Genomic DNA, 72,089 nt, shown 5'->3' on the forward strand with positions numbered 1-72,089 from the left:
AAATCTGGGTTCGAGGCTGATGACAGCTTTAATACGAGGTTAAAATATTAAAACGAGTTACGAATCTAATTAGCAACTCAAAACTAGAAAAATTAAGCCATAAAAACACCTTGAAAAATATTATGATTTTAAAAATAAACGAGCGAGGCTTCGATACCGCTGTTGGGGTTTGGTGAGTCCGACTCACCGCGAAACAAACCCAAAACCGAGACTGCACTCGCAATAAATAAAACCATAAACATAAATAAATTAATCACAAGATAAAGACAAGATAATAGCCTCGAAAATACGACGGCCTCCAACGATTGTCCACCCACAACTCGAACACCAAAAACGGTCCAACGCCTTGGAGTTAGCAAGACCCGACCAAAACCCGAGTGATTAGTGAGTTCAAAGGTTTTCATAATGGTGATGCCTTTTTCAACTCTCACTCAAGCGATTTTCCCAATACCCTTACTTGGGTATTTATAGGAAAAATAAGCGAGTGAAAAGCTCTCCCATCAATGTGGGAGAATTTGACTTTTTCCATTTTATTTTAAAGCTAAAATAAAATTAAAAATAAAACTAATAAGAAATCAACAAGTGGCAAGCTCATGTGAAAGGTTAGGTGAGGATCTTTGGTGGAGGGGAGGACCAAACATGCTCCCCACTCACTCCCTCACCTTGTGCCACTTAGCAACTCCCACTTGGGCACCAAGGCACCCAAGTGGGCTACCAATTTTGCTGCTGCCCTTCTCTCGGCCCAACCATCCCCACAACGCCAAGCCCTTTTGGGGGAAGGGGGCGATATTTGTTTGGTGCCCCTTGGGGCTACTGAGTCCCATCGATGGGCGATGATGTGCCTGACGCCCCTTAGGGCTAATGAGCCCCTTGGATGGGCGATGATGTGTCTCACGTTCCTTGGGGCTAACAAGGCACTTAAATGGGCGATAATGTGTCTGACGCCCCTTAGGGTTACAAAGCAACATCAATGAAGAAACAAATTGTTAAGGCTAACTTATGTATACTTGTATTTATTGTTATGTTAGGCGCCATTTACGGTGGCCGAGCCCCTTGGGAGGGGGCGGGGGGGGGGGATATATATTTTGTGCCCCTTATGGCTAATGAGCCCTTTGGATGGGCGATGAAATGTCTCACGCCCCTTAGGGCTAATGAGCCCCTTGGATGCGCGATGATGTGTCTGGCGCCCCTTAGGGCTAATAAGCCCCTTAGATGGGTGATGATGTGTTAGACACCCCTTAGGGTTAATGAGCCCCTTGGATGGGCGATGATGTGCTTGACACCCCTTAGGGCTACATAGCCCGTTGGATGGGCGATGATGTGTCTCATGCCCCTTATGGCGAATGAGCCCTTTGGATGGGCGATGATGAGTCTGACGTCCTTTCGGGTTAATGAGCCCCTTTGATGGGCGATGATGTGTCTTACACCCCTTAGGTCCTATGAGCCCCTTGGATGGGCGAGGATGTGTCTTACACCCCTTAGGATTAATGAGCCCCTTCTAGATAGGTGATCATGGAAAACATAGATGCATTCGGCCAACCGAAATTTAAAAAAAAAAAAGGCCTCTAGCATGTTGAAAATGCCATTTTTCTAATTACGGTCTCATTTCATAACATGTCTTGGAACGGTACGTGCTCGGATGACTCCATAATGAGCCCCTAGGATGGGCGATGATATAACTGGCGCTTTCTAAGAGCTTCCTCGGAGACTAGTGTTTGTGAAGAGACATGTAGACTTATGTATTTGAAGCAGCATCAATAAAGAAACAAATTGTTACGGATAACTTATGTATACTGTTATATATTGTTATGTTTGACGCCCTTTGGGGCGGCCAAGCCCTTTGAGGGGTGGGGGGGCGATATATGTTTGGTGCCCCTTGGATGAACGATGATTTGCATGACGCCACATACGGCTAATAAGCCCCATGGATGGGCGATGATGTGTCTCACGCCCCTTAGGGCTAATGAGCCCCTTGGATGGGCGATGATGTGTCTCACGCCCCTTAGGGTTAATGAGCCTCTTGGATAGGAAATGACGTGTCATACACCCCTTAGGGATAATGAGCCCCTTAAATGGGCGATGATGTGTCTGACACCGCTTAGGGTAAATGAGCTCCTTCTAGATAAGCGACCATGGAAAATTTTGATGCATTTGGCCCATCAAAATTGGAAAAAATAGGCCTTTAGCATTGTGAAAATGCAATTTTTTTTATTACGATCTCATTTTTAGGCATGTCTTGGAACTGTACGTGCTCGGATCACCCTATAATGATCCCCTTGATTGGGCGATGATATAATTGACGCTTTCTAAGAGCCTCCTAAGTGATAAATGTCTTTAAAGAAACATGTAGGCATATGTATTTGAAGCAACATCAATGAAGAAACAAATTGTTATGGCTAACTTATGTATACTTGTATTTATTGTTTTTTTTTATGCATTTTAAGCAGCCGAGCACCTTTGGGGGGGGGGGGGCGATATTTGTTTGGTGCCCCTTCAGGCAACTGAGTCCCTTGGATGGGCGATGATGTGTCTGACACTCCTTAGGGCTAATGAGCTCCTTGGATGGGTGATAATGTGTCTCACGCCCCTTGGGGCTAATGATCCCCTTGGATGGGCGATAATGTGTCTGACGCCCCTTAGGGTTAATTTGATTGGTGTTGATGTGTCGAACACCCATTAGGGCTAATGAGCCCCTTAGATGGCTGATAATGTGTCTGACACCCCTTAGGGTTCACGAGCCCCTTCTAGATAGGCCATCATGGAAAACTGTGATGCATTCGGCCAACTGAAATTGCCAAAAAAGGCCTCGAGCATGGTGAAAATGCCATTTTTCGGATTACGATCTCATTTTTAGGCATGTCTTGGAACAGTACCTGCTCAGATCACCCTATAATGAGTCTCGAGGAAGGCAATGATGTAATTGACGCTTTTTAAGAGCCTCTTGGGTGACAAGTGTCAGTGAAGAAACATGTAGACTTATGTATTTGAAGCAACTTCAATAATGAAACCAATTATAATGGCTAACTTATATATACTTGTATTTATTATTATGTTTGACGCATTTTGGGCGGCCGAGCACCTTTGGGGTGGGGGGGAGGGGAGGGCGATATATGTTTGGTTCCCCTTCGGGCTACTGGGTCCCTTTGATGGGCGATGATGTACCTGACGACCCTTAGGGCTAATTATCCCCTTGGATGGGCGATGATGTGGCTCACGCCACTAAGGGCTAATGAGCCCTTTGGATGGGCGATGATATTTCTGATGCCCCTTAGGGTTAATCAGCCCCTTTGATGGGCGATGATGCGTCTGATATGCCTTAGGGCTTATGAGTTCCTTGGATGGGCGATGATGTGTCTTACACCCTTTAGGGTTAATGAGCCCCTTCTAGATTGGCGATCATTAAAAACTTTGATGCATTTGGCCCACCGAAGTTGCGAAAAAAGCCTCTAGCATGGTGAAAATGCCTTTAATCGGATTACGATCTCATTTTCTGGCATGTCTTGGAACGGTACGTGTTTGGATCACCCCATGTTGAGCCCCTAGGATAGGCGATGATACAATTGACAGTTTCTAAGAGCATCCTGGGTGACAAGAGTCTGTGAAGAAACTTGTAGACTTATGTATTTGAAGCAACATCAATGAAGAAACAAATTGTTATGGATTACTTATGTATACTTTTATTTATTGTTATGTTTGACGCTGTTTGGGGCGGCCGAGCCCCTTGGCGGGGGGGGGGGGGATATATGTTTGGTGCCCCTTCGGGCTAATGAGCCCCATGGATGGGCGATGATGTGCATGACGCCCCTTAAAACTAATGAGCCCCTTGGATGGGCAATGATGTGCCTCACGCCCCTTAGGGCTTATGAGCCCCTTGGATGAACGATGATGTGTCTCACGTCCCATAGGGCTAATGAGCCCCTTGGATGGGCGATGATGTGCCTGACACCCCTTAGGGATAATGAGCCCCTTGGATGCGTGATGATGTGTCTCACGCCCCTTGGGGCTAATGAGCTATTGGATAGGCGATGATGTGTCTTACGCCCCTTAAGGCTTATGAGCCCCTTGGATGGGCGATGATGTGTCTGACACACCTTAGGGTTAATGAGACCCTTCTAGATAGGCGATCATGGAAATCTATGATGCATTCGGCCCACTGAAATTGCGAAAAAAGGCCTCTAACATGGTGAAAATGCCTTTTTTCGGATTACTTTTAGTTTTTAGGCATGTCTTAGGACGGTACGTGCTCGGATCACCCTATAATGAGACCCTAGCGCGGTTGATGATATAATTGACGCTTCTAAGAGTCTCCTTGGTGAAAAGTGTCTTTGAAGAAACATGATGACTTATGTATTTGAAGCAACATCAATGAAGAAAAAAATTGTAATGGCTAAGTTATGTATACTTGTATTTATTTTTATTTTTAACGTGCTTTGGGGCGGCCGAGCACGGTGGGGGGGTATATATGTTTGGTGCCCATTCGGACTACTGAGCAACTTTGATGGGCGATGATGTGCCTGACGCCCCTTAGGGCTAATGAGCCCCTTGGATGGGGGATGATGTGTCTCACGCCCCTTAAGGCGATTAATCCCCTAGGATTGGTTATAATGTGTCTGACGCCACTTAGGGCTAATGAGCCCATTGGATGGGTGATGATGTGTCAGACATCCCTTAGGGCTAATGAGCTCCTTGGATGGGCGATGATGTGTTTGGCACCCTTAGGCTTAATGAGCCCTTTGTAAATAGGCGATCATGGAAAACTTTGATGCATTGGACCAACCGAAATTGAAAAAAAGGAATCTAACATGGTGAAAATGCCATTTTTCTGATTACTTCAAATTTTTAGGCTTGTCTTGGAATGGTACGTGCTCGGATAACCCCATAATGAGCCCATAGGATGGGTGATTATATAACTGACGCTTCTAAGAGCCTCCTGGGTGAGAAGTGTTTGTGAAGAAACACGTTGACTTATGTATTTGAAGCAACATCAATGAAGAAACAAAATGTTAATGATAACTTATGTATACTTTTATTTATTGTTATGTTTGACGCCCTTTGGGGCAGCCGAGCCCCTTTGGGGGGGGGGGGGCATATATGTTTGGTGCCCCTTTGGGCTAATGAGCCCCTTGAATGGGCGATGATGTGCCTGACGCCGCTTAGGGCTAATGAGTCCCTTGGATGGGCGATGATGTGTCTTACACCCCTTGGGGCTAATGAGCCATTAGATAGGCGATGATCTGTCTGACGCCCCTTAGGGCCAATGAGCCTCTTGGATGGGCGGTGATGTGTCTGACACCCGTTAGGGTTAATGAGCGCCTTCTAGATAGGCGATCATGGAAAACAATGATGCATTGGGCCCACTGAAATTGTGAAAAAAAGCCTCCAACATGGTGAAATTGCCCTTTTTCGGATTACTTTTAATTTTTATGCATGTCTTAGGACGGTACGTGCTCGGATCACCCTATAATAAAACTCTAAGATGGTTGATGATATAATTGACACTTCTAAGAGCCTCCTTGGTGAAAAGTGTCTTTTAAGAAACATGATGACTTATGTATTTGAAGAAACAGCAATGAAGAAAAAAATTGTAATGGCTAAGTTATGTATACTTGTATTTATTTTTATTTTTGACGCGCTTTGGGGCGGCCGAGCACGGTGAGGGGGGGTATATATGTTTGGTTCCCATTCGGACTAATGAGCAACTTGGATGGGCGATGATGCGCCTTACGCCCCTTAGGGCTAATGAGCCCCTTGGATGGGCGATGATGTGTCTTACGCCCCTTAAGGCTAATGAGCCCCTTGGATTGGCGATGATGTTTCTGACATCCCTTAGGGCTAATAAGCTTCTTAGATGGGCGATGATGTGTTTGACACCTCTTAGGGTTAATGAGCCCCTTCTAAACAGGTGATCATTCAAAACTTTGATGCATTTGGCCCATTGAAATTTCGAAAAAAGGCCTCTAGCATGGTTAAAATGCCATTTTTCTTATTACGGTCTCATTTTTAGGCATGTCTTAAAACAGTTCATGCTCGGATCACCCCATAATGAGCCCTAGGATGGGCGATGATATAATTGACGCTTTCTAAGAGCCTCATGGGCTACAAGTGTCTGTGAAGAAACATGTAGACTTATGTATTTGAAGTAATATTAATGAAGATACAAATTGTTATGGCTAACTTATGTATACTTGTATTTATTGTTATGTTTGATGCCCTTTGGCACGGCCAAACCCCTTGGGGGGTGTTAGGGTTTTGTAAGTCCAACTTACCGCGGAAACAACCCCGACCCAAAGAACCACTCGCAATTAATAAAACCATATAGCATAACAAATAAACATAAAAGAATAAAACCAAAATTTACCTTTGTAGCGTGCTTCGCCCTCAAAGTTGGACTCTCACTTGAAAGCTTTAAGCTCCGAAAATACGCGAGCCTCCTACGGAAGTCCACCCATAAAAACTACTAGCGACTTTTAGGTCCAAAACCTCAAGGTTAGCGAGGTCCGACCAAAACCCGAGTATTATATGAGTTTAAGAGTTTTTGCTATCGCAATGCTCTATTGAACTCCTACTCAAGCACTCTTCTTAAAAACCCAAGATGGGTATTTATAGGCAAGAGGGAGAGTGGGAATTTTTATCCCATCAATGTGGTAGTCATGAATTTCCATAATTTATTTTAAAGCTAAATGAAAATAAATAAGCAAACTAATAATAAATCTGCAAGTGGCACTATCATATGTAAAGGGTGGTGAGGACCACATGGAGAGTAGGGGACCATACTTGCTCCTCACCCAATACTCTCCTTGTGCCACGTCCCTCACCCCACTTGCTTCCATATGCTCCAACTTGCTCCCCTAGTACACGGCCCTATGGCCCAGCCACAGCCCAGCCGAGAGCCCAGCCCCGTGCGTGTGCTGCTTGGTGCTGCTAGCACGCACGACTTGCGGCATCTAGCTACTGCTAGCACTCATGCTTGCGGCTGCTAGCTGCTGCTAGCACGCATGGTTACGGCTGCTAGCACGCTGCTAGCTGTGGTGCGCTAGCACGCACCTGTCGACCTTGCATGGCTCAGCTTGGTGCGCTTGCTAGCCACTTATGCTAGGGGTATTTAAGGAAATATTGGAGATTTATTATTATTTGCACGTCTCGTCATTTATAATTTTTGACACAACTTCTGACGCTCGGTTTCGATGCTCTAAGCTCGAATTTCCGACGTCTAAATTTTTAATACTCGGGCGACGAATTAATTTTTTTCGAATTAATTCTTCGAGTCGGTTCGTTTACTGCTAAGGGTGTGATCCGAAGGGTTCAGTCAAGATTAAGCTGTAATATTAATTATGCATTAATATTACTGATCGGAAGCGGCCTCCACCTCGGCATTCCTATCACTTGACCTTACTGAAAATATTAGGTTTATAATAATTTTGAATCCACTAACGAAATAGTACACTTGTTCGAAGGACACCATTCCTTTCAATCTCCCACTTGTCCTTCCGGATTAGTGCGCATTTAGTGCACAACCTTTTTCATATGTTGCTTAATTTGTCTTCATTAAATATAAGGTAAGATTATTTTGTCATCCTTATTAGGTCCAGAAGTGTTTCTCGATTCCGAGTCCGACTGTCAATAAACCGAAGATTTTTAAAATCCATCCGAGCACGGCCATGCATTTTCACAGTCTCGCTCTACGAGAGGCCTTGTATTTAACAAAGACATCTTCCCTTTTTTAGTACGGGGACATTCCCAGTCTTGTAATGTAGTTCCTCTTACTGAGAGGACCTAGCCGCCCGAGTGTTGCCGTTATAATCCCACATTGCGGCAGACGTTTGACAACATCAAAGCGGACTAGCTAGTACTCAAACAGAGAATTCACAGTACTCATGGTCGAGGAAATAGGTTCCTATAGCCATAATGAGAAGTATACTTATGACGTTTTTAATCTCTTAAAGTATTCTCATAAGTCGATCTAGTATGGTTCTAAACCAATGCCTGTGCAAATTATTTATGACATTCATGTCCTTGTAGCACAAGAAACGGTGCTATAAATCAGACTACACACTAATCTCAATTGGTCATTAATCGTTCATCGTTTAATTACCTCGATTAGGGATAATTTTCGATTATAATATTAAACGTTCACTTAATAGGTGTTTCCTTGCCAAGACTGGTCTTGATACCCTATTTTGAATATTCCAAGAATCGAATTGACTCATTATTTAATCCTAAACAACAATTAAATAGAAAACGGAGTGATAAAATATTGCATGAAATTTATATTACTCCAAAACTTGAATGGTTTTTCTTAGTGTCTTACATTAAATGTTAAAAATTTTAACTAAAACACTAAACAAGGAAATCAAAGCCTGTCTCCTACATGCTTGATTCCCATTGCCTCAACGTGCTTGTTGTGCTTCACTTGACGTAAAGGTTTAGTAAGTGGATCGGGTACATTGTCATCCGTTCCAACTTTGCAAATTCTGATTTCTCCTTCTGATTTCCATTCTAGAAACATGTGAAACCGTCGTTTGACATGTTTGACTTTTTGATGTTCCCTTTGCTCTCTGGCCTGAGAAATAGCTCCGTTATTGTTACAATAGAGGGCTATTGGACCCTTTTATGGAGGGTACAACATCAAGTTCGCCAAAGAACTTACAAATCCAAATAGCTTCCTTAGCGGCTTCAGCAGCTGCTAAGTACTCGGCTTCCGTTGTAGAATCTGCAATAGTACTCTGGTTGGCACTCTTCCAACTGAACGCTCCTCCATTCAAACAGAACACATATCCAAATTGCAATTTGAAATCGTCTCTGTCTATCTGGAAGCTTGCGTCGGTATAACATTCCACAACTATTTCCTCTAAACCACCTAACACCAGGAACTTATCCTTGTTCCTTTTCAGGTACTTAAGGATATTCTTGGCCGCAGTCCAATGGGCCCCTCCTGGATCTGATTGGTAACGGCTCGTAGCATTCAAGGCATACGATACATCTGCCCTAGTACATATCATGGCATACATGATCGATCCAATAAGCGAAGCATATGGAATCTGATTCATTCTTACCCGCTCATCACGTGTCTGTGGACACTACTTCTTGCTTAGGTTTATGCCATGTGACATTGGCAGGTAACCTCTCTTGTCTTCCTCTATGCTAAATCGAGCACGTACCTTATCAATATAAGTACTTTGACTCAATCCAATCATCCTTTTTATCTATCCCTATAGATCTTGATGCCTAGTATGTACTAAGCCTCTCCTCAGTCTTTCATTGAGAAGCATTTTCCAAGCCAGCCCTTTACAGACTCTAACAACGGAATGTTGTTTCCAATGAGCAATATGTCATCGACATATAAGACTAGGAAGGCGATGTCACTCCCACTGACCTTCTTGTAAACACAAAATTCATCTGGATTCTTGAAAAAACCAAACTTACCGATGGCTTCATCGAATCGCAGATTCCAACTTCTGCCTGCTTGCTTTAGTCCATAAATGGACTTCTTAAGCTTACAAACCTTCCCAGCATTGTTTTGGTTGACAAGACCTTCAGGTTGTGTCATATACACAGTTTCTTCCAAAATACCTTAAAGGAAGGCGGTTTTGACGTTCATCTGCCATATTTCATAATTATAATATGCAGCAATTGCTAGGAGGATCCGAACAAATTTAAGCATTGCGACTGGTGAAAAGGTTTCATCGTAATTAATACCATGAACTTATCTTTAACCTTTTGCCACCAATCTAGCTTTGTAAATGAATACATTTCCATCTTTGTCAGTTTTCATCTTGAAAATCCACTTACAACCGACAGGTGTATAACCTTCGGGTAAGTCAACCAAGTACCAGACTTGATTTTCAAACATGGAATCAATTCTAGATCTCATGGCCTCTTGCCATTTAGCAGAGTCGGTGCTTGCCATTGCTGGCTTGTAGTTTGCCGGTTCATCTCCATCCATAATCAAGATGTCACGATTCTCGGTTAATACTAAACCAAGATATCTATCTGGTTGAAATCTCGGCCAATGAGACCCACGAAGGCTAATGGATTGAGCATTTGCATTGTTGGTTTGACTTTGCACATTTTGATCAATTGGACCTGCGTCAACAGATGTTGTTTGAGCACTTTGACTGTCATTCAGAATTTTTTTGCTCATCCTCACGAACTTCGTCGAGTTTAATTTTCCTCCCACTTGTCATTTTGGAAAGGTGTTCCTTCTCCAAAAAAAAAACCATCGCGAGCAACAAACACTTTGTTCTTTGATTTTTTGTTGAAGTAATACCCTTTGGTTTCTTTTGGGTAGCCCACAAAGTAAAACTTGTCAGATTTGGGATGAATTTTGTCAGAAATCAATTTCTTGACATATGCTTCGCATCCCCATATCTTTAGAAAAGACAACGTAGGAGGTTTATTTGTCCATAATTCATATGGAGTCTTTTCTACAGCTTTTAATGGTGCACTGTTCAGTGTTAGTGTCGCAGTTAGAAGTGCGTGTCCCCAGAATGAGATAGGAAGATCACTAAGACCCATTGTTGATCGTACCATGTCTAACAAGGTCCAATTTCTCCTTTCGGATACTTCGTTCCATTGTAGAGTTCCTGGAGGTGTCAATTCTGAAAGTATACCCTTTTCTTTCATATGGTCATCGAATTCTTGGCTCAAGTATTCACCACATCGATCCGATCGAAGGGCTTTGATTTTCTTGCCAAGCTGATTTTCAACTTCACTCTAAAATTCTTTGAACTTTTCAAACGATTCAGATTTATGCGACATTAGGTAACCATAACCATTTCTTGTGGTGAAGCTCATTAGTCCACATACATCATTGTGTATTAGACCGAATAAGTCTCCTGCCCTTTCTCCCCACTTGGAGAATGAATGTTTAATCACCTTTTCTAATAAACATCCCTCGCAATTCTTAAATGATTCTAAATCAAAAGAGTCAAGAACACCTTTTTGTAGAAGTCTCTTGATGCGTTTGATGTTAATGTGGCCAAGACGATAATGCCACAAGTAAGTTTGGTTTGATTGCGTGGTCTTAGCTCTTTTGTCAGCATGATTCATATTATAAACTTGTTTGTCTAAATCAAGCACATAAAGACCATTTTCAGAATGTGCAATATCATATACAACATTATCGAGATAAAACGAACATTCATTGTCTTTTACACGAAATTCAAAACCCTTGGCGTCCAACGCCGAAATTGAAATGATGTTTTTGGTAATGTTAGGAACATAATAAACATTATCTAGGTCCAAAGCTAGCCCGGTGGACAAAGACAAACTGAGAGTTTTTACGGATACGGCACTAATTCTGGATCCATTGCCGACGTGGAGTTCAACCTCTCCCTTCTCTAGCCTTCTAACGTTCCTTAGTCCCTGAAAAGTGGAACAACGGTGTGAGCCACATCCGGTATCTAATACCCAGGATGCTAAGCTAGTGACATTAAAGTCTATAACGAATATACCAGATTCAGAAGTAACGGTTCCGTTCTTCTTATCTTCCTTGAATTTGTGGCAATCTCTCTTCCAATGTCCCTTCTTCTTACAGTAGAAACATTCGAAATCAGATTTAGAAGATGCTACCTTCTTGTCTTTGTTATCCTTGGTAGCTTTAGACTTAGGCGGAAAGGTTTTCCTTTTGCCCTTCCCCTTAAAGCCTTTCTTCTTCTTGCCCTTCCCCTCATCCTTGAGCGTTTTCTCTGCTTGCTTCAACATACCATGAACTCGGTGAGGGATTTCTCCCTGCTGGGCATGTTATAGTTCAGCTTGAACTGATCATAGCCTTTGTGCAGCGAGTGGAGAATGATGTCAATTGCCATTTCGGTTGAATACCCCGCATCAAGACTTCCCATGTTCTCAAAAAATCCTATCATTTTGAGTACATGTGGGTTGACTGGCTCTCCTTTCTTGAGCTTTCTCTCAAGGATCTGCCTGTGGGTTTCAAACCTTTCAGTTCGGGCCTGCTCTTGAAACATATTCTGCAGTTCAGAAATGATCTCTAAAGTTGTCTCCTTCTTAAAGAAAGTCTTTTAAAGCTCAGGATACATTGTGGTCAACATGATACATTTGACATCTCGATTGGCACTTTGCCATAGATTTAGGGCAGCCTGAGTCACCTCCTCATTGGGAACCTCGGGAATTTCCTCATCAAGAACATATTCCTTTTGCTCTTGCATGAGAACAATTCGCAAATTCCTTTGCCAATCAATAAAATTTGGCCCACTCAACTTTTCCTTGTCGAGAATTGAGCGTAACGAGAATTGGTTGTTTGAGTTATTTGAAGACATGATTCTACAATTGAAAGAATTTGAAATGAAAAACCATTCATAATATTTATATAAGATTAAATTCATGCATTTTTAATCAAACTAATTTAAAACGTCTTATTCATATATTTCAAGTTGTCCCCAATCTGGTGAGAATAAGTCGATTCCAAGATCCGAAGAAACAAAGAGTGGTTAAGCATGCTTTGGCTTGTCTTAAAACTCAATCTCCTAAGGTAAGCAACGCTTTGCTAATGGCTTCAATCCACTCTTGGTTGAATGAACCGTCGCATCTAATGCTCTCTCAACAATTATTGACTTTGCCACGAAATGTTAGGACTCCATCACTCATATCGTTGAGTACAACCAAAACCAACTTGCATACCCGGTATGCCTTACGCTCCTAGGAGAGGTAGTGACGCCTCGCTTTGGCGTAGCCCACCACTATTCTCGTTCGGTTGGTTAGTGTTGTTTTTGAGTGACAAGTTTTACTCGAAATCCTAAACATGCATCTAACATCTAATTCATATACATAAACATATATATTTATCGAAAAACATAAATATAGATACATTTGGAAACTAGTATGACCCCTTGAGATCTTCAAATATTCAAAAGGTCTTTATTTGCATCTTCATGGCTACGTCTTCCAAGAACCTCCATCTTCAAGACTTGACCATAATTAAATGCAACTACTAGTATCTACGATTAGGACTAATCTAAATATTAAGGTACAAAAATACTCAACGGTACGCATGCCGTATTTAGATTTACAAAAATACATCACGGATCGCAGTCCGTATTTTCGATCCCAATCGGGCCCCACTAGTTGCCATTTCATAAAACCTGTGAGAGAATATACATTCCATTCATCCATTCACGATATGTGAATGGCCCATACATTTTACAACGATAAACAAGTAACAATGCATAATCACGCGTGAACTAGTAACTAATATCTAGGTGGTTAATCCAATTAACACGCCTAATTAAAACAAGTAAAAGTTGTTTTAACCGGTTATAAAAATAAGCGCAATCAACATTTTAAGCTATCACTAAATTCCGCATCCAACTCAATTAATCAAATTAATGAAGTCGGTAAAACCCAAAATTTGTCAAAAAAAATTATGCTCACGCCGCTCAAAACCGAGGCCTAGCCTCAAAAATTTATTAAAATAATTAAAAACAAATTAGATTAATAAATAAATTAAAACAACAATTTAAGCAAAAAATACGTAGTCCAAAATGTCTAAGTGCCTAGCACTAAGACATGGAGTGCTCACATTTCGCACAATCTTTTGATGCTCAATGAATGTGGGAGTGGGCCCGATGTCGCTAGCGTTACGCCGCCCACATCAGCGAACTTTCACACATCAATAACGTGGCCCTTGATGGCCATGTTGTACGAACTCATTACACTACATTTCTTCGCAAGCAACGCCTAAGCATATTCCTTATTACACGACGCATGCACCAAGTCCAAGTACACAATGCTCATGCCATCACGCCCGCGCCACAGCTGCCCCATGCAACACGCATTCACGCACGCACAAGGCAGCGTGCTGCCGCTGTGATGCTGCTGCCGTGCTGCTGCTTGCGGCGGTGTGCACCAGCCATGGCTTGGCTGCACGCATACACATGGAAGTCCCTTGGCAGCCACATGCGGGCTGCTATGCAGCTTGGCTAGCCAAGGGTGCTTATGCCTTGATTTGCGTGCCTCGGGATTTTGATCCTAAATTTTCCGTGACATTTTTAATTAATTCTAAATTAATTTTAGAACTAATTTATTGAGCAAAATGAAAAATTTAAACATGTCTAATTTAAAATAAAATTTTCAAAGTGCATGTAACCAAAATAATTCCCAAGAACCCTTCTTTAATTAAATTGGTTTAACATGGTGCAACAAAAAATAAGAGGGCAATTACTCACTATTAATTTAATTAATTTTAATTAATCTTGAGTTTTTGACAAATAAGAGGGAGTTGGAAAAAATGAACATAAGTTCAATAAAGATTCCAACTTTAATACTTGTGAATCCTTGAAAAATTATATCTTCTAATATGAAGATAAACAATTTTCTTTCACAAAGTTTCAAACTTTATGATTCCAACCAACTAAAAAATGATTAAATCAACAAAGTTTAACAAAAATTCATAGAATTTAGTAACTTAATGTTTCAATCACTTAACATAATTAAAGATTGAATCTTTAGTTCTTGGAAACCTCAAAGAACAACAATTTCACACTTAATGCAAATTGTTTGAAATTATGTGAAAAATAAAACCAAGCTTTCAAGCACAAATTACTAACAAGTAATCATGCCTTAAGAGGTTTAAAATTGCATATAAAATATGTATTAAACCAATTACATAACCACCATAAATATGTAATTAAATTTCAGGGTTAGAAAGACTTAAAATTTTTCGTTAAAATGAAAAATCCCTCGAAAAGTGCATTTCTGGTCGTTTTTTGGCTAAAAGCCGACCCCTGGAAGAATAAACCTTTTCCAGAACACATTTTCCACCCAAAATTCACTATTTTTGGGTTGAAATCTGGGTTCGGGGCTGATGATAGCTTAAATAAGAGGTTAAAATAAATAAAACGAACTACTAATCTAATTAGCACTACAAGACCAGAAAAATTAAGCCATAAAAAAAACACCTTGAAAAATATTATGATTTTAAAAATAAACGAGCGAGTCTCCTATACCACTGTTGGGGTTTGGTAAGTCCAACTTACTGCGGAAAAAACCCCGACCCAAAGAACCACACGCAATTAATAAAACCATAAAGCATAACAAATAAACTTAAAAGGATAAAATCATAATTTACCTTTGTAGAGTGCTTCGCCCTCAAAGTCGAGCTCTTACTTGAAAGCTTTAAGCTCCGAAAATACGCGAGCCTCCTATGGAAGTCCACCCGCAAAAACTACTAGCGACTTTTAGGTCCATTACCTCAAGGTTAGCGAGGTCCGACCAAAACCCGAGTATTATATGAGTTTAAGTGTTTTTGCTAATGCAATGCTCTATTAAACTCCTACTTAAGCACTCTTCCCAAAAACCCGAGATGGGTATTTATAGGCAAGGGGGAGAGTGGGAATTTCTATCCCATCAATGTGGGAGTCATGAATTTTCACAATTTATTTTGAAGATAAATGAAAATAAATAAGCAAAAGTAATAAATCTACAAGTGGCACTATCATAGGGTGGTGAGGACCACATGGAGAGTAGGGGACCATACTTGCTCCCCACTCAATACTCTCCTTGTGCCACATGTCCCTCACCTCACTTGTTTTGCATATGCTCCCACTTGCTCCACTAGTGCACGGCCCAATGGCCCCGCCACAGCTAGGCCGAGAGCAAAGCCCCGTGCGTGCGCTGCTAGGTCAAGTGGGAGATTGTAAGGAATGGTGTCCTTCGAACAAGTGTACTATTCCGTTAGTGGGTTAAGAATTATTAGAAAGCTAATATATTCAGTAAGGTCAAGTGATCGGAATGCCTAGGTGGAGGCCGCTTCCGATCAGTAATATTAATGCATAATTAATATTACAACTTAATCTTGAGTGAACACTTCGGCTCACACCCTTAGCTGTAAGAGAACCGACTCGATGAATTTTTTCGGAAGAAATTAATTTGTCCCCCGAGTATTACATATTTAGACGTTCGGAATTCAAGCTCAGAGCGTCGAAACCGAGCGTCGGAAGTCGAGTCAAAAATAATAAATGACGAGACGCGCAAATAATAATAAATCGCCTATATTTCCAAAAATACCCCTAGCATCGGAGCACCCCGAGCATCCGAGTGCTAGGGGAAAAAATGTCCTAGCATAGGTGGCTAGCAAGTGCATCAAGCCGATATGGCCGGCTGGTGCGTGCTAGCGCACCATAGCTATTAGTGTGCTAGCAGCCGCAAGCATGCGTGCTAGCAACAGCTAGCTGCCGCAAGTCGTGCGTGTTAGCAGCAGCTAGCAGCGCACGCACGGGGCAAGGCTCTCGGCCGGGCTGTGGCTGGGCCATAGGGCCGTCTACTAGGGGAGCAAGTGGGAGCATAAGGAAGCAAGTGAGGTGAGGGACATGTGGCACAAGGAGAGTAGTGAGTGGGGAGCAAGTATGGTCCCCTACTCTCTATGTGGTCCTCACCACCCTTTACATATGATAGTGCCACTTGTAGTTTTATTATTAGTTTGCTTATTTATTTTAATTTAGCTTTAAAATAAATTATGGAATTTCATGACTCTCACATTAATGGGATAGAAATTCCCACTCTCCCTCTTGCCTATAGATACCCATCTTGGGTTTTTGGGAAGAGTGCTTAAGTAGGAGTTCAATAGAGTATTGCATTAGCAAAAACTCTTAAACTCACATAATACTCGGGTTTTGGTTGGACCTCGCTATCTTTGAGGTAAAGGACCTAAAAGTCGCTAATAGTTTTTGCGGGTGGACTTCCGTTGGAGGCTCGCGTATTTTCGGAGCATAAAGCTTTCAAGTAAGAGCCCGACTTTAAGGGCGAAGCACGCGTCAAAGTTAAATTCCGATTTTCTCCTTCTATGTTTATTTGTTATGCTTTATGGTTTTATTAATTGCGAGTGGTTCTTTGGGTCAGGGTTGTTTCAGCGGTATGTTGGACTTACCAAACCCTAACAACGGTATCGGAGCCTCGCTCGTTTATTTTTAAAATCATAATATTTTGTCAAGGTGTTTTGTGGCTTAATTTTTCTGGTCTTGAAGTTCTAATTAGATTAGTAGCTCCTTTTATTTATTTTAGTAAAATTTGTCAAGAATAAAACGACCTTTCAGTGGTCTTCCAAAAATAAAACGACCTTTTGATTATTCCGGAATAAAACGACCTTTGACATGGATCTGCTCAAAATAGGATAAAAACCCGATTACCCGTTTTAGAGGTTAACTGGGACACGTGTAGCATATTGATTGCTTAGGATTTTTTATTTTAATTTTCAAATTTTCTTTTAAATTAAATACTTTAATTTAATTAAAAATTAATTAAAAAAACAAACCCTCCCCTCTCGGCAATTCCGTTCAATCCCTTCCCCATTTCAACCACATCCCCTGTTCTCCGTGCAACGCCGCCGGCACCGGCATTGGTTCTCTCCCTTTTCATTCCACAACACCACGCTTCCCCCTCCCCTTCCCGCTTCTTGCAGCGCCCCCTAACCTCACGCTTCCCCATAACAACAAATGGTTTTATTGGTTGTTGGTCATGAAAGGATGGAGATGTAGGGATGTGTTAAGGGCGGTTACAGCTAGGAAATTGATTCCGATAAGCAACTGTTGGGAGTTTCTGTTGGCGGTGGCTGGTGGGAACGTTTTGTTGGGGGAGTTTGTTGAGAGTTGAGGGTTTCGGCCGAGATTTTGGGGGCAAGGGTGGGATTCGGTTGGGCTTTCGGAGTTGTGGGAGCTACTGGTGGATTTTGGTGCCGGTGGTGGGTAATTGGGTGGTAGTTGAGGACTTGAGGGCTGGGGTTTTGGGCGAGCTTGTGGGTGGAGGGTGGAGGTGACGGTGGTGGCTGGGCACTAATGGGTGGAGCTGATGAATTTTTTTTTTTTTTTTTTTTTGATAAAATTATTTTTTATACGAAAATGTAGAAAAAAAATAATTAATTAAATTGACCAATAAGATGACGACACGTGTCACAACTAACCTATCAAACAAGTTACCAACCGGTTACGTCCTATTTTGAGCATATTCATGTCAAAGGTCGTTTTATTCAAGAATAATCAAAAGGTCGTTTTATTTTAGGAAGACCGCTGAAAGGTCGTTTTATTCTTGACAATTTTTCCTTTATTTTAGCCTCGTATTAAAGCTATCATCAGCCCCGAACTCAGATTTGGACCCAAAAATAGTGAATTTTAGGTGGAAAATGTATTCTGGAAATGGTTTTATTCTTATAGGGGTTGGGTTTTAACCAAAAAACGACCATAAATGCAATTTTCGAGGATTTTTTCGTTTTTACAAAGGAGCTACTAATCTAATTAGCACTTCAAGATTTCGACCCAAAAATAGTGAATTTTGGGTGGAAAATGTATTCTGGAAATGGTTTTATTCTTCTAGGGGTTGGTTTTTAACCAAAAAACGACCTTAAATGCAATTTTTGAGGGTTTTTTCGTTTTTACAATCTCTTTAGGCATGATTACTTGGTAGTAATTTGTGCTTGAAAGCTTGGTTTTATTTTTCACATAATTGCAAACTTATTGCAGTCAGTGTGAAATTGACTTTCTTTGAGGCTTCCAAGTATTAAAGATTCAATCTTTAATTATGCTAAGTTATTGAAACTTTATGTTACTAAATTCCATGAATTTTTGTTAAACTTTGTTGATTTAATCATTTTTTAGTTAATTGGAATCATAAAGTTTGAATCTTTGTGATAGAAAATTGTTTATCTTCACATTGGAAGATATAATTTTTCAAGGATTCACAAGTATTAAGTTGGAATCTATATTGAACTTATGTTCATTTTTTCCAACTCCCTCTTATTTTGTCAAAAACTCAAGATTAATTTAAATTAATAAAATTAATAGTGACGAATTGCCCTCTTATTTTTGTTGCACCAAGTTAAACCAATTTAATTAAAGAATCGTTCTTGAGAATTATTTTGGTTACATGCACTTTGAAAATTTTATTTTAAGTTAGACTTGTTTAAATTTTTAATTTTGCTCCATAAATTAGTTCTAAAATTAATTTAGATTTAATTATAAATGTCACGGAAAATTTGGGATCAAAATCCCGAGGCTATGGCACGCAAATCAAGGCATAAGCACCCTTGGCTAGCCGGGCTGCATAAGAGCCCGCATGTGGCTGCTAAGGGGCTGCAATGTGTGTGCGTGCAGCCAAGTTGTGGCTGGTGCGCACGCCCGCAAGCAGCAGCACAGCAGCATCGTCATAGCGGCAGCACGCTGCCTTGTTCGTGCGTGTGTGCGTGTTGTGTTGCGTGGTGCGCGGGTGTGATGGCACTAACATGGTGTACTTGGAATTGGTACATGCGTCATGTAATAGGGAATATGTGTAGATGGTTCTTGCGAAGCAATGTAATGCAATGTTAATTGCGCTAATTTACATAACCGGTTAAAACAACTTTAACTAGTTTTAATTAGGCGTGTTAATTGGATTAACCACCTAGATTAGTTACTAGTTCACGCATGCTTATGCATTGTTACTTGTTTATCGTTGTAAAATGCATGGGCCATTCACATATAGTGAATGGATGAATGCAATGTACATTCTCCCACAGGTTTTATGAAATGGCAACTAGTGGGCCCGATTAGGATAGAAAATACGAACTGCGATTCGTGATGTATTTTTGTAAATCTAAATACGGTCTACGTACCGTTGAGTATTTTTGTGCCTTAATATTTATATTAGTCCTAATCGTAGATACTAGTAGTTGCATGTGATTATGGTCAAGTCTTGAAGATGGAGGTTCTTGGAAGATGTAGCCATGAAGTTGCAAACAAAGACCTTTTGAAGATTTGAAGATCTCAAGGGGTCATGCTAGTTGCCAAATGCATCTATATTTATGTTTTTCGATAAATATGTATATGTATATGTATATGAATTATATATGTTAGATGCATGTTTAGGATTTCAAATGATGTGATGATTAATTTAGTTCACTTAAATCAACCAACATAGAAACTCTAGGTCCCTAAATATTGAGTAAAACTTGCCATTCTAAAACAACACTTACCAACCGAACGAGGGTAGTGGTGGGCTACGCCAAAGCGAGGCATCACTACCTCTCCTAGAAACGTATGGCATACCGGGTATATATGCTAGTTTGTTTTGGTTGTACTCAACGATATGAGTGATGGAGTCCTAACATGTCGTGGCAAAGTGAATAAATTGTTGAGAGAGCATTAGATGCGACGATTTATTCAACCAAGAGTGGCTTTTAGCCATTAGCAAAGCGTTGCTTACCTTAGGAGATTAAGTGTTAAGACAAGCCAAAGCATGCTTAACCACTCTTTGTTTCTTCGGATCTTGGAATGGACTTATTCTCACCCAAAATAAGGACAACTTTAAATGTGTGAATAATACGTTTTAAATAAGTTTGATTAGAAATGCATGAATTCAATATTATTTAAATATCATGAATGGTTTTTCATTTCAAATACTTTCAATTGTAGAATCATGTCTTCAAAAAACTCAAACAACCAATTCTCGTTACGCTTAATTCTCAACAAGGATAAGTTGAGTGGGCCAAATTTTCTTGATTGACAAAGGAATTTGCGAATCGTTTTCATGCAAGAGCAAAAGGAATATGTCCTTGATGAGGAAATGCTTGAGGCTCCCAATGAGGAGGTGACTCAGGTTGCCCTAAATAAATGGCAAAGTACCAATCGAGATGTTAAATGCATCATGTTGGCCACAATGTCTCATGAGCTTCAAAAGACATTCTTTGAGAAGGAGACAACTTTTGAGATCATTTCTGAACTGCAGAATATGTTTTAAGAGCAGGTCCAAACTGAAAGGTTTGAAACCCACAGGCAGATCCTTGAGAGCAAGCTCAAGAAAGGAGAGCCAGTCAGCCTACATGTACTCAAAATGATAGGATTGTTTGAGAACATAGGAAGGCTTGATGCGGGGTATTCAACCGAGATGGCAATTGACATCATTCTCCACTCGCTGCACAAAGTTTATGATCAGTTCAAGATGAACTATAACATGCACAGCATGGAGAAAACCCTCACCGAGCTTCATGGTATGTTGAAGCAAGCAGAGCAAACGCTCAAGGATGAGGGGAAGCATGATATGCTCATGATTAAAAAGGGAATGTCGTTCAAATTCTCAGGCAAGAAGAAGAAAGGCTTTAAGGGGAAGGGCAAAAAGAAAACCTTTCCGCCTATGTCTGAAGCTACCATGGATAACAAAGACAAGATGGTAGCGTCTTCTAAATATGATTCCAAATGTTTCTACTGTAAGAAGACGGGACATTGGAAGAGAGATTGCCTCACGTTCAAGGAAGATAAGAAGAACGTAATCGTTACTTCTGAATCAGGTATATTCGTTATAGACTTTAACTTCACTAGCTTAGCATCATGGGTATTAGATACCGGATGTGGCTCACACCTTTGTTCCACTTCTCAAGGACTAATGTAAGCATGATGGCTAGAGAAGAGAGAGGTTGAACTCCGGGTCGACAATGGAGCCAGAATTATTGTCGTATCCGTAGGAACTCTGAGTTTGTCTTTTCCCACCTTGCTAGTTATGGAACTAGATAATGTTTATTATCTTTTTAACATTACCAAAAACATCATTTCAATTTCGGCGTTGGACGCCAAGGGGTTTAAATTTTGAGTAAAAGACAATGAATGTTCGTTTTAACTCGATAATGTTTTATATGGTATTACACATTCTAAAAATGGTCTTTATGTGCTTGATTTAGATAAACAAGTTTATAATGTGAATAATACTAACGAAAGAGCTAAGACCATGGAGTCAAACCAAACTTACTTGTGGCATTATCGTCTTGGCCACATTAACATCAAACGCATCAAGAGACTTCTACAAAAAGGTGTTCTTGACTCTTTTGATTTAGAATCATTTGAGAATTGCGAGGGATGTTTATTAGAAAAGGTGATTAAACATTCATTCTCCAAGTGGGGAGAAAGGGCAGGAGACTTATTCGGTCTAATACACAATGATGTATGTGGACTAATGAGCTTCACCACAAGAAATGGACACTGATATTTTATCACCTTCATAGATGACTATAGTAGATATGGTTATGTCTACCTAATGTCACATAAATCCGAATCGTTTGAAAAGTTCAAAGAATTTCAGAGTGAAGTTGAAAATCAGCTTGGCAAGAAAATCAAAGCCCTTCGATCGGATCGAGGTGGTGAATACTTGAGCCAAGAATTCGATGACATCTAAAAGCAAAGGGTATACTTTCAGAATTGACACCTCCAAGAACTCCACAATGGAACGGAGTATCTGAAAGGAGAAATCGGACTTTGTTAGACATGGTACAATAAAAAAAATGGGTCTAAGTGATCTTCCTATCTCTTTTTGGGGACACGCACTTCTAACTGCGGCACTAACACTGAACCGTGCACCATCAAAAGCTGTAGAAAAGACTATATGAATTATGGACGAAGAAACCTCCTAGGTTGTCTTTTCTAAAGATATGGGGATGCGACGCATATGTCAAGAAATTGATTTCTAACAAACTTCATCCCAAATCTAACAAGGTTTATTATGTGGGCTGCCCAAACGAAACCAAAGGGTATTACTTCTATAACAAATCGGAGAACAAAGTGTTTTTTGCTCGTGATGGCGTCTTTTTGGAGAAGGAACACCTTTCCAAAATGACAAGTGGGAGGAAAATCGAACTCGACGAAGTTCGTGAGGATGAGCAACAAAATAAGAATGACAGTTAAAGTTCTCAAACAGCATCTGTTGACGCTGGTCAAAATGATCAAAATGTGCAAAGTCAAACTGACAATGTAAATGCTCAATCCATTACCCTACGTAGGTCTCAAAGGCCGAGATTTCAACCTGATAGATATCTTTTTTTAGTATAAACCGTGAATCAGGATATCCTGATCATGGATGGAGATGAACCGGCAACCTACAAGCAAGCGATGGCAAGCACCGACTCTGCTAAATGGCAAGAGGCCATGAGATCTAAAATGGATTCCATGTTTGAAAATCAAGTTTGGGACATGGTTGACTTACCCGAAGGTTATACACCTATCGATTGTAAGTGGATTTTCAAGGTGAAAATCGACAGATATGGAAATATATTCATTTACAAAGATATATTGGTGGCAAAAAGTTACAGACAATTTCATGGTATTGATTACGATGAAACCTTTTCAGCAGTCGCATTGCTTAAATCTGTTCGGATCCTCCTAGCGATTGCTGCATATTACAATTACGAAATATGGTAGATGGACGTCAAAACCGCCTACCTTAATGGTATATTGGAAGAAACTATGTATATGACACAACCTGGTTTTGTCGACCAAAAAAATGCTGGGAAAGATTGTAAGCTTAAGAAGTCCATTTATGGACTAAAGCAAGTAAATAGAAGTTGGAATCTGCGATTCGATGAAGCCATCGGTAAATTTGGTTTTATCAAGAATCCAGATGAATCTTGTGTTTACAAGAAGGTCAGTAGGAGTGACATCGCCTTCCTAGTCTTATATGTCGATGACATATTGCTCATTGGAAACAACATTCCATTGTTAGAGTCTGTAAAGGCCTGGCTTAAAAAATACTTCTTAATGAAAGACTTAGTAGAGGCTCAGTACATACTAGGCATCAAGATCTATAGGGAAATATCAAAAAGGATGATTGGATTGAGTCAAAGTATTTATATTGAGAAGGTACTTGCTCCATTTGACATGGAGGAGGCCAAGAGAGGTCACCTGCCAATCTCACATGGCATAACCCTAAGCAAGAAGCAGTGTCCACAAACACCTGATGAGCGAGTAAGAATGAATCAGATTCCATATGCTTCGCTTATTGGATCGATCATGTATGCCATGATATGTACTAGGCCAGATGTATCGTATGCCTTGAGTGGTACGAGTCGTTACCAATTAGATCCAGGAGAGGCCCATTGGACTGCGGCCAAGAATATCCTAAATTACCTGAAAAGCAATAAGGATAAATTCCTGGTGTATGGTAGTTCAAAGGAATTAGTTGTTGAAGGTTTTACCGACACAAGCTTCCAAATAGACAGAGACGATTTCAAATCGCAATCTGGATATGTGTTATGTCTGAATGGAGGAGCATTTAGTTGGAAGCGTGCCAAGCAGAATACAACTGCGGATTCTACAACTGAAGCCGAGTACTTAGCCGCTGCTGAAGCGGCTACGGAGGCTGTTTGGATTCGAAAGTTCGTTGGCGAACTTGATGTTGTACCCTCCATAAAGGGTCCAATATACCTCTATTGTGACAAAAATGAAGCTATTGCTCAGGCTAGAGAGCCAAGGGAACATCAGAAAGTCAAACATGTCAAACGGCGGTTTCAAATGATTCGAGAATGGAAATCAGAAGGTGAAATCAGAATTTGCAAAGTTAGAACGGATGACAATGTAGCCGATCCACTTACTAAACCTTTGCCTCAAGTGAAGCACAACAAGCACGTTGAGGCAATGGGAATAGCATGTAGGAGACTGGCTTTGATTTTCTTGTTTAGTGTTTCAGTTAAAATTTTTAACATTTAATGTAAGACACAAAGAAAAACCATTCAAGTTTTGGAGTAATAAAAATTTCATGCAATATTTATCACTCAGTTTGCTATTTAATTGTGGTTTAGGATTAAATAATGAGTCTATTCGATTCTTTAAATATTCAAAATAGGGTATCAAGACCAGTATTGGTAAGGAAACACCTATTAAGTGAACGTTGAATATTATAATCGAAAATCATCCCTAATCGAGGTCATTTAAACGATGGACGATTAATGACCAATTGAGATTAGTGTGTAGTCTGATTTATAGCACCGTCTCTTGTGCTACGAGGATATGATTGTCATAAATTATTTGCACAGGTATTGGTTTAGAACCATACTAGATCGACCTATGAGAATACTTTAAGAGTTCAAAAACGTCATAAGTATACTTCTCATTATGTCTATCGGAACCTATTTCCTCGACAATGAGTATTGTGAGTTCTCTTGTTTGAGCACTAGTCCACTTTGATGTTATCAAACGTCTGCCGTAATAGGGGATTATAACGGCAACACTCGAGCGGCTAGGTCCTCTCAGCAAGAGGAACTACATTACAAGACTGGGAATGTCCCCCTACTAAATTAGGGAACATGTCTTTGTTGTATACAAGGCCTCTCGTAGAGCGAGACTGTGAAAATGCATGGCCGTGCTCGGATGGATTTTAGAAATCATCTGTTTATTGACAGTCGGACTCGGAATCGAGAAATACTTATGGACGTAATAAAGATGACAAAATAATCTTACCCTATAGTTAATGAAGACAATTAAGCGACATAGGAAAAAGGATGTGCACTAAATGTGCACTTGTCCGAAAGGACAAGTGGGAGATTGAAAGGAATGGTGTCCTTTGAAAAAGTGTACTATTCCGTTAGTGGGTTCATAATTATTAGAAAGCTAATATACTCAGTAAGGTCAAGTGATCAGAATGCCTAGGTGGAGGCTGCTTCCGATCAGTAATATTAATGCATAATTATTATTACAGCTTAATCTTGAGTGAACCTTTCGGGTCACACCCTTAGCTGTAAGCGAACCGACTCGACGAATTTATTCGGAAGACATAAATTCGTCGCCAGAGTATTACATATTTAGACGTCGGGAATTCAAGCTTAGAGCGTCGATACCGAGCGTCGGAAGTCGAGTCAAAAATAATAAATGACGAGATGCGCAAATAATAATAGATCGCTAATATTTGCCAAAATACTCCTAGCATCGGAGTGTCCCGAGCATTCGAGTGCTAGGGGAAAAAATGTCCTAGCATAGGTGGCTAGCAAGCGCACCAAGCCGAGCCATGCATAGCCGGCTGGTGCGTGCTAGCGCACCATAGCTCGCAGCGTGCTAGCAGCTGCAAGCAACGCATGCTAGCAACAGCTAGCAGCCGCAAGCATGCGTGCTAGCAGCGCACGCACAGGGCTGGGCTCTCGGTCGGGCTATGGCTGGGCCATATGGCCGGGTACTAGGGGAGCAAGTGGGCGCATATGGAAGCAAGTGGGGTGAGGGACATAGGGCACAAGGAATTTAAGGAATTTATGACTCCCACTTTGATGGGATAGAAATTCCTTTTTTTGGTAAGTAAGCAAGTATATTACTATCAAAAAACTATACAAATGTACAAATTTACAAGCCTGAAACAGGCAACTCCAAAACTACACAAGACCTAAAACAAAGGCCACCCCCCTCCTCAAGCTTTACACTCCTCAGTTGCCACCTTCTAGGAAGGGTTCAACTGAAAGACAGGAAAACAAACCTAATCAGAAGCATTCTAATGCCTTCTAGGAAGGACACAGATCACAACTGAAAATGACTTACAAAAAATGCCAAAACAACAAACAACACAGCAAACACAAACAAAACTAATTTGGAATTCTGTTGTACAACTCCTGAATCCATTTGCTCACCCTACCGATGGCCTTACAAAGTTTTGAAGGGTGAATAACAGCTTTCGGCCAGATAGCAGTATTCCTAGCAAACCAAATATGGTAGACAACACATGCCAGAACTGCCAAAACAACCTTCTGCTGCACCTTATCTTTTACTTCTCTGAGCCAGCTCTTCCAAACCTCATCAATGCAGAGATTCTGAATTGGAATATGGAGCCAATGAGCAATTCTCAGCAAACACTCTTGACTGTATCTGCAATTAAAGAACAGATGTTGTCTGTCCTCAATTCCAACACCACACAACAAACAACTATCTTGAGCACAGGCATTATATTTCAAGAGCTTCTCCCTTGTTCGGAGTCTATCATGCATAGCAAGCCAAAGAATAAACGAGTGCTTGGCAATATTGAACTTATTCCATACCCATTTACACCAATCCACCTTTGTGCCAGCTCCCTGCATCCACTTATAACACTCAGAGATTCTATAAGTACCACTCAACCAGCTGTTTTGCTCAAAACCTTCTTTTAACTGCTCTTTGACTGCACACAATCTCCTCCAAGCCCAACCTGTAGATTTCTAAGGGCTATAAGTCCACCAGTCTTGACCTTTGATGTACACAACATGAACCCATTTCACCCAGAGAGAATCCTCTTTCTTAGCTATTTTCCACACATACTTCCCCAAAGCTGCCCTGTTCCATATCCCACAGCCTCTTACTCCTAAACCACCCTCAGCTTTGCTCTTGCAAACCTAATCCTTGGCAATTGGGGGAGCCTTAGACAAAACAGCATTTCCACACCCAAGGAAAGCTCTGGAAAGCTGAGTAATCCTCAAAATAACTGATTTAGGTAACAACACACACTGAGCCCAGTAAGTGTGCAAACTAATCAGTGCAGAATTCACCAGAACCACTCTTGCAGTATAAGACAAATTTCTGCTGGACCAACAAGTGATTCTAGCCAGCATCTTATCAACAATAGCATCAAAGTCTGAGACTCTCAAATATTTAGCATTCAAAGGGATGCCAAGATATTTGAAAGGAGTTTCTCCTATTAAAAATCCAGACTCATTCACAATTCCTTGCTGCATTTCAGGCTGCACACTCCCAAAATAGATAGCAGACTTATCACCATTAGCCTGGATACCAGAACAACCCTCAAAAGCTTTAAGAGCCCTCACTAACAGGGAGACAGATTTCTTATCAGCATAGGAGAACAACATCAAATTATCAGCAAAAATCAAGTGATTTAACCTCAAAGACTTGCATCTCTGATGGAATCTAAAGCCTCTTTTTGCACCCACTTTTTTTAGCAATCTTGATAGATACTCCATCACAATGACAAACACCAATGGTGACATAGGATCACCCTGCCTGATCCCTTTCTTGCCCTTAAAAAAGCCATTCAGACCACCATTAATCATAATAGAGAAAGAAGGGGAAGTAATACACTCCATGACCCAAGAAATGAATTTACTTGGGAAATTCAAAGCCTGCAGCATATCATGAATAAAAGACTAGTGCACAGAATCATAAGCTTTCCTCAAATCCACCTTAATAGTACACCTAGGAGATCTTCTCTTATTATTGTACTCTTTTAACATATCCCGGCATACTAAGATGTTGTCTAAGATAGATCTACTAGTAATAAAAGCACTTTTATTCTCACTAATCAAACCAGGCAGCACCACTTTGAACCTTTCACACAACATCTTAGAAGAATTTTTTGATGTCATATATGAAAAGCTACCTCTATTCTGTTTTTGTGTGGTATGTTTGGTCATGGAGTCAAATATTGCGATGAATGCAAGGAGGAGGACCCCAATTTACCTTTTGGTGCTTGGGTCAAGGCTTCCCCCTGGAAACACATTAGAGATGTAGACAGGCCTGATGGTGTGAATGTGAAGAACCCTTGTGCAAAAAGACTTTTTGTTACAAAACCAAAATCTTTTAATGCAATGGAGCCAAATGAAAAGATAGGAGAGGTGTTAGAGAAACTCAATACCTGCTCTATCTCAAATACTTTTGAGGGAGAGAATCGCACCTTGGAGAAAGAGGGTACTAATAATCAGCAAATTCAGGATGATGCTTCTAATGATGAATGCTTTACTAACGTTGAAGACCAATCAAATTCTGGCTCTTCTCCGACTTCTCAGCATGACCAGGGGCATCCTATCAGTTTGGTGGCTAAAAAATATGGAGGTAAGCAACAAAAGAAATTCAAACGTATACACCGAGAAAAAAAGGGCAACACTGCTGTAAATAATGAGAATCTGACTGGTATGATAAGAAAAAACAGAAAAGAACTGAGAAATGATGAACACCCCCTTGAAATGGATGCAAATTTGAGTCTCAAGAAGAGTGTTTTTGAGGTTAATGTTGTGAATACCTTTAACAACAACCATGTGGCGAGCCCCACAAAAAGGGCTCTCGGTGAACAATGAAGCACATCCTCTCTTGGAACTGCCGAGGTTTGGGAAGTCCTCGGGCAGTCAATGCGCTTAGACGCATTGTGATAAATGAAAATCCTAGCATGATATTCCTTCAAGAGACAAAGATGAGTATAGGGGAGATGGAAAGAATAAAAACAAAAATGAAATTCAACAGCATGCTGGTAGTTGGGTGTGAGGGTGAAGGACGTAAAAGAAAAGGGGGTGTGGCGCTTTTATGGAGAGATGAGTGGAAGGTGAGTGTAAAATCTTTCTCTATCAATCACATAGATGCTTTGGTGGAAGTTGAGGATTGGAAGTGGAGAATTACAGGCATATATGGTTTCCCAAATGATGAGCAAAAACATTTAACTGGGTCCCTCCTTGAGTCACTCCATAAAGTTGATGGAATTCCGTGGCTGTGTGGGGGGGACTTTAATCTTATGCTTTGGTCAGTCGAGAAAATGGGGGGTGCAGATTTCAACTTCAATGACGCTGCCATTTTTCGGAGGGTTGTTGATGTTTGCGGGTTTTCGGATTTGGGGTTCATTGGAAACCAATTTACGTGGTCTAACAACAGAGGTGATGATGAGAACATTCAGGAGAGATTGGACAGATTCTTAGCTACAAAAGAGTGGAAAGATCTTTACCCTGGTGCTTTTGTGACTCATTTAGAAAAGCGTAAATCTGACCACTTGCCTTTGATGCTCTGCTTGAAGGACCATGTTCATATTACAAAGGAAAAAAAAAAGTGAGGAAAATCTTCCGATTCGAAGAAATGTGGTTACAGGATGATAGTTGTGTGGGTATTGTCAAGAACGCTTGGGAAGTCGGTGATAATGTGGAGGAAAATCTGAAATATTCAGCGAGAATGCTTGGCTCTTGGAGTAAAAATACCTTTGGAAATTTTGGAAGGGAGATGGCAGACTATAAACAACAAATGGCCAGGTTGATGGAAGCCCATCAAACTCATGAAGTTATCTGCCAGATGTGTGTCGTTGATGAAAGAATGGATGAATTAGAAGAGCGTGAAGAGAGATATTGGAAGCAGAGAAGCCGACAAGAATGGCTAAAGGGAGGTGATAAAAATACAAAATTCTTCCATGCCAAGGCTAAACAACGGGTGAAACGTAACAGCATCAACACTTTGTATGATGAAGCCGGTAACTGTTATGATGATGAAGATCAGATTGCTGAGGTATTGGTGAGGCATTTTGATAATCTTTTTGAGACCATAAATTCGGTGGAAACTGCTCCTGTAATCGACAAAGTTAGTCCCATGGTTTCGGATACTATGAAAAATATGCTTGAAGCCCCTTTCAGAGGTAAGGAAGTGATCGAAGCCATCAAACATATGCACCCAACGAAAGCTCCTGGCCCGGATGGTATGTGTACTCTCTTCTACCAAAAATTCTGGAATATTATTGGTCATGATGTCATCGATCATGTGTTGAATATTTTGAACAATGGTGAAGAAATTGGCTCTATAAATCAGACTTACATTGCTCTCATCCCAAAAAAAAAAAAAAAATTGGTAAGTCTCCTGTTCATTTTAGACCAATTAGCTTGTGTAATGTCATTTACAAGATAGTGGCTAAGGTTCTTGCTAATAGACTCAAAAAAGTTCTTCCCGACATTATTCACGAGTCGCAGAGTGGTTTCGTCCCTGGGAGGCTTATAACTGACAACATCCTTGTGGCGTATGAATGTTTCCACTTTTTGAGGAAAAAGAAAAAGGGGAAGAAGGGTTACTCAGGGTTAAAGCTTGACATGAGTAAAGCTTATGACCGAGTTGAATGGGTGTTTCTTGAGAAAATGATGATCAAATTGGGCTTCCCCGAATGCTTTGTGTTGTCTATTATGGGTTGTGTTCGTACAGCTACCTTCTCAATCCTCGTTAATGGCCAACCCTCGCGAGAATTTTGTCCTTCCAGAGGTCTCAGGCAAAGGGATCCCCTCTCCCCCTTCCTTTTTATTATTTGTGCTGAAGGTCTTTCAACCTTAATGAGAGATGCGGAGAATAGAAAGTGTTGGTGGTGTCCTAGAAGAACTCCACCAAAGCGCGCACTACGTGGTGACCCCCGCTGGAGGTAACCATAGCCTCGGAGGTCTCGAATAGAGTAGCTAGTCCGCAAGACTCCCATAGGAGCCTCGTCTCAAGATCCCTGGCGATAGATTTACATCCTGTACAAATCGCCTAAACCATCACAGCCGGAGCCGTGATGCCGCGTCCTCCCGGGCGCGATGCCCCGTCCCACCCTCTCAGAAATGTGGTGGACAGGGGCGAAGAACAGGGTCCGCTCATCCCACTCCGGAAGCCGACCAAGCGAAGTGGACGGCTCGGCGTCGTCCTCCACGGGCTCATGCTCCCGTCTAGTGTTTCGGGACCGTGAACCCGAGCCTCGTTGTCTAGCCATGCTACATTGTGCGGAATCATCAAAAATTAAGGTTCTATAGTATCTAATGTTTGCCTAGCTGCATGATATTATGTTCGCAAAAACAGAGTACGTAGTACTAAAACAGAGCACAAATTCGAATTGAGCATAACAGCATATTTCAAGCAATCAAACAATTTCTTGCAACACTATAGTGATTATTGTGACAAATTGAACAAGAATTGCTAGCAAAAATATCAAGAACGAGCCACATTGTTCTTCACGACCTTAAGAGGTCCAACAATGGCAAATTGCTCATTTCTTCACCAAATTGAGTCAAACAAGTCTCAAATTACTCCCAATGCAATATACAAAAATAATCAAGCAATTTCATGGCATAAAACTTGACAAACAAAGCAAATTGAGCATTATAAGTTTCGAATTTTCATGAAATTCGTGAATAAACATGCCAAGAATTCATAAAAACTGATGTGAGTTTGAAGAAAACTTACATAGATTAGGAAAAGAGATTAAAAGAGCTTTGATTTGAAACAAATTTGAGCGAATTCGGTTGAGAAACGAGCAAGCACCGAGCAATTGAAGTTTTTGGGCTTTCTTTCGAGCAAAATCGCGACGAGCAGCAGCAAAATGAAGGGGAAAGGGGTATTTAAGGAAGTCCCCGTGCTGGCGCCAAGCCCTATGCATTGGCGTCACAAATTAGGCTTGGCGCATGGCGCCAATATCAGCGCCTGGCGCTAATGCTAATGCAGTCGAGGCAGAATTAATTAAAAATTCAACAGAAAATCGGCAAATCATCGGCGTCGCAAAGAAGAGCTTGGCGCCAGCCAGAAGTCATCAGCGCCAGCCGATGGAATTGGCGCCTGGCGCCAGACTTAAATGACAGGCGCCAAATGCCAATAACCGGCGCCAATTCGGAAATAAATTCTTGGTGAATTTCGGTGTTTTTCGGAAAATTTTCGACTTCCGTACTCGAAGAATTTCTGGAAAATTGATTTTTTTTCGATTTTCATTGCTTTAATAAAATAAATTTAAAGTAAACAATTTAATTAAAAGCTGAAATTTCATTAATAAAACAAAATTACATTATTGATGGAATTTAAATAAAGCTGAAATAAATTAACTTTAAATAAAAAAAATAACAAACTAAGTCTAATAAATTGAAGGATAAGCAATGCTCCTAATCTTTCTTTTCCTTTCTCGCCCTTTTCCAATTTTTGTCTGCTTCCTCCTCTTCATCCATAACCTTAGCCAGTAGGCATCCTTTAGAGGACCTACATTCAATTTTGGAGTAGATAGTCTCCCCTTCAGCTAACACTCCATGCTTCTTTTCCACCCAAGCCTTTTTATCTGTGGTGTTAGCTTTCCTTTTCCCTTTATCTTTGGTAGCATTTTTCTTCCTAGGCATTGTAGGTGTTTTAAATTCAATTCTTGCACCTAGGCGTTCCTTGGCAGGAATCACCCTGTCACCCAGACGACTCTTCAGATCAGATTTACCCTGATTTTTATCCTTCAAAGGTTTCTTCAACAACCACTTTTTCACATCATTGGGCAAGGAAGAAGGAACCTTTTGGGTAATCACTTCCCATAAAGGTCTAGCACCCCAGTAAGCATCAAATCTGTCTACTTCTTGAGAAATAGGGTACTCAAAGGGAGGACGAAGATCCCCGGAAGGAATATTCTGAAGCAAGCCGTATTGTCTTTTTACCCTGCAGGGATAATAATAAGTCACACGAGACAAGCTTGGAAGACGGCAGAAAGGTTGCTTGTTAACACCAACCATCCTTTCTATTTTCTACCATGGGACGACCCACTTGATAGCAAAATCACGTGATTCAAAGACTTTTCTCCACCCATGGCGCCCAATCTTAGGGAATCGTTTCTTCCTTCTCACAAAGCAATTGGGCGTATACTTCTCAATATCATCCGGAGGGCTAATCAACCCTAGCCTTTCCATTAGCCACATCTGTAAAATATTGCAATGCAAATAAATTATTATTACAATACAAAAATATATTTTTTGATTTCTGTAATTAAAAATATTATTTTTCTACCTGTAGTAAAATTGGAGAGTCGCGATAAGGTGCTTTAGGGTCCCTTTCCAATTCATCTAGACTAATCATAGTCTCTCCAACTATTAATGGCATTGGATTTCTCCCTGATTCAATTTGTTCTAGTACAGTGGTTATAATTGATTGACCTTCATTATTTTTACCACTACTAAAAAAAAATTGGTTAAGCATGCAAAATAAGAACGCCCTTCTTCTATATATATGAAAAGATTCAGAAAGAGGTTTATCAAAATAATGGCGTGCGAATTCTTTCAAGTTAACTATGTTGCCGTCCACTATTTTTGATAAATCCCTTTCCTTTAAATTAAAGAAGCGCTCAAAATCCTTATAATAGTATGCGTCTACTCTAGGGATTACTGCAAGGTCTATTGCAGGGAAGCCTAAAATAGCACCAAATTCCTCTGGCAAAGGGCTAATCTCATCATACCCTATTCTGAAACAATGAGTATCAACATTCCAAAATTCTAGAGCGGTATGTATGAAGTCTAGGTCAAGATCTACCCCTTTGATGCCATAAATTCCCTCCAAGTGAAATAAATCTAATTCTTTTCTGTCTCTAGCATTAAGAGATCGACACCATTCATGAGTAAATTGGGTAAAGGTTTTGGTTGCTAAAGACATGATTATTATTTTTTCTAAGACAGAGAATTATTTTATTCGCTGGAATTATGAGAACAATCGGCTGGGCAGGGGGATATTTATACACAAATTGCGAAGAATTTTAATCATAATGAAATACGGAATCAGCGTCAATTGGCGTCAAAACCCCGTGATTGGCGCCAACCGCCAGCGCTTGGCGCCACACGCTAAGTGTAGCGCCTGGCGCCACACGCCATAGTGTAGCGCCAGCTGGCGCCAAGTTGCCAGATCAGCCGCGCGTGCTCAACTTGCGTTTTTAATATTAAACTCGAGTCGGTTAATGACTTTATGGCTCCGTTTAATTTTCCTAAACATCCTTTTTTATCCTTTTTCTTAATTAATTAAATATAGCTATTATTTTTAATTTATATTATTCTTTTTGGACTTTATTTTAAATTCCAAACACCCGACATTTTATTCGATTTTTTCCTTTTTTTATTTTTTCTTTTTGGGGGAGAGAGTCGGATACCCTCCATCAATAATAAAAATGACGGAATTTTTGCGCAAAATTGATTGTCACACTTTTCTTGCACACACTAACATACACATAATAATAACAATCAAATAAACTCATAATAACATAAATATACAAAATGTACAATGAGTTTAAGGCAAAGTTCTAGGAAAAGTCAAAATAAAATATACATAGGAACAAACTACGGCGCCGGAGGACGTAGGCCCATCATATCATAAAAATGCGCCGTACGAGGAGTCACCTCTCCACCAGCTCCAGCTCCAGCTCCAGTCTCCGTAGGAGGAGGAAGACTCAATATAGGACCACTCCAGCCAGGATCAACCTGAGGCTGAGATGGCGGAGGCTGCTGCGATGACGAGCTTATCTCGTACATCCCACCACCTCTGAAAGCCAAGGTAGCCTCTCCTACCGGTGCAGCGTGAGCACCCTCAGAAGAAGATCCCGAGCCCTCTGCAACGTCAGCACGAGCAGCCTCAGACCGACCGCCTCTACCCCCTGATGAAGTGCGACGACGTCTCGAGCTAGACCTCGCTGGATCCCTCCGCCCCTCAAGTCTCGTGCGGGTGTGAGAAGAAATAGGATGGCCTTGCAAAAAGAATTAAATCAGAAACAAGGTAAAATTGAAGCAGCAATGCAAAAATAATGAGTAAAGAAAGGCTACCTCTCGGATGACGTCATCCCGACGGCAGGTGGCCGCATTCCTCATCCGGACGAGCTGGCTCCGGAAGGCATCTATGCATCGTGCCATCGCCGAAACCACCTCGCGTGAAAACTGTCAGAAAAATAAGTCAGTAAAAATGCATGATATATGAACACAAAAATTCTTAAAAAACTAGGCTTACTCCAGTCTGGTGGCGAGGAATCGACCTCTCTACGAAGCGCTCGCCCTCGGGAGCCGGAGGAATCATCTCCTCGATCGGCCCGTACATCCTCTGGTAGTGGATGGACATACGGGGTGGCACAAACTCAGCAGCACCGTCCTGATAAAACAGAAAAAAATTAGTAAAGCATTACTTGGGGGCTACTTAGTGGAAACTAAAGCTGAAAAAAATAAAAAATAAAAAAATCTTACCCTCACATCCTCAGCCGGTACGGGGGCTGGAGTTAATAAAGGTAGTAGCTCCTCAGCATAACACCGCCCGAGGATCACATGGGACCGCCAAGGGGTACCAGCTCCCTCAGACATGCTCGACAACCGCGCCTCGTCGAACATATGACGTGGTGGAGCAGCAGGAACGACAAAGACATCAGAAGAATGCTGTCTAGCGACCCTCTCTCCCAAATACGCGATCGCTCTATAAGTCCCCAGAAAATAGCGACGCTCAGCAGAATACTGTGTGACTAACCCGGGGACTGTCCAACCACCCCACGACCGGTATACCACCTCAGGTCCAGATAAAGAGCATCAATCAGGCAAGAATATGTCTAAAGCACCGCGGAAAAGCAAAATAAACAATAAAAGTCGTACCGAGATGATCCAGTTCAGGACATGTGTAGTAGACATATCCACATGATGACCGCCCCAAGAGGCGCTCACCGAAAATCCCCGCGGCGATGGTCTCGCCGGCGCAGCAGAAGGAAAGTACTCGTAGAACCAGATCTACAAGGGTTTAAAAGTGTGAGTAAATGCTAACTAATATGTAGAGCTAAACCTTATAGGGAATAATGTTTACCTCTACGACCTTCCAAAAGGCAGATAAAGCGACGTTCGTCCCAAAGGACCGGTGTCGACACGAGTCCCTCAGCGCACGAACGAATTCAGCATAGGCCACGCTGGCCCAGTCATAAGTCCCGATCCGGTGAAGATCATGGACAGCAGGAAGATAGTAAAGCAACGCCCTACTACCTTTGTCAGGGGAGAATGTCCCTGACAACAACATCAGCGCAAAGATGCGCACCCGCTGCTCTCGGGTGGTCTCATCGTCATCAAGAGCTGCTGCCAGTGTCGAGCTGCGAATTCCCCTAGCGCTAAACTGAGTCGTCTCGACCTCAGCTCAGGCCCGAATATCGATCGACCCCAACATCTCCTCGGCCTCCGAAGAGAAGACGTCGATTCCACAGTCAAACGGCAGTGGCATAGAAGTGAACTCCCGTCCTGTGATGAGACTGAAGTCCGTAGGGGTGACCATCATCTCGCCCCTGGGGAAATGAAAAGTGTTGGTGGTGTCCTAGAAGAACTCCACCAAAGCGCGCACTACGTGGTGACCCCCGCTGGAGGTAACCATAGCCTCGGAGGTCTCGAATAGAGTAGCTAGTCCGCAAGACTCCCATAGGAGCCTCGTCTCAAGATCCCTGGCGATGTACATCCTGTACAAATCGCCTAAACCATCACAGCTGAAGTCGTGATGCCGCGTCCTCCCGGGCGCGATGCCCCGTCTCACCCTCTCAGAAATGTGGTGGACAGGGGCGAAGAACAGGGTCCGCTCATCCCACTCCGGAAGCCGATCAAGCGAAGTGGACGGCTCGGCGTCATCCTCCAGGGGCTCATGCTCCCGTCAAGTGTTTCGGGACCGTGAACGCGAGCCTCGTTGTCTAGCCATGCTACATTACACAGAATCATCATAAATTAAGGTTCTATAGTATCTAATATTCGCCTAGCTGCATGATATTATGTTCGCAAATTCGAATTGAGCATAACAGCATTTTTCAAGCAATCAAACAATTTCTTGCAACACTATAGTGATTATTGTGACAAATTGAACAAGAATTGCTAGCAAAAACATCAAGAACGAGCCACATTGTTCTTCACGACCTTAAGAGGTCAAACAATGGCAAATTGCTCATTTCTTCACCAAATTGAGTCAAACAAGTCTCAAATTACTCCCAAGGCAATATACAAACATAATCAAGCAATTTCATGGCATAAAACTTGACAAACAAAGCAAATTGAGCATTATAAGTTTCGAATTTTCATGAAATTCGTGAATAAACATGCCAAGAATTCATAAAAACTGATGTGAGTTCGAAGAAAACTTACATAGATCAGGAAAATAGATTAAAAGAGCTTTGATTTGAAACAAATTTGAGCGAATTCGGTTGAGAAACGAGCAAGCACCGAGCAATTGAAGTTTTCGGACTTTCTTTCGAGCAAAATCGCGACGAGCAGCAGCAAAATGAAGGGGAAAGGGGTATTTAAGGAAGTCCCCGTGCTGGCGCCAAGCCCTATGCATTGGCGTCACAAATTAGGCTTGGCGCCTGGCGCCAATATCAGCGCCTGGCGCTAATGCTAATAAGGTGGCGCTGATGGTTTTTCAGCGGCGCCAAAGCACCCGGCCACCTGATGAGGTTGTGCTAGCCTTCTGCAACATATTTTTAGGTTCCTTGGTACGCCAGTTAGCCCCTCTAAGCAATTTGACATGATTTAGTAATTGGCTTGATTACATGAAGGGATCGACCTGATAAGAGATCGTCTCACTTAGCTTAAAGCGCCTAAGCATTGGCTCATTACCAAAAAGCACCGACATATAGGTTCAAAAGCAAAAAGCGCCGACATACAGGTTCAAAAGCAAAAAGCGCCGACATACAGGTTCAAAACAACGGAAGTGCCGACGTACAGGCATAGCGGGAGCAAAGTTCAGGCGAACTTTTAAAGATCGACAGGCGTGGATCTTCGGTAATTTCCTTTGGAAAATTATCGCATCAAATGAGGATGACTTCAAGAGAAGATATCTTCGACAGCATTCCCTAGCTTGCAGAGAGTTGTCACGAACAACTGGAGGTAATTTCGGGTGAAGTTATCTTCGATAATATTCCCTTGGACGTGGAATATTGTCAATACGGATGAGGGTTTGTTTCAAGAGAAATAATCTTCGATGATATTCCCTTGGATGTGGAATATTATCAATGCGGAGGAGGATCGTTTCTGGCGAAACAATCTTCTAATTTGGAAGCAGTTACGGGCGTAGAGGTTTTCAAGCGGGATGGCATTCTGTAGCTTGCAGGAGGTCATCAAAACAACAGTAAAGCGGCAGCAAATCAGTTACTTTCAGAGACGTGTGCTTGACGGTGCAAGATACGCGTTTCTTAACTCTTTTATCTGTTCAACTAACGCTAGTTTGCAGGTATCGGCGTTACAAGATTGATTTAGGATTGCAGAACGTTCTGAATCACTCAACGTCCCTATCGATACTTTGACTTTTGTTTTTGAAACTTGCGTTTCTCCAAACTCATTTAAAGTGGGGGCTTCTGTAGACATCCATTTATGTCTCCCCAAAATCAAACCCAGTGATGAGTACCTTTCGCGTCGAATCATAATCGAATGAAGTGAAAGTGTGGAAAGTCTAGTGTTGCGGAAAGTTTTAATTCTTTTCTCTTCTCTCTGTTTTTGAAAACTTATTTTAAGAAAATAGCCAATCCAGTTTGGTTGGTCCATGATATGGGTCCAATAATAGTGTAGTTGGATGGGGCTTGACAAGAGCTTTCCAACGATATATTATAAGCCCAATTCCGATGAATATTGAGGAAATTATGGCCAATTTACTAAACTGGGCCCGGTTTGAGCCTTATATGAGGCCCAATGATCTAGGGGAGGGCCTAATGTTATTTATCATTCCTAATGCAATTAGGAATGGTTTTAGTCTTCTAGAATCTTCTAGAAGGTTCTTTTTCATTCCTAATTCAATTAGCATTGATAAATTGACTTTTGACTTTTCAGAGTTTTAATTAAAATCAAATAGCATTTTCGAGGAAATTATATGATTTTATCCTCCAGTACGGCAAATTTATCTGATTTTCGAAAACGCGTTAAAATCAGGCTTGGCGTCTAACCCCAGGCCTTGGCGCCTGGAACCAGGCCTGGCGCCTGGCGCTAGTGTTGGTGCCTGGAGCCAGTTAGCCAAGGGTGGCGCCAGCTCTGTTTTCTGTGCGTCAGACTCTATTTTGTTTATTTTATCTTTTTGGCTGATTTTCTCTATAAATATCGTATTAAAAACTCCGTTTTCATTCATCATCTACATCCATCATTCACCTACAATCAGTTTTCATTCGCAATCATTAATTCTCTAATTCTCTCTTAATCATTCACCAACTCTCATCAAGATTTTCTTGATTATTCTCTTTCTTTCATCTCTTTCTTTCTCTTTTCTATACTTTTTTTTCACATACAAAATTCCGCATTCGCAAGATCTAGATACACTTAGCCATATTCAAAGTTGCCTTCGTCCTAGACGTGAAAGGTTTTAATTTCTGAGGGTTTGGTCCCAAATCTCTATTTCAATTATTTAATTTAATTGTTTTGATTATTATTTTCCTTGAAGTTACTAACGTGTGTATTTTGTTATTAGAAAGAGTTACGAGGCATCAAAGTAAGTGCTTTAATTGATTTATTGATATTATGATGTAGAAATCATGTTTAGATTGTTATTATGATTCCTAGTATCATGTCTAGGGTAATTTTAATATTAAATATGATTGTTGTGATGCTTCCTATGTTCTTCCTAATATTTATTCATGTTAGTATCATGTTAGGATTAAAGATTTGTTTTTTATTGCTTAGTGACATGCTAGGGTTTGTTATTAATCTTGTTAGTATCATGCCTAGGATCTTGCTATGCTTTAACATGATTATTATTATTATTAATTATGATTGATATTATTATTATTCATGTTTATTCCAATGATTGATTATTTATTATGATGATTAACATGATTGTTATTACGATGTTTATTGTTATGATTATAATTTTATTATTATTATTATTATGTTGTTTGATACATATGATATTTATTGTTATTGCTTGATCACCTTTATTGAATGTTTAAAGGGAATTGGTACTTGTAATCACGCTTAATAAGATAATTAATAATCTTGTTAGGGTTAATATGATTATAATTTCAAGTGATCGCCAATAATAATTTTATTTGTGCATTAATATTCAACCAACATAGATAAACTGGTTTAGGGTTAATCCTATTGATTGCATGTTAATTAGAAAGCGAACATGAATACGATCAGAATAAAGTAGAGGCCTATTATTAGGGCAGGTTCAATCTCTTTTAGGTTGGATTTGTACCTTCATCCCCGAACCCTTATTTGGTTCTAGACCTTATGGAGTTGACGATCTCTTGGATCGTTAAGGGGTGTAACCTTCATCCTATGAACGGTTTACAAGTTCCTAAAAAAACTTGTTGGCGACTCTTTTGCTCTATCTTCTTCCCTTTTGGACGCCACCGTACTTTAGTGTATGATCACAGTGGGGTTCAAGCTAGTGGGATTAAGGCTTGAAATTATTCCCTATAGTACTACACAGCGGAAAATTATGAATCATATTCATAAAAGTACCTAATCCCATGATCACATGCATAACACACAAGACACATAATCATACCTTTAAAGCGTGAATTCCACGTAGCAATTTGAATGACAAATTAGGGAGAGAATAGAGCCCCAAGCATTGCTCCTCTACTTAGTCCACGAGCTTCGAACGAGCTGTCCAACAATACTAGATTGGTCGAGTGATTGAGGAAAACCGCAATCACCACCTGTAATGGACTAAGCCGACCACCACGATCCACCACCACCACGAACCACCACACTAACGCTGAGGGAGGAGAGAGTGCCGTGAGATAGAGGAGTATGAGAGGGCTTGGTCTTGTGTTTGCTAATTCGGGTTTGATGATCACTGAATTACTTACTTCTAGCAAACCCTAGGCACTTAGTCTATCTATAAGCACATTATAACTAGACTAGGGTTAGGAAGCCCAAAACCCTCATCCTTACTCTACATGGGCGGCCATACTAGAGGATGAGGTCCATCATAGGCCTTGTCCTCTTGTGCCCGATCTAGACCCTTTGTGTGACCTTATAGGATCCTTCCAATTGGGCTTTAGGCTATTTTACTAGCCCAAAGATTGTTAGTACCTCTAGCTATGCTAAAACGACGACCCAAATGTCCGAACTTAATTATCTCCATAATTTAATCCATTCATATATCTAGTAATTGCACGCGACGAAAACATAAATCCTTCAATCTCCCACTTTTCAGAGACAAGTGTGCAATATTCAAATTCTTTATGTCAATATGTGTCAATTTGATAATATGATTGCATCACATGTCAAGATCTTATTAATCTACAAATCGTTTCTTGAAAACTGAGTTATAATTACAAAACCAAATGATTACTGAGTAATGTATTTGAACGTGGCCACGTATTTTCTGAATTCTCCCTCTTCAAACGACCATGACACATTTCCTAATTTAATAGGTAGACTCAATCCAATCTTGTGGAAACCAAGGCTCCCACTCAACTTTTGAAATAACCGGGAAACACACTTTATAATCTCCAGTTAAGGGCAGACGTTTGAGTGTACCACAATCATAACATCCATTGAATGAAATCAATGTTCCACTCATGTCAAAGGAATCCACTAATATATCCGGAAGAACTACACATGAACTTCAAAATAGGTCATAAGTTCGATCATGCATCATTCATGCATATCCAAGTGATTTATCGAGCATCACTATGCCTCTATAGCCCATGAAACTACGCTATCCAATCAATCTTACATGTTAGTCCATTCATTGAAATCATTTATGTCCACTTTAATGATTTCGAACTAGGAACTCAAATAATATATGAATTTTGTTCACCTATGGAGTTTCATTCACCAGGTCATCAACCTGATGAGCCCATCAATTCATAATTATTTTGGACATTATATTTAATTTCCAAAACCATAATAGAGAAATGAAATTTCTATTTTAAACATAATTTTGCAAATTGATGCATTCCTTATGTAACATGTTTTCTCAAAACATATACAACTTGAATTACATAACTTGCTTCAATCCAAGTCTTTAATATGACTCTCATATCTCAATCTATGGAAGGGGTTTAGTGATTTCTCACTCATAATAAAACTTTGCAGATCACGACATCCCGCTTATCAATGATCTCATAAATGAGGTGATATCTCATATCTACTTGTTTGGATTTGTGATGTGACCCTGACTCCTTTGTTTTGGCAAAGGTATCCTTTAGTCACAAGAAAATTTGATCCAAACTTCCTCCTTAAACACTCTAACTGTAGCTACATGCATATATTCTGCACCAAGGATCACCTGAAGAGGATATCCACTCAGTTGATGATGGACAGGCGTCCTCAAGTGGAACATTCCCAGACATCCTCATCACTGAGAAGGATCGGGGCAAAGTTCGTCGATCGCATGACCACCCAGACGTCATTGAGTGCAAGGTCGCCAACCAGCTGGTTGGCCAGATCCTCATAGACACAGGTAGCTCCTCTGACCTCATCAGCTACAAGTGTCTGTCTCGGCTAAATTACAAGCGGGACAGTCTGCGCGACGTCTCCCACCAATAAGTTGGCTTTGGGGGAGGGGTCGTGCACCCAATCGGACAGATTGACTTTCCAATCCGGCTGGGAGAGAAGGGACAAGGGCGAGACACAGTCGTCCGGTTCTTGATGGTTAAGGAGTTAACCGCCTACAACATCATCCTTGGCTGACCCACTCTGAATGAGTGTAAGGCCGTCATGATCCCAGCTCTCATGCTCCTTAAATATGAAAGGGACCATGACACTGTTGGCTCCCTCAACGGGGATTAGAAGTCGGAAGAGAGTGCTATCTTTCAAACGTCAAGCCGACTGCTTCTGCAGCCGGTCAGCTGAAGGAGCCAATAAACCTTGATGATGTCAAGGATCCTGATTCACCCCCTCCAGTAGCCACCAAGAAAAGAAAAACTGAAAAGCTGGTGGAGGTGAAGAAGGAGAAGAAATAGCAATCACTGACCGGGGAACGGTCAGATGATCTCCGTCCCCAGCCGGCTGGTGAGCACATTGATATCCTTCTGGACAACAGTCGTCCAGAATGAACGATTAAGGTGGGGACGGCTGCTTTTGAAAGGTTAGGTGCAGACTTGCACCATTTGCTGAAAGAATTCAAAGACATCTTTGCCTTTGAAGTGGAAGAGATGTCAGGCATCAGCCCGGATCTTGTTGTCCATAAACTCGCCAGGGATCCTAAAAAGAATCCTATCCGACAAAAGAAAAGAAATCACGGCGAGGAGAGAAGTCAGGCGGCAGCTGCCGAAGTTAAAAAGCTGCTTGACGTTAGGTTCAATCGGTCATGTAACTTCCCTAAATGGGTTGTGAATGTTGTTCTGGTAAAGAAGCCGAATGGTACCTATCGTATGTGTGTTGACTACACAGACCTCAACAAGGCATGCCCGAAGGACAGTTATTCGCTTTCAAAGATTGACAGTCTAGTCGATTCTACAGCCGGCCATGCCTTGATGAGTTTTATGGATGACTACTCAGGTTTCCATCAGATACCCGTGTGGAAAAAAGATAAAGAGAAGACGGCCTTCGTCACTAATCAGGGTTTATTTTGTTATACTGTGATGTCGTTTGGCTTGAAGAATGCGCCAGCTACTTTCCAACGGATGATTAATATAGTCTTCATTAATCAGATTGGAAGGAATTGAAAGGAATGGTGTCCTTCGAACAAGTGTATTATTCTGATAGCAGGTTTAGAATTATTAGAAAGCTAATATATTCAGTAAGGTCAAGTGATCGGAATGCGTGGGTGGAGGCCGCTTCCGATCAGTAATATTAATATAATTAATATTACAGCTTAATCTTGACTGAACCCTTCGGGTCACACCCAAGCAAAATATACGAACCAACTCGACGAATTAATTCGGAAGAAATTAATTCGTCGCCCGAGTGTTAAATATTTAGACATCGGTAATTCGAGCTTGGAGCGTCGAAACCGATCGTCGGAAGTCGATTCAAAAATAATAAAAATATGAGACGCGCAAAATAATAATAAATCGACCGTATTCCCAAAATACCCCTAGCATCGGAATGCCCCGAGCATCCGAATGCTAGGGGTCAAAATGTCCAAGCATAGGAAGCTAGCAAGCGCACCAAGCCGAGCCTAGCATGGCTGGCTAGGTGCGTGCTAGCGCACCGTGCTAGCAGCCACGCACAGCAGCAACTAGCAGCCGCGTGCACGTGGTGCGTGCAGCAGCTAGCTGCCGCAAGCTAGGCGTGCTAGCAGCGCACGCACTAGCGGCCACGCACAGCAGCAAGCCCGCACCAAGTGCGTGGCTTGCGCGCACAGCAGCAGCCCGCATCTTGGTGCGGGGCTGGGATCGTGGCTGGGTCATAGGGCCGGTCACTTTGGGGAAGCTTGAGGAATATGGGAGCAAGTGGGTAAGGACATGTGGCATAAGGAGACTATTGAGTGGGGAGCAAGTATGGTCCCCTACTCTCCATGTGGTCCTCACCAACCCATTTCACATGGTAATGCCATTTGTAGATTTATTATTAGTTTGCAATTTTAACTTAATTTAGCTATAAATTAATTTGTGGATTTTCATGATCCCACATTGATGGGATAGAAATTCCCACTCATACTTTCCTCTATAAATACCAACCTTGGGATTTGGAGTAAAGTGCTTGAGTGGGAGTTAGAAAGAGCATTCCATATTTTGGGAAAAACTCTTAAACTCCATTAACACTTGGGTTTTGGTCGAACCTTGATAACTCCAAGGTAGCGGACCTAAAAAGTCGTGTTCGTCCTTTGTGGGTGGATACCGTTGGAGGCACGGCATTTGCGGTGCTCAAGGCTTTCTAGTAAGAGCCCGTTTTGAGAGGGCGAAGCTCGCTTCAAGGGTATGATTCGTTATTCCTTTTCTTGTGTTTATTTATTCATGCTTTATGGTTTTATTAATTACGAGTGGTTCCTTGGGTCGGGGTTGTTTCCGCAGTGTGTCGGACTCACCAAACCCCAACAGCGGTATCGGAGCCCCGCTCGTTTATTTTTATAATCATGTTTTTCAAGGTTTATTTTGGCTTATTTTTCTGGTTTAAGTTGCTAATTAGATTAGTAGCTCGGTTTTATTTATTTTAATCCCGTTTTTAATGTCGAATTTGGCCCAGAACCTAGATTTTCGCTCAAAAGAAGTGAATTTTGGGTGGAAAAGGTGTTCTGAAAAGGTTTTTATCCCTTCGAGGCTGTGATTTTAGCCAAATTCTGACCAGAAATGCCTTTTCGAGGGATTTTTCGTTTTTGACGAAAAGTTTTAAGTCTTTTCTAACCTTGAAATTAATGGCATAACTTGTTGATTATGTGGTTGATTATTTGCATTATTTTCTGCATTTTTAAGTCCCCTTAAAGCACACTTACTTGGTAGTATTTGATGCTTAAAGGTTGATTTATTTTCACATAATTGCAAACTAATTGCTTTTTAGTGTGAAAATTTTTGTTTTGAGGCTTCCTAAGTGTTAAAGATTCAATCTTTATTTGTGATAAGTGATTGAAACTTTAAAAACCACTAAATTCCATGTTATTTTGTGTTAAACTTTGTTGTTTTAATCATTTAGAGTTGATTGGAAACATAAAGTTTCAATTTTTGTGATAGAAATTTGGTTATCTTCATGTTGGAAGATATAATTTTCAAGGATTCACAAAATTTAGATGTTGGAATTTTCATTTGAACATTAAAGTTCATATTTTTCCAACTTCCCCTTACTTTGTCAAATTCTCAAGTTTAATTTAAATTGATTAAATTAAAAGTGAGAAATTGCTTCAACTTTGTTATTGCACCAAGCTAAACCAATTTAATTAAGAATGGTTCTTGGAATTATTTTGGTTATTTGCACTTTGAAATTTTATTAAGTTAGACTTGTTTAAAATTTTTATTTTTTGCTCATTAAGTTAGTCTAAAATTCATTTAGAATTTAGTTATTATGTCTCGCGAAATGGGATCAAATCCCGAGGCCATGGCACGCAAAACGAGGCAAAGAACCACCCTTGGCTAGTCGGGCTGCATAACAGCCCGCATGTGGCTGCCAAGGTGGCTGCCCCGCATTGCATGCGGCCACACGCGCGGCAGCAGCACACGGCCGCAGCAGCCACGCACCAGCAGCCATGGTTGTGCATGCGCGTGCGTGCGGCAGTGGCAGCAGCCCATGGCTACTTGCCGCGGGCCGTGTGTGCGGAGTTTTTTGTGTGTGCATATGCTTGGTGCGGTGAGGTGAATAGCCGTAGTATGCTTGGATTGCATGAGCCGCGATTATTCGAGTTTCCTTGGCAAAACGCTTAAAGCGAAAGCCACTTGAAATGTGGTTGGCTTAATATTGCTTATTTTGCCGTTTTATTTATTTTAATTAATTTTGTTTATTTTAATTAAAATTTTGGAAGGCTAGGCCTCGGTTTTGAGCGGCATTGGCAAAATTTTATTTTGACAAGTTTGGGTGCTATCGACTTAATTAATTAAATTAATTAAGGGAAATGCGGAATTTAGTGGGCGCTTCAATTATTAATGACGTCAATTACATAATCGGTTAAACAACTTTGACTAGTTTTAATTAGGCGTGTTAATCGGATTAACCACCTAGATTAGTTACTAGTGCGCGTTGTTTAAATGCATTTTACTTGTTTGATATTGTAAATTGCATGGGCCATTCACAAATAGTGAATGGATGAATGGAATATATATTCTCTCTCACAGGTTTTATGAAATGGCAACTAGTGGGACCCGATTATGATAGAAAATACGGACTACGTGCCGTTATGTATTTTTGTAAATCTAAATACGGTCTACGCACCGTTAAGTATTTTTGTACCTTAATATTTAGATTATTCCTAGTCGTAGACACTAGTATTTGCATAGTTTGGTTAAGTCTTGAAGACAACGTATCTTGGAAGACAAAGCCTTGAATTGCAAATGAAGAACTTTTGAAGATTTGAAGAATTCAAGGGGTCATGCTAGGGTCCAATATGCATCTATAATTTCGCTTTATATTTTATGCTTATATATATACATGCGAATTATTCGTTAGATGCATGTTTAAGTTTTCTTTATGTTGCGATTATTAGTTAAGTTCACTTAAATCAACCAACATAGAATTCCTAGGTCCCTAATAATATTGAGTCAAACTTGCCTTTCCAAAACAACACTTACCAACCTAACGAGGGTGATGGTAGGCTACGCCAAAGCGAGGTGCCATCACTTCTCCAAGGCTCATAAGGCACACCGGGTGTGCACGTTGGTTTTGGTTTAACTCATCGGTATGAGTGAGGAGTCCTCACATACCGTGGCAAAAGAGATACATCGTCAAAGATGCATTAGATGCGACGATTGTCTAACCAAGAGTGGATTAGAGCCATTAGCAAGGCAATGCTTACCCTAGAAGATTGAGTGTTAAGACAAGCCAAAGCATGCTTAACCACTCTTTGTTTCTTCGGATCTTGGAATTGCCTTATTTTCACAAAATAGGGAAAATTTTACGTGTAAATAAGACGTTATAAATAAGTATTGAAAATTTGCATGAATAAAATTCAATCTTATTTAAGTAATTTTGAATGGTTTTTCATTAAAATTCTTTCAATTGTAGAATCATGTCTTCAACCTCAAACAACTAGTTTTCATTATGCTCAATTCTCGACAAGGAAAAGTTGAGTGGTACCAATTTCCTTGATTGGAAAAGGAATTTGCGCATCGTTCTTATGCAAGAACAGAAAGAGTATGTCCTTGATGAGGAAATGCTCAAGGCTCCCAATGAGGAGGTAACTCAAGCAACCCTTAACCGATGGCAAGTAGCCGATCGGGATGTCAAGTGCGTAATGCTAGCCACTATGTCTCCTAAACTTCAGAAAACCTTCTTCGAGAAGGAATAGGCCTATGAGATTATTTCTGAGTTACAGAATATGTTTCAAGAACAGGCTCGAACTGAACGGTTTGAAACCCACAGGCAGATCCTTGAGACTAAGCTCAAGAAAGGAGAGCCAGTTAGCCCACATGTGCTCAAAATGATCGGATTATTTGAGAACATGGGAAGGCTTGATGCGGGGTATTTAACTGAAATGGCTATTGACATCATTCTCCATTCCCTTCACAAAGGCTATGACCAATTCAAGATGAACTATAACATGCATAACATGGAGAAAACCCTCACCGAGCTTCATGGGATGTTGAAGCAAGCTGAGTAGACGCTCAAGGATGAGGGAAGGCATGATATGCTAATGATTAAGAAGGGCAAGCCATTTAAAAGGGCGGGCAAAAACAAGAAGGGCTTCAAGGGGAAAGGAAAGAAGAACTTTCTGCCTAAGCCGAAAGCTACCAAAGACAACAAGGAGAAAAAGGTAGCATCTTCTAAGTCTGATTCCGAATGCTTCTATTGTAAGAAGAAGGGACATTGAAAGAGAGACTGCCTCAAATTCAAGGAAGATAAGAAGAACGGAACCGTTGCTTCTACATCAGGTATTTACGTTATAGACTTTAACTTCACTAGCTTGGCTTCATGGGTATTAGATACCGGATGTAGCTCACACCTTTGTTCCGATTCACAGGCACTAAGGAACACTAGGAGCCTAGCGAAGGGAGAGATCGAGCTCCGGGTAGGAAATGGAGCAAGGATTGGTGCTATATCCGTAGGATCTCTTAGTTTATCTTTGCCCACGGGGCTAGTTTTGGAACTTGACAATGTTTATTGTGTTCCCAACATTACCAAAAACATCATTTCAATTTCGGCGTTGGACGCCAAAGGTTTTGAATTTCGAGTTAAGGCCAATCATGTTCATTTTATCTCGATAATGTTTTATATGGTACGGCATATTCAGAAAATGGTCTTTATGTGTTATCTCTAGACAAAGAAATTTATAACGTTAATAATCCTGCAAAGGAAGCTAAGACTACACCGTCTAGTCAAACTTACTTGTGGCACTGTCGTCTTGGCCACATTAACATCAAACGCATCAAGAAGCTTCTTCACGAAGGTATTCTTGACTCATTTCATTTATTAGAATCCTTTGAGAATTGCGAAGGATGTTTATTAGGCAAGATGATAAAGCAACCATTCTCCAAGTTGGGAGAAAGGGCCAGTGACTTGTTGGGACTAATACACACCGATGTATCTGGGCCAATGAGTACACCCGCAAGGAGTGGTTATCGGTATTCATAACCTTCACAGACGACTATAGTAGAAATGGTTATGTCTATCTAATGTCGCACAAATCTGAATCGTTTGATAAATTCAAGGAATTTCAGAACGAAGTTGAAAACCAACTCGGCAAGAAAATCAAAGCGCTTCGATCGGATCGAGGTGGCGAATATTTGAGCCAAGAATTCGATGACCATCTGAAAGAACATGGAATACTTTCAGAGTTGACACCTCCGGGAACTCCTCAATGGAATGGAGTATCTGAAAGGAGGAATCGAACCCTGTTAGACATGGTCCGATCGACTATGGGTCTTAGTGAACTTCCAATCTCTTTCTGGGGACATGAACTTTTAACTGCGGCACTTACACTAAATCGTGCTCCGTCAAAGGCAGTGGAAAAGACTCCATATGAATTATGGACAAATAAACCTCCAAGGTTGTCTTTTCTCAAGATTTGTGGATGCGAAGCATATGTTAAGAAACTCATTTCTGACAAACTTCATCCGAAATCTGACAAGGTTTACTTTGTGGGTTATCCAAAAGAAACCAGAGGGTATTACTTCTACAACAAATCCGAGAACAAAGTGTTTGTTTCTCGTAATGGTGTCTTTTTGGAGAAGGAGCATCTCTCCAAATTGACAAGTGGGAGGAAAATCGAACTCGACGAAGTTCGAGAAGACGAGCAACAAGGACAAGTTGACAATCAAAGTGCTCACGAAGCATCTATTGACATTGGTCAAAGTCAAAATATGCAAAGTCAAACCGACAATGCAAATGCTTAGTCCATCACCCTACGTAGGTCAACTCGGCCAAGATATCAACCTGACAGATATCTCGGTGTTATATTAACCGAAGATCAAGACATCCTAGTAGTGGATGGAGATGAGCCGGAAACCTACAAGCAAGCTATGACGAGCCCCGACTCTGCAAAATGGCAAGAGGCCATGAAATCCGAAATGGACTCCATGTTTGAAAATCAAGTATGGGACTTGGTTGATTTACCCGTAGGTTACACACCTATCGGATGTAAATGGATTTTCAAGATGAAAACCGACAAAAATGGAAATGTATGCATTTACAAAGCAAGGCTGGTAGCAAAAGGTTACAGGCAAATTCACGGCGTTGATTATGATGAAACCTTTTCTCCGGTAGCTATGCTTAAGTCCGTTCGAATTCTTTTAGCGATTGCTGCATATTACAATTATGAAATATGGCAGATGGACGTCAAAACCGCCTTCCTCAATGGAATTTTGGAAGAAACTGTGTACATGACAATGCCTGAAGGTTTTGTCGACTAGAACAATCCTAAGAAGATATGCAAGCTTAAGAAGTCCATTTATGGATTAAAGCAAGCAAGCAGAAGTTGGAATCTGCGATTTGATGAAGCCATCGGTAAGTTTGGTTTTATCAAGAATCTAGATGAGTCTTGTGTTTACAAGAAGGTCAGTAGGAGTGACATCGCCTTCCTAGTCTTATATGTCGATGACATTTTTCTCATTGGAAATAGCATTCCGTTGTTAGAGTCTGTAAAGGCTTGGCTCGGGAAATGTTTTTCAATGAAAGACTTGGGTGAGGCTCAGTACATACTAGGCATCAAGATCTATAGGGATAGATCAAAGAGGATGATAGGAATGAATCAAAGTACTTACATCGATAAGGTACTAGCTCGATTCCAAATGGAAGGAGCCAAGAGAGGGCACCTACTCATGTCACATGGCATAACCTTAAGTAAGAAGCAGTATCCAAAGACACCTGATGAGCAAGAAAGGATGAGTCGTATTCCATATGCTTCGCTTATTGGATCGATAATGTATGCCATGATATGTACTAGGCCGGATGTATCGTATGCCTTGAGTGCTACGAGACGATACCAATCAGACCCAGGAGAGGCGCATTGGACTGCGGCCAAGAATATTCTGAAGTACCTGAAAAGGAACAAGGATAAATTCCTGGTCTATGGCGGTAAAGATGAATTGGTTGTTGAGGGATATACCGACGCAAGCTTCCAGACAGACAGAGACGACTTCAAGTTACAATCCGGATACATATTCTGTCTCAATGGAGGAGCGTTTAGTTGGAAGAGTACAAAGTAAAGCACAACCACTGATTCTACAACTGAAGCCGAGTACTTGGCAGCGTCTGAGGCAGCCAAGGAGGCAGTTTGGATTCGCAATTTCATTGATGAACTTGGTGTTGTACCCTCCATCAAGGGTCCAATAGACCTCCATTGTGACAACAATGGAGCTATTGCTCAGGCTAGAGAGCCACGAGAACATCAGAAGGTCAAACATGTCAAGAGGCGATTTCACATGATTCGAGAATGGAAGACAGAGGGTGAAATCAGAATTTGCAAAGTGGAAACGGATGACAATGTAGCCGATCCACTTACTAAACCTTTGTCTCAAGTGAAGCACAAAAAACACATTGAGGCAATGGAAATCAAGCATGTCGCGAACTGGCTTTGATTTCCATATTATAGTGTTTTAATTAAATTTTGGACAATGTTAATGTAAAGAACTATGATGAACCAGGCAGTTTTTGGAGTAATTAAATTTTTCATGAAATTTAAATCACTCCGTCTCTATTTAATTGTGGTTTAGAATTAAATAATGAGTCCATTCGATTTTAATAAATATTCAAAATAGGGTATCAAGTCAATGGCTTGGATAAAGAAATACCTATTAAGTTAACATTGAATATTTTAATCGAAAATTATCCCTAATCAAGGTCATATTTTTTGTGGACGATTAATGACCATTAGAGATTAGTGTGTAGTATGATTTATAGCACCGTTTCTTGTGCTATGAGGATATAAATCATTTGCACAGGTATTGGTTTAGAACCATGCTGGATCGACCTATGAGAATACTTTAAGAGATTTAAAATCGTCATAAGTATTTTTCTCATTATTACTATCGGAACTCTTTTCCTTGACCATGAGTAGTGGGAGGTCTCTTGTTTGAGTACTAGTCCACTTTGGTATCTGCCAAACGACTGCCGTAACTGGGGATTATAACGACAGATATCGGGTGGCTAGGTCCTCTTAGTAAGAGAAGCTACATTACAAGACTGGAAATTTCCCCCTACTAACAATAGGGAACATTTCTTGTTGTTTGCAAGGCCTCTCGAAGAGCGAAACTGTGAAAATGCATGGACGTGCTCAGATGGATTTTAGAAATCATATGCTTATTGACAGTCAAACTCGGATTTCGAGAAACACTTTTGGACGTAACAGAGATTACGAGTAATCTTACTCTGTAGTTCATGAAGAGACATAGGAAAAGGGCTATACACTAAATGCACACTTGTCCGGAAGGAAAAGTGGGAGATTGAAAGGAATGGTGTCCTTCGAACAAGTGTATTATTCTGATAGCGGGTTCAGAATTATTAGAAAGCTAATATATTCAGTAAGGTCAAGTGATCGGAATGCCTGGGTGGAGGCCGCTTCCGATCAGTAATATTAATATAATTAATATTACAGCTTAATATTGACTGAACCCTTCGGGTCACACCCAAGCAAAATATACGAATCGACTCGACGAATTAATTCGGAAGAAATTAGTTCGTCGCCCGAGTGTTAAATATTTAGACGTCGATAATTCGAGCTTGGAGCGTCGAAACCTATCGTCGGAAGTCGAGTCAAAAATAATAAAAAGACGAGACGCGCAAAATAATAATAAATCGACCATATTCCCAAAATACCCCTAGCATCAGAATGCCCCGAGCATCCGAATGCTAGGGGCAAAAATGTCCAAGCATAGGTGGATAGCAAGCGCACCAACCTGAGCCTAGCATGGCTGGCTAGGTGCGTGCTAACGCACCGTGCTAGCAGCCACGCACGGCAGCAGCTAGCAGCCGCGTGCACGTGGTGCGTGCAGCAGCTAGCTGTCGCAAGCTAGGCGTGCTAGCAGTGCACGCACTAACAGCCACGCACAGCAGCAAGCCCGCACCAAGTGCGCGGCTTGCGCGCACAGCAGCAGCCCGCATCTTGGTGCGGGGCTGGGCTCGGGCTGGGCTCGTGGCTGGGCCATAGGGCCGGTCACTATGGGGAAGCTTGAGGAATATGGGAGCAAGTGGGTAAGGACATGTGGCACAAGGAGAGTATTGAGTGGGGAGCAAGTATGGTCCCCTACTCTCCATGAGGTCCTCACCAACCCATTTCACATGGTAATGCCACTTGTAGATTTATTATTAGTTTGCAATTTTAATTTAATTTAGCTTTAAATTAATTTGTGGAATTTCATGATCCCACATTGATGGGATAGAAATTCTCACTCATACTTTCCTCTATAAATACCAACCTTGGGATTTGGAGTAAAGTGCTTGAGTGGGAGTTAGAAAGAGCATTCCATATTTTGGGAAAAACTCTTAAACTCCATTAACACTTGGGTTTTGGTCGGACCTTGCTAAATCCAAGGTAGCGGACCTAAAAAGTCGTGTTCGTCCTTTGTGGGTGGATACCGTTGGAGGCACGGCATTTGCGGTGCTCAAGGCTTTCAAGTAAGAGCCCGTTTTGAGAGGGCAAAGCTCGCTTCAAGGGTATGATTCGTTCTTCCTTTTCTTGTGTTTATTTATTTATGCTTTATGGTTTTGTTAATTACGAGTGGTTCCTTGGGTCGGGGTTGTTTCCGCGGTGAGTCGGACTTACCAAACCCCAACAGGAATGTAGAGGCGTACATTAATGAAATGATAGTCAAATCCAAGCTACAGACGGATCACCTTGCTGATCTCCGAGAAACCTTCAGCACACTCTGGCGGCATAAGGTCATGTTAAATCCCAAAAAGTGTGTTTTTGGTGTTGAGTCTGGGAAGTTTCTTGGATTCCTGATTAACCAAAGGAGGATAGAAGCTAACCCCAAGAAGATACAGGCGGCTATTAACATGAAGTCACCCCGCACTATTAAGGAAGCTCAGAGGCTTACCGATTGCATGGCTGCGCTTGGGAGATTCCTCAGCCGATCAGCTGACAAGTGCCTTTATTTCTTCCAGGCAATCAGGAAGAAGACTAGATTTGAATGGGGGATGATGCTGAGGCGGCCTTTCAAAAACTGAAAGAACATCCGCACTTCTTACCAAGGCTTGTTAGCCCTCTGCCAAAGGAGACGCTCATCTTCATGTACCTAGCCGTCTCAGATCATGCCCTCAGTGCTGTTTTCCTTGCTTAGAGAGATGGCAATCAACTCCCGGTCTATTTCATTAGCCATGTGCTCAGAAATGCTAAACTTCGGTACCCCATGGTTGAAAATTTTGGCCTTGCCCTTTTCATGGCTTTTAAGAAGTTAAAACCATACTTCTTGGCACATCTGGTGGTGATCTATACTGATCAGCCCCTCAAGCGGCCAATGACAACCCTAGACTCATCCGGAAGAATGCTTAAATGGGATATTGAAATGCAGTCTCTTGAAATCTCCTACGAACCGAGAAAGGCAGTGAAGGGTCAGGCGTTTGCCGACTTCATTGTTGAAATGACAAGGCCGGTTGCTCCGGATAACCTTGATCAGGTTTGGAGGGTGCATGTAGACGGGAGCTCTACTATGAACGGTTGTGGTGCAGGCATAATCTGTGAATCCCCAGAACAGGAAAAATATGAGTATGCACTATGGTTCAAGTTCCAGGCCTCAAACAATGAGGCGGAATACGAAGCCCTGCTAGCCGGTATCCGCATGTGCAAGGCGGCGGAGGGAACAAAAATTGACGCTTGCACAAATTCTCAGTTAGTCGTTTGCCAATACCATGGTGAGTTCGAATCCACCCATCCGGCTATGATCAAGTATATGCAGGCGGTCAAAGCTGAAGCGGGGACACTTGAAGAATTTCATCTAAGTCAAGTGCCCCGATCGAAGAACAACAAGGCGGATGCTCTGTCAAAGTTAGCATCCTCTGCCTCTTGTGATACGCCTCGGTCAGTCTTTAGGGAAATAATGGAAAAACGAAGCATATCTAATGATGAACCTATTAGAATTCTGGACCGAAGTTCAACTTGGATGGATGGCATCCGGGCGTATCTCACAGACAGCACGCTCCCTAATTCACCCCAGGAGGCAGCCGTGCTGAAAAAGCGTGCAACACACTTTGAGATCAGAGGCGGAGAGCTCTTCAAGGCGGGTTTTTTGAAGCCCTTATTGAAATGTGTTACCCTAGAAAAGGGGAGAGAAGTTCTCGAAGAGTTGCACGCGGGATACTACGCCTCTCACTCAGGCGGCAGATCCTTAGCTGTTAGAGCCAAGCGGCATTATTTTTTGCCCACTCTAGAGTCAGATGCCATGGAATTTGTTGGAAAGTGTGACAAGTGCCAACGATTTGGAAAGCTTATCCATCACCAGGCTACAAATCTGACGACAATCCACAGCCCGGTCCCGTTTGCTAAATTGGGCATGGACATCTTAGGTCCGTACACGCCTGCACTAGGCGGGAAACGCTATATACTTGTGGATGTGGACTATTTCACCATGTGGGTAGAAGCAGAGGCGGTAAAAGGCATCAAGACAAAGGATGTCATCTCCTTCATATGGAAGAGCATTATCACCCGGTTTGGGGTACCTATGTCTATGGTATTCGATAATGGACCACAATTTGAGACGCCTCGGCTCAAAACTTGGTTGGGAGATCAAGGGATCTCACACTGTTTTGCATCAGTCAGCCTACCCCTAGAAAACAGCCAAGTTGAAGCCTTCAACAAACTCATCTCAGACGGTATTAAGAAGAAAGTTGAAAGAGCCGATGGTTTATGGGCTGAAGAGTTAATTCATGTCCTATGGGCCATCCGGACAATAGAAAAAGGGGCAACCGCCGAGACCCCGTTTCTCATGGTTTACGACGCTGAAGTCGTCCTACCCATTGAACATTATGAACTGACTCTTCAAGTCATGTTATATGATGAAGAGGCAAACTGGGAGGCTATGCGGCTGGCATTGGACTCACTCCCGGAACGCAAGGGCAATGCCGCCTTGCGTCATGAGATTTACCGTCTGAGGATGACTTGCGCTTACAACAAGAGAGTGCACAAACGACCCTTGAAAGTTGGGGACTTTGTGCTACGAAAGATGGAGGGAAACGGTAGGGCCAATAAGCAAGGTAAGCTAACTCCCAATTGGGAAGGCCCCTACCAAATTTATGAAGAAGTAAGAAACGGCACCTACCGCCTGGAAACTCCAGACGGCAGACGGCTTCCTAGAACTTAGAATGTAGATAACTTGAAAAAGTAATACTTCTGAGGCCTGTAAATTTTTGTAAATAAAAAGCCCATCAATGAAAAGCTGCTTTTTGTTTCAATATCAATATAATTTCTTTGTATGTATGCATGCGTAATTTGAGTTACTGTTTGTGAAAAACACAGACGGACAACAACTTAAATAAGCTATTTTAAAAACTTAGCGGCTAACATAATGCTTGCAAAAGAACCTCCGTCTGGGTAATGCGCAGATGGACATTTAAATATAAAATTAAACTATGTCAAAAGACATAGTGGCTTAAATTAGAATTAAGATTGGGGCCAATGGCCGGATGTAAAATTGTTTTTATAAATTCGTCTGCTCCGATTTGAGTAAGGCGTCCGGCGACGCCCCTGCGGGTGTTATCGTCGCAGAGGGCATTCTATCGTCTGCTCTAACAGAATATGAAGACGGCAAAGATTGAACGACCAAATTGGTCAACTCATAGCTTTCTGACCAAAATAGTCTAAAAGAATGATCAAGTTTAGGAGCCGGATGTAAAAAGACATCAGCCGGCAAATACCGAAGTTCTCTGTTAGACTATTGACCAAGTTGTGCCAGATGCTTCAATGGGGCAGGCGATTAAGGTGCAATGGATTGAGAATGTCCCAGACGGCCTCTATGTTGTCTGAGACTCGACAAACAGGTAAACAACGTGTCTTCTGTTCCATAGACAATCAGGCAAAAGCATTCCACTTGGCAAGCAATAAAATACCAATTGCCTTAATAGGGCAAGTGATTGAAGGTACTCCAGACGGCCTTTCAGCCGCCTAAAGGCTATCAGATTGGCGGATAATGTCCCCTATGTTAATGACTGACAAACGGTTGTCGTCCGTTTGGCTAGTAAAGAATCCTATGAGGATGCTCGGATTGGGTATAACGGCTATTGGATGTCGGCTGTGCACTTGGTTTGGGGTAATCATTACTGTGATTGATTGACTTAGGAACATTCCATACTCTTTAAAGTATCAAACATTCCAAAGTCAATCAATCATACAAGGAACGAAACTAATCACACAGCCGTTAGGGGCAATAATAGCCGGTATACTGTCCTACTGTCTGAAATTGATGCATGCTTTAAAAAGATAGGCAAAAAATTTCAAAATGCAGAATATATATATGCATAAATCAAGACAATAAAATTTCATAAAGCTGACTTAGTCGGCATACTTTCATTCAAAGCCGGAAAAAAGCCGGATAAATATTGTAATTGGATCACATCCGGGAGAAGAGAAATTAAATTGTTAACCGACTCCATAGTAGGTAAAGAACATAAATACTCGGCACGCAGGATGGAAAGATAAAAGCATAAAATGGCATATTGCCGCTGAAATCATGGCTGAGAGAGGTCCGCCTGGTTCTCCGAATGCTGAGCCCCTTCGTTGGTAGCCGCCTGGTCCTCTTTGGGGTTTTCCCCGTCAGAAGGGACATCGATGGCTTCCCCTTCCCCAGGCAGTTCTCTGGGAGGCTTGGCGAACTCTTTGTTCATCCAAGCGGAGAAGGATTCAGGCTCCGGCTCACCCTTCTCCCTTAAATAGACTACAGTCTCGGCATACTGAAAAGCCAAAGACCACAGGCGGTAGTCTTTGTCAGGATAAAGGGCAGCCCAAAAGATCTTCATCAAGGTGTCGGAATCCTCCTTGTTCTCGGCAATCACCCATTCCTCAGCCGCCTCAATGGTTGCCTTGAGATTTTTCTGGACCTGCTCCGCGTCCTCCTTCAGCTTCTCAACCTCCATCTTGAGGTCGACATTCTCTTTGGAGACACCCTGGACGGTCAGGAGGTCATCCTCCGCCTTCTTGAGTTTGGTCTCATCCGTGTTGGTTTTCTCCTTAGCCTCCTCTAGAGCCTGCTTGAGACCCTTAACCTCCTCAGTCTGTTGCATCAAGATGGCTTTAGTTTCAAGTTCACTAATTGTACACTCATATTCAGCAACATCTTGAGAATCCCTAGCCGATTTAATGGCTCTTTTTACCAGCCTCCTCCCTCTTTCGGGCATAACGTCGCTTGAGCCCCTCAACCCTGAGCATGGTCTGCTAAAGCTAGCGGTGTAAATCATGCGGTATACTTTATGTTTAATTGGAGAAAAATTAAGTTAAGAGTACCTCAGACAGCAGTGACAATATCCGTTCAACATTAAACACCTCAATGCCGGGAATAGTGTCCTTCTCCCTCTTATGCACAGCCGCCAGCATGGCCCGGGCATGCGCCTGGACATCCGGCCATCAGGGGCATTGATCTTCACCAGACGTTAAAGGTGAGTGAGCCATATATGCGGCACCAGATTGATATCGGCTGTCTGATGAAGAAGTTTGTTGCGAGTGTGATTTCACTCACAACGGCCAGCCCAACTTAGGCGGGGATTCGAAGGGATTGAATTTACCTTCAGAAGCTTGTGGGATTGCTCCACCCACAGGCACAGAGAGGCCGTATGGGACCATATCAAAGCCCACTCCAAAGCCTCCCATTGTTACGTTCTTCCCCCCCCCCCCCCGGATGCGGAGGCGGTTCTTTCTGGAGGACCCATTCGGGCCCGTCTTACCTGAAGTCGCTTTCGCAGACTTAGCAGGTTTGGTTGGGGTGGTGGCATCCTCTAGGCCCCGCTTAAAGAGGTTCTTGCTGAAGGACTTTGGAGGCTCTCCACCCTACAACACCAATAACAAAGCTTAGCATCCGGTAGTGCCTGATAAAATGAAGAGATGTAAAGAGAATTTACCTCTACCCTCAGCTTTGGCCTCCGCCAGGTCCCTTCTTATCTGAGCGGAGTACCGTTTGGGGGTCTTCTCTTCATCCCCCATGTTTAGAGCTTCTTCTGCAAAAAGAAAACAAAAACTTTAAAATTGTGATTAAGTAGCAGAAATGCAAGCGGCATTAAGCCGGATGCCAGTCAGACATACGTTTTGGAAACATGATGCTGAGGCCGCAGGCGGACAAGAACGCCTCGTCCTTAAACCATGTGCACATGGGAATCCAGTTGTTAGGGACTTTGATTACGTCCTCGGTAGAGAGAGTCTCTGGATGGAGCTCAAAAAACTCGGTCTCCCTGATTGCGTCATAGTCATCTCCCGGAATTTTGGAGAGAGCGCACTTGCGACCCTGAAGATCAGGTTTTTTATTGTACCGGCGCATCTCCTGGTTCTCTCGATGGGTTGGGGCAGACAGCAAATAAAACCGTGTCTTCCAACTGTCGTACTTGGACACTTTGTCCAACGTCATCTGATACTTTAGAAGGGTGGTCAGTGTGTACCATGCCCTCCAGCCGCCTGGGTTGCGACTCAAGTAATGCATATGGGTAAACGCCTGCTAGCTGGGGTTCAAGTTCTGCATCTCACAGGCAGCAACATACCCTACAATGTTGGCCCGTGAGTTTGGTGAGAGTTGCCAGACTCCTAGGCCATAAGCCCTAAGAATAGCTCTTACCGCATGGTGAAGAGGGAAGCGGAGACCTGCCAGAAACGCCGCCTCATAACATCCAAAGTAGGCGTCGGCGTTCGGCTGGTCATCCTCCCAGGCTATAGTTCCCAGCACAGACGGCACCCGGATGGTATAATCCTTACCCAAGGGCCGCTTCTTCACAAAGCCCTCTATGCCGTTTATCATGATGTCTTTGTCCTTAACAGAGACATGTAGCTGGAAAGGATCGTCTTTATCCTCCCACTTTTTTCTCTCCTCAACCTCACTATCCTCAAGCGGAGGGAGGGGAGTGTCACTGTCATCCTCGGAGCTCGACCCTGAGGCGGAGTCTTCATCATCTTCTTGGTCACCGGCTGACCAAGAAGTGGACTCCTCGCCGTTTCGGTGTGCAGGGTCAGCTTGATCAATTTCCATCTGGGAAACGGTCTCTTCACCGTCTCCACCCTCTTGCAAAATTGTATCGCTGGGGGTTCTTGGGATGCCAGATGGGGAATACTCCCCAGAACCTTCGTTACCCTGAGACCCCTCCACCAGGGTTACCTCTCTAGAGGTACTTCTAAAGTACCGTCTCCTCGACGCCGTCTGGTAGCCGTCCGTTTGGTTCTAGCCATCGTGTCCTGCACAGACACATAGATGGTTGGTTGGGGAGTATAATATTGCTCCATGCACCTAGAGCCGACACTCCCAGTCCTAGACTTAGCCATCCCAAGTGACCAGCTGACTATTGACCTAGGTCGTGTCGTGTGTGTTGGTGATGAGTCCATTTATTGAATGAAATTAAATAATTGAAATGAGTTGAGAGGGGTAGAGGCGGTACCTTACGTTTGTCTTTGAAAGAGGGGCAAACGGCGAGGTCCTATTGAGTTGCTGCAAAAGATCCTACTTGCTTGAGGCATAGGCGGGAGAAATTCAAGGTTTGTGTTCACACATAGACAGTAGGCAGACTCTCTCTCTCTAGAAACTCTTTGACTTTATTTGGAAACGTCCAAAACCAGAGGGAAAAAGTTAGTATTTATAGACGGGTAAATTTGAGGGTAATTTTGTAATTTCCCAGGAATGTTAAAAGTTAAAATTTTCACAGAAAAAAAAAAAAAAAAAAAAAAAAAAAAAAAAAAAAACCCTTTTGAATCGCCACCTATGGAAGAGTGACATGTGTCACAGATGCCACGTGGCGCGCCACGTCACATCTGTGAGGGGCAAATGTTTTAAGTAATTTTACCCATGCCAAGTGGCCCAATCAGACCTTGACACGTGTCATACCCTGGTTGGTCCTTATTGGGCCAATCTCCTTCTAACACGTATCTTCCCTAGAACTTGGGAGCAAAAGGCGGCCTTCAATGGCCAAAATCCCAAGAAAGCCGCTTTGCGGCGCAGCCCAGAATGATTAGGTTAGAATGACCTAATCAGGGGCGCATTTCCAAAAGACCCTATAAATAGGGAGATTTCCCCCAAATTTGGGACATCTACATTTATTACAGCATACCCTACATTCTCTTACATCAGAGAATCACCTAATCTCGGAATCCGAGAAGATCTCACCTCTCTTTCCGCACTTTCTCCCGTTATTCTTCAAGTACTAACTTAGTCGTCGGAGGCGGAGCTCCAACCACCCGGAGTCTCCGTTGTTTTGCAAGTACATGCCGCGCACAACCAGTCTCTGAGCTGTAACTCTCCCGAGGGACAAAAACACCCGAAACAGCTGTGATTATGCTTAAATGAAATACAACCCTCTTCCTTAATCTCTCTCTCTCTCTCTCTCTCTCTCTCCATTGGTGATCCTCTCGAAGAATCCTTTCTAGCTTGGGTTTCTTTTGAGCTCATCATACCTGGTACTTGTCTCTATTGTGAGACTTGATCAGGACTTTTCATTTGATCAGTCGTACCAATGGAAAATGATAAACATAGCTATAATATATTAAAAAAAAGTTAAAAGGAAGATATTAATGATAAACTAACATCAATTTTACCAACGTACGCATGGTTTTTTCATGAATTTTGAACTTAATTCCAATTTAGGAAATATATTTAATGCTTACATATATTCCTAAAGGATAAAGGCTACATATATCAATACCATAATAAATAAATCTTTTCACCATAAGTTTTTTATTCACTAATTTGCCATTTGTTTGGGAAATATTACCAATCTCATTGATTAGGATTTTCTCACAATCTCAATGCAAGTTCAGCGGATTGCAATCTCATTGATTTTATCAACGCAAACCAAATTAATAAGTTAAAGAAATTAATAATGTTTTGTGCATGAGCGATGCCAAGATTGTTGATAAAATTTTTGGATAAACTTATTTACTTTTGATAATGAAGGATATTTAAATTAAACATACGATATATGATCCCTTATTTATAAAATAAAAACTTTTGTTTACATCTGATGTACAGTAATAATGTTGCTATACATTGAGGTAACTTTTATTGAATTAAGGGTAACTTTTAGACTTGTTTGCGTAACTTTTATTGATATAGCGTAAGTACTTTTATTTATATTAAGTTAACTTAAGGGTAACTTTTGATCATTTTAAGATAACTTTATAACGAATGTACAATATTTAATTATACATCTGATTTTTTAAATGTTTGTTTTAATAGAATAGTGTACTTTTTGTAGTTGTGTTTGTAAATAGATATGTGTTATTATTTCCTTGAAATTCTTGTTATTGTACTTAAGTTATTTTTACTGAAATGAAATTATTTTATTAAACCAAAATTATTTTTACTGATTCTCTATTATTTTTTTAACTAAATTAAATATATTATAAATAGATCTCTTTTTCAAGTACTTTTTGAAACGAATTTTAAGATAGAAATAAAATCGAGTTACATGATACTCCTTCCATTTTAAAATACTTGTTCATGAGAGTGAGAGATAGCTCGAGTGGTTAGAGCTTTCCTCCCGGTTCCAGGTTATCCTGGGATCCAATCCTATCCTGCTCTTGTGGCTCTCTAAACACCAAAAAAATACTTGTTTCATTTCTCCATGCAAGGAGTTTTAGGAAAAATTGGAAAAAGTAATAAAATAGAACACTGAGGTAGTGAGATAGGAAGAAGAATAAAATTGTAAAAAAAAATAAATAAATGTAGTAGAGAGAATTGGAGGAGAGAGCTCATAAAATTAATAAGATATGATTAATGGTTGATTCACTAGGCGAGAGAATTAATTAAATATTGTAAAAGCTTTCCAAATATGGAAATGAATCAAGTATTTAAAAACGACCGAAAAAAAAAAGTGGAGAGTATTTAAAAACGGAGGGAGCATTAGCTATGATTAATTTTGTACATACAAAATATTAGAATTATAGTGATAATAAAACTCTATACAACATTTTTATCTTAAAAAATCTATCCAAAACCGCTAACTTATTATCATGTGTCACAATAATACATTTTTATCGCCTATATCACGCGACACTTGGCAAAAAACTGGAATGTCAAGTGTCGCAGTCTTAATTGTGGTCTGGCTGCTCAATGTATAAGTTATATGATATGATATCAATGCCCCGTAATTAACAAGTAGCAACATTACATATTCACTTGTCTATATTCCGTTGTACATTTATCCTCACACTAACATTAACATGTCTGTTGATCTTATTACATAAAAAAACTATATCAACAATGAAAAGGATATTTCTTTGAGGTATCGTCTTAAAGTAATGTTCATATCAACTTGTAGCAAAATGAAACCAAATTTGATTTTATTGAAAGTGATTGTGTACACCACAACGAACCAGTGAGCATGAACGCATCAACATATCTTGCAAGCTACTTGATGACATATCCCAAAAATGATTATGTTATGTGCTGTAGTGTAGATGTACCACATTCCTATAATGAGGGTGGAACCCATATATATCCATGAGTTTGAGTATAACCAGCCTTTTCAAGTAGGGCATCTGCCTCAGCCGGGCCTCGAGTTCCAGCCTTATACGGAAGAGACTTCAAACTTCCACGGTCAATTCTATGTAGAAGCGGTGTAAAGATCTCCCATGCAGCCTGAAAGAGATAAAGCTTTCAGCTGTTTACTTTTTTTGAGGGAACCTTTATGCAACTACTTTTTGTCAAGAAAGAAGGAAAGATGATGAAAGTGTAAGCTCTTCTTACCTTCAACTCATCTCTGCGGACGAAATGCTGTTGATCGCCTCTAATTCTGTGGTAGAAAGTAAGAGAATCATCAGGTAATGTACGGAAACATATTAACATCTCATTAAAATTGCTCCTTGCAATTGAAAGGGAAAGGTCTCAGTCTCTCAGACTTGCCCTTCAAGATTTTCCTTAGTTTTTCAAAGTTGATGTATAGCAAACTTTTCATTATTACTCACCATAACCCGAGAAAGTTGTTTTGAATAGTCCATGACATTAAAAGAACTAAAACCATATCATCCCAAAATCAAGGGTTTGGGGAGCAATTTTTAATTCAAGGTATAAGCAAGGTTATCCTGAAAGGCCTTATGTTAGTTTGTGTGGTTGTTACATTCAAGTTGACATGCGCTATACATTCGAGTGATCCAACCAACAATTTACCATTTATACACTTAACCCAAAGTTGCTAGGTTGTGTGATGTTTGTTTAAATCAAGTTGAAATAACTGTACCTCCGATTATCCGAGTGATCTTACCAGCAAATTATATGTATGTACCCAACCCACAATTTACCAACCTGACCTTTGGACAAGTCTATTTTTGAGAGAGTTTAGCTTCACTGGCCCTCAATAATAAAGCACCAAATTTTTCATGCACCTCTTGCAAAAAGGCTAAGAATTATCAGCATCTATAGAATTATGTACGTTATTTTAAGTTTAACGGCTCTTACGTGTCAAGAATTAAACGCTCATATGCCTCGGGAATAACAACTCCCTGATATCGCTGCTTATATGACAAATCCAGTTCACTTTGTACAGTCGACATTTCCAGCCCTGGCTGTTTCACCTGTTGAGGGTAAACCGGTATACTTAAGTAGACAGGAAATAATCAAGTATCTCAAATCATTACAAAAGCACCTAACTTAATGAAGTTCCTTATTAATATTGACAAAGATTTCCCTCTCCCCAGGACATTTATAAACTTGAGATTAGACCAAAGCTAATTTATCCATTCACATACCGTAAGTTTCATATAAATTGCTTCGGAAGGTTGTAGTCTCATCACAAATTCATTTCTTCCTTGCTTTTTACCTAGAAAAATTATAAACAGCCAAAAAATGTTATAAGTGATATCAAATTCAATTGAAATAAACACACAGAAAGTAATATATCTAGTACAAGTAACAAAAGAGCAAGGTTTTTAGATGGTAAAACAAATCTTTGACTAAAAGGAAAAATGAAGGACATCAAATCAAAAAGTCTCACGAATGATAATGCCGGAGGAGGGGGAATGTAATGAACTAATGAATATGAGGATTTAAATTTAAACAAATAAAAATTAAGGGAAATTTCATAAGGTACCCTTGTAGTTTAAAAGAATGCACAAGATACCCACATTGCCACAGCCACACAGATGAAGTTCTATTATTTATGTTCTAACTCTCTTCTTCATTATTTCAATGAGACAATGAAGGTCCTGCTGCGCCCTCTTTAAAGTGAGGCGCACAATATAAAAGACACGCCTCTTTGAAGTAAGGCGCACAATATAAAACAATCAAAGAAGTTTGCCTATGTGCTCCTCAGGTGCGCCTCTTGCGCCTCAAGTGTGCCTCATGTGCCTAGCAAAAAAGACGCTCTACCCTAATCGCCTACGCCTCAGTGCCTAAGTGCTCCTTTTTATACACTGATTTGGTCAACCAGACTTTGGTTAAAACTACTTCATAATTACGAATAATTAGGTTGACAAAATAAATATGAAGGGTACATCAGCTTTTAGAACTTAATTTTTCATGACCACCAATCAATGTTTCCTAACTTTATAGGTGAAATTTTGGGTGGATTTTTTTTTTTTTTTTTAAACCAAACCTTAAGGGTAACTAATGCATTCTTTTAAACCACAAGGGTATCGCATATTCTCATGATAATTCCCAAATAAACTCCATTGTAATATTTAATAGTTATAGTAACCAAGAACCAAAATCCAGCATATAGTATCAATTTGTTTCAAACAAAAGCACCAATTAAACAATTACACTATACAGATTAAATAATAATAATATATATTTATATATAAATAAATAAAAAAAAAAAGATACGTCAAATACTTCCTCGATTCCAAATGTTTAACTCACTTTCTATTTTGGGTTGTTTTACAAACTCCAGTTCACTTTAGCTTTTTTTTCAGGTCATTTTTGACAAACCCCTTTAATTTGCCTTACCCTTCCTACGGTCCTACCAGACAATTATTTCAACCTTTCCACTCTCTCTTACAATAATCAAAATTTTCTTACACCTACTAACCTTTTAATTTATCTCTATCATGGTATCCATTTTATTCTTACACCCACTCACACAAACTTTTCTAGAAACAAGAGTATACATTAAGTGAGTTGAACTTTTGAGAATAACTGAAGATATAAAACAAAAGGCTGAAACTTTATCATAGTTGGAAAACAACAGTAACTAAGAAAGAAAATTTAAAAGCAACATAACAATTTCAAAAAATATTGATGTATTCCAAATTAAATCAAAAATCTTATAGATTATTTTGGCCCTAATAAGAAATTAAGTTCCCAAACTCTTAGAATAATGACCAATAATTGACAATCATTTAGATTTAAGCATCAGGGTCTTGGAATATTAATAGATTACCTAGAAAACTACCGTAGTCATCCACTCATCCTTAATGCAATGTATAAAAAAAGCTCATGGCATGCTGAAGCAATAAGGATTATGCAGCGCCTAGGTGCGCTTGAGTGCACCTCTTTGAAGTGAGCCGCACTATATAAGCAGTAAAAAAAATGGTAGAAATTTGCTTCAGGTGCGCCTCAGGAGCCTAAACTGCGTCTAATTAAAATCGCCTCTCCCAGGCCAAAATAAGCACTTACCTTCTATCGCCTTGCGCCTCAGCGCCACTGCCCTATGTGAGCTTTCAAATGCACGGTAATTGCTTCCAATGATGGAATGGGATACTCCCCCCTCCCTCTTTGATGCTCATATATTTTGTAAAAAAAATGGAAGAAATTGAAAAGATTGTTAACAATGTGAAATAATCTATGTCAGTCGATAATTGATAAATTGCATGTATAACCTTCTTGGAAAACTGTTATCAAAACCTTGAAAATAGAGGTTAATTATTTGCTTTTTATTTAGAATTAGCAATTGAAGCATGAGCTTGGATTTTCCCTTCAGATGATTTTATCACTTGGATGTCCTTCTTGAAGGAAAATTTTTCACTTTGGCAAACAGAACATTGTCATGTTGATTAGTCAACCATTCACTCGTGCAGACCAGATCAACACAAATATGAAAATCAATTCAAACAGCCTGGTATATGTGAATGTGTGACAGTGTGATATTTTAGCAATAAAATAAGATTTGGGCTAACTGAATTTAAATGTTTCAACGAAAAATCTGTATCCTCCTCAAGCAAGAAAAGAAGCCAAACCAGAGTGGGAGGATCAAGCAGATAGAGATGACAAAAGAGTTTGCTGTTCAAGGTTGGAAGTAGCGATTGATGAGTCCAAGTTTATCATGAAATAAAAGGCATTAGAGCAGTGATGAGGAAAAACCCATATTAGTAGTCTTTCAATATAGATAGTGCATCTACGCAAATGCAGAAAACTAAAAATATTCTTGAGAAATGCCAGGAAGTACGGTAGAACTAGCATGATATTTTGAAGCAGGTGCTATTAATTAAAAGGAAAAGTATAATGCAACTTTTTATGGGTTCAACTGAATGTTTTACCTTTCTACACACCAGGAAAGCTCTAAACAGCAAACAGCAAGAAGTTAGGCACTTCTTGAGGCAAACTAGTATGCTAATATTCCTAGAACTTAAAGCTAAAATTCACAAGGCATTGGCAGTTGCTAGTAAGACAATGCCTGTCTTGGTATGCTAAACCAGAGAATGGAAGACTTAGGATTACAGATTATGTAGGATGTTGACTACATTAACATAGAAAGGTACTAGGATTCAGATAAATATATTGATGGCAGGACTAGAATAGACTGGCAAAAAGAAAAGTTTCCTTCTGGCCTTTGGAACCAAGGACTACGTATTACAATAGGTTAATGGCTGAAACTACTTATAGTTCTTAGCTCTTTGATGGAGTCAAAGGCCCTTCTTCAGTGGGGTTTGGCAAATGTAGAAGTGGGTAATGGCTGACTTACCTTCTAATTAAGGCCTGAGGGTATGATTATAACTAGTGTAATAAGTAAAGCTGATGGTGTCATTCACAGATTCATTTGTCTAGAGTGGATAATTCGGTTGTTACTCTACTTTCAAGTTCAAGGGCTTCTGGTCCCAAACAGAACATCTAAGTCTTGAATATTACAAGAAAAAACTGGACAAATCAAGCTCACTTCTTTTACTTCTCAGCTTCAATTTTATTTTGCATGAAGCATTGAATGATTTATGTAGCAATTATTATATAGGTTCAATGATTCATAATCTCTATTTTTGTCACCCTCATTGCCTTCGTGCCGCTCAAATTTTTTTGTATCCACTGTTTCTTTTATATATAACCACATCATCCACAGGTGGTGTTTGATATAATTGTTGGCCTTCCAAACAAATATGGTTCAGTTTAACATCAATTACAATGCTACCCTACCTAAGAATCTTCTGATAGATACTAGGCCCCTTATCATTGATGCAGCATACGATTAGACATTCACATGAACAGGAAAATAATATAAAGGAGAAATTTACAAAATGATGACATACATTTAAATATATCACCGGGAACATCCTTGAACTGAACACGGATTTCAGCTTTTCTTGAATTCAATGCTTTCCCTGCTTTTAGTATAAATGGAACACCTACAATACACAAGTGTTCAGAAGAATGATTTATGAAACACACAAGTGTTCTGAAGAATGATTTATGAAGGAACCTTGAAGACAATCACATTGGCTCCCTCGTCAAGATGATTTTCAAGGTTTAATTGAGTAGAAATCTCAAGCAATCAACAGAAAAAAAGCAACAATTAAAAATAATAATAATTATCAATAAAAGATTACGGACAAAAGTTTAACAAGTCACACCTTCCCATCTTTCATTGTGTATCCGCAAAATCACAGTCGCAAATGTAGGTGTATTTGAGGTTTGTGGAACCATTGGGTCATCTTTGTAGCCTTCATACTGCCCAAGAACAACTTCTTCATCCTTAATCGGATTAACTGCTTGGAGAACCTTTAAAAAAAATAAGTATGAAATTAAATCATACAGAAAGGCTGAATGTAGATTAATGAAACCAAAGTACTGATGAATGATAAAAACACTAACATGCAGGCATCATATCATATTATTCCTCAATGTATTTGTTTAAGGTCAATCATTATAGGGACTTATAAATTCTTGATTTGGTATTCAAAACACTAGTACAATCTTTTGGTATATTGTGACATGTAATATATGTGAAACTGGTAAACATTATGCATTAAAATAACGGTTGATGATGATGAAAAATAAAGAAGGCTGGAGGAAGTAGACAAGGACATGAACTGCAAAGTTTGTAATTGATAGGGAGGATAAATATACACCTTCACTTTTTCGTCACGAATGTACTCTGGTGTGAGTGAGACCGGCTTTTCCATGGCAACTAGACAAAGAACCTGAAAGGCAATGACATTATTTTGTCTATGTATATAAGCCAAGAGCAGATTGCTTTGGTGTCCACATGGTGCCCAATATGCCTCTCGTAACTTGTTAAAATGACAAAACAGCTCAATTGCATTTTACAAACCTTAATTACAGTTCTTCAAAATTAAAAAAAGGAAAACTGTCCCCGTTCAAAAAAAAAAAAAAAAAAAAAAAAAAAAAAAACAGAAAATTATCAATTGATTCAAAGCTTAATCACAGTCTTCCAAAATTAGAATCATGAAACATAAAGGACAATTAAATCAAAACAGATCAATTATTCAATCAAAATACAAAAAGGGAAGATTAAATCATATACAATCAAAATGCTGCCTTATACACTATTAAATTTTCCATTTGCAAATTTTTGAAGGATAGTAAGATCAAGAACTCTGAAAGTTTTAATACAAGAAGGTATTGAGTATTTCATTTTATTTTAATTTTTTCTATCCAAGTCATTTCTAATCCATAACTTTCAATCTCTATTCTTTGATTTTTAATTGTTTTCAATTTTCAAATATTTTAGATTGTTGGTGAAAACACAAAGATTAGAGTTTCAAAGAAATCGCTAAAAGGTAGTTGAGAATTTTATTATATGTTTTAATTATTGATTCTAATTTTATACAGAGTATGAAAGCCATATGGTATTTAGAATACTACACAATATTTAAAGTTTTGCTTTATATTCCCTAATTTGAATTATAGTGACTTATGTATGAAATCTTCACTTGATATTTAATTTTGGTCATGATATTATCTATTCTCTCTCTTTCTCTTTTTATTAAAAATAAGCTACCTTAGTACGATTTTATAATTATTTTATAACATTAATTTTACTCCTTTTGTAGCTTTATTGTGAGATGATAATAGACACATCGACAATAGAACATGGATTTTTAAAATGCAAAAAAAAAAAAAAAAAAAAAGGAATTAATTCCTCTCTTCGTTGGAGAAGCTTTAAACAGCTTAATGGATCCGAGTAAACAGACATGAGGCCAGCATATCAACTATAACTAGTTTTTGGGCCCGGACAATGCCTCGGATTATTACATGGCATTGATCATTAATATACGCTATAATTTATGATTCAATTTTCTTGTAATCAAATTTGTTGTTTATCATTTCATTTGCTAGACATTAATATTTTGTATTCAAAAGATTGCATAAAAAATCACATAGCTTGGTGGTAAGACACTTAGTTCTAGAATTAGATGTTGTGGATTCAAATCTTGTGGAGAACTTTTTTTTTTTATGATTAGTGCATGACATGCTATGAAAAAACAAACAGAAAAAGAGCCACGTGGTGTAATGAGTAGTTGAGTGGGTGACATGGCATAGTGAGGGGGGTTTATGTGACACGTGGACATTCATAGGACTGCCTTTTAATATATTAGTATAGATTAGTATAGATTTCCACAATTGTATGCATCATAAGACTAATAAATGTCAACTAATTCTGGTGAAGCATAATTAACTCTATCAGCTACCACAATCAAGGAGGCAAAAGAAGACTACTATAATTCACCAATAGCATACATATATATTACTCTTACCTGCAAGAGGTGGTTTTGAATAATGTCACGAATTATTCTGCAAATGGAAGAAAATCTCAAAATTAATGACTGATTCATAATATACAAACACTTTAATCACTTTGCAAAACGAATCATTTTTTATCATGATTTCAAATCATTTAGGAGAAAAAGTATTAATAATAAGTAGCTGAGATACAATAGGTTTAGCTGTAGAAATATCCTCTAAACTACACCATTAAAATAAATAAAAAAAAATAATAATAAAAAAAAAAAAAAAAAAAAAAAAAAACATACCCATACTGATCAAAGTATCCACCACGACCCTCTGTTCCGAAATCCTCTCTGAAGACAATCTGTGGTGAAGATGAAAGGATTAGAAAACAAGCAAGTCCATAAACAAACATAGACTACGATGCTGACACTTGGGTATGGGTGTGAAAGTCGAGTATGGATGCAATAGTCTGACCTGTATGATTTATTAAATAAGTGTGCAAAAGTCGGATCTTGACACAGAAACTTGTCAACAAAAAATATACTTCATCAGATTTTTATAGATGCATCACTTTAGTTTTCGTGGACTCCTAGGCAAATTTGGAGTAGAGAGAGATAGAGAGAAAAAATAAATAGGGCCCATGTGATAGAAAAAGTGATAGAGAGAATTTATTAGTTAAAAAAAAAGTGACGCAACTAACTTGAAACTTCCATTTTAAGAAAGTGATGTAACTAAAAAAAAAACAAAGGAAGTATAAAATATATTGTGAATTTATAATTATGAGATTTAAGAAATAATAAAACTGACTTTTACAAAAGAAGAGTGTAACACTGAATTAAATGCGAAGAAGAGATGGAACCAAAGTCACTTACAGCCTTTGATTTTACTTCCTTAAGGAAAATTTGTGTAGAACTACCCGGAAGATATGGTGTTTTGGGAAGAACTACCCA

General features: G+C 40.4%; 3 protein-coding genes across 3 annotated transcripts in view; 1 reads left to right on the top strand and 2 right to left on the bottom strand.

Moving 5' to 3' along the window:
• Positions 1–26,299: 26,299 nt before the first annotated feature.
• Positions 26,300–26,952, bottom strand: LOC145632823 (uncharacterized). The gene is made up of 2 exons (XM_081685157.1): positions 26,896–26,952; positions 26,300–26,782 (listed from the first exon to the last, which is right to left on the bottom strand). Exons 1-2 carry the CDS (start codon positions 26,950–26,952, stop codon positions 26,300–26,302), a joined length of 540 nt encoding a protein of 179 aa, XP_081541283.1.
• Positions 26,953–28,767: 1,815 nt separating this feature from the next.
• LOC145632825 (uncharacterized) lies at positions 28,768–29,511 on the top strand. Its single transcript, XM_081685158.1, has one exon. The coding sequence runs from the start codon at positions 28,768–28,770 to the stop codon at positions 29,509–29,511; it is 744 nt and encodes a 247-aa protein (XP_081541284.1).
• A 33,862-nt stretch (positions 29,512–63,373) lies between these two features.
• The window catches only part of LOC145632069 (glucose-6-phosphate 1-dehydrogenase 6, cytoplasmic-like), a 14,360-nt gene continuing 5,644 nt past the window's right edge, over positions 63,374–72,089 (bottom strand). The window contains exons 8-16 of the mRNA XM_081684340.1: positions 71,442–71,500; positions 71,166–71,202; positions 69,516–69,587; positions 69,018–69,165; positions 68,697–68,792; positions 64,989–65,059; positions 64,699–64,814; positions 63,991–64,036; positions 63,374–63,882 (exon numbers count right to left, since the gene is read on the bottom strand). Coding sequence (XP_081540466.1) covers positions 63,715–63,882; positions 63,991–64,036; positions 64,699–64,814; positions 64,989–65,059; positions 68,697–68,792; positions 69,018–69,165; positions 69,516–69,587; positions 71,166–71,202; positions 71,442–71,500 — 813 coding nt within the window. The 3' untranslated portion in view covers positions 63,374–63,714. The remainder of the gene's footprint in view (positions 63,883–63,990; positions 64,037–64,698; positions 64,815–64,988; positions 65,060–68,696; positions 68,793–69,017; positions 69,166–69,515; positions 69,588–71,165; positions 71,203–71,441; positions 71,501–72,089) is intronic.

This window comes from Chenopodium album, chromosome 5, assembly GCF_948465745.1.
Source record: "Chenopodium album chromosome 5, dcCheAlbu1.1, whole genome shotgun sequence".
NCBI lineage: Eukaryota > Viridiplantae > Streptophyta > Magnoliopsida > Caryophyllales > Amaranthaceae > Chenopodium > Chenopodium album.

Coding starts and splice junctions, on each gene's coding strand:
- LOC145632825 (XM_081685158.1), top strand. CDS start 28,768: ATGAAGCACATCCTCTCTTGGAACTGCCGAGGTTTGGGAAGTCCTCGG.
- LOC145632823 (XM_081685157.1), bottom strand. CDS start 26,952: ATGTTGTGTACATCAAAGGTCAAGACTGGTGGACTTATAGCCCTTAGA. Junction 26,783..26,895: donor TAGCCCTTAGAAATCTACAG/GTTGGGCTTGGA, acceptor AAGTGGATGCAG/GGAGCTGGCACAAAGGTGGA.